The sequence below is a fragment of the Cetorhinus maximus genome, chromosome 25, assembly GCF_964194155.1.
Source record: "Cetorhinus maximus chromosome 25, sCetMax3.hap1.1, whole genome shotgun sequence".
In the NCBI taxonomy this organism is placed as follows: domain Eukaryota; kingdom Metazoa; phylum Chordata; class Chondrichthyes; order Lamniformes; family Cetorhinidae; genus Cetorhinus; species Cetorhinus maximus.
The window spans coordinates 10,968,303-11,039,688 of NC_135903.1; the positions used below are offsets into that span (position 1 = coordinate 10,968,303).

The 71,386-nt window shown below is 38.0% G+C and overlaps 7 protein-coding genes across 9 annotated transcripts; all 7 read left to right on the forward strand.

Annotated features, from left to right (window-relative positions):
- Positions 1 to 5,230: 5,230 nt before the first annotated feature.
- Positions 5,231 to 13,952, forward strand: LOC144667874 (homeobox protein Hox-A10-like). The gene is made up of 2 exons (XM_078529440.1): positions 5,231 to 5,954; positions 11,318 to 13,952. The coding sequence occupies exons 1-2, from the start codon at positions 5,231 to 5,233 to the stop codon at positions 11,587 to 11,589; spliced, it is 996 nt and encodes a 331-aa protein (XP_078385566.1). The 3' UTR covers positions 11,590 to 13,952.
- A 5,655-nt stretch (positions 13,953 to 19,607) lies between these two features.
- Positions 19,608 to 22,692, forward strand: hoxb9a (homeobox B9a). The gene is made up of 2 exons (XM_078529444.1): positions 19,608 to 20,349; positions 21,055 to 22,692. The coding sequence occupies exons 1-2, from the start codon at positions 19,833 to 19,835 to the stop codon at positions 21,294 to 21,296; spliced, it is 759 nt and encodes a 252-aa protein (XP_078385570.1). The 5' UTR covers positions 19,608 to 19,832; the 3' UTR covers positions 21,297 to 22,692.
- A 7,598-nt stretch (positions 22,693 to 30,290) lies between these two features.
- Positions 30,291 to 32,433, forward strand: hoxb8a (homeobox B8a). Of its 2 annotated transcripts, none has more exons than XM_078529183.1 (2): positions 30,291 to 31,049; positions 31,436 to 31,830. In XM_078529183.1, the coding sequence occupies exons 1-2, from the start codon at positions 30,623 to 30,625 to the stop codon at positions 31,714 to 31,716; spliced, it is 708 nt and encodes a 235-aa protein (XP_078385309.1). In that variant the 5' UTR covers positions 30,291 to 30,622; the 3' UTR covers positions 31,717 to 31,830. The 2 variants fall into 2 exon arrangements, with proteins under 2 accessions (XP_078385309.1, XP_078385308.1); XM_078529182.1 differs by having other exon boundaries at positions 30,347 to 31,049; positions 31,433 to 32,433.
- Positions 32,434 to 33,262: 829 nt separating this feature from the next.
- hoxb7a (homeobox B7a) lies at positions 33,263 to 36,061 on the forward strand. Its single transcript, XM_078529447.1, has 2 exons — positions 33,263 to 33,769; positions 35,234 to 36,061. The coding sequence occupies exons 1-2, from the start codon at positions 33,370 to 33,372 to the stop codon at positions 35,467 to 35,469; spliced, it is 636 nt and encodes a 211-aa protein (XP_078385573.1). The 5' UTR covers positions 33,263 to 33,369; the 3' UTR covers positions 35,470 to 36,061.
- Positions 36,062 to 42,214: 6,153 nt separating this feature from the next.
- hoxb6a (homeobox B6a) lies at positions 42,215 to 44,179 on the forward strand. The gene is made up of 2 exons (XM_078529446.1): positions 42,215 to 42,733; positions 43,365 to 44,179. Exons 1-2 carry the CDS (start codon positions 42,301 to 42,303, stop codon positions 43,622 to 43,624), a joined length of 693 nt encoding a protein of 230 aa, XP_078385572.1. The 5' UTR covers positions 42,215 to 42,300; the 3' UTR covers positions 43,625 to 44,179.
- Positions 44,180 to 45,722: 1,543 nt separating this feature from the next.
- Positions 45,723 to 48,297, forward strand: hoxb5a (homeobox B5a). 2 transcript variants are annotated; one of them, XM_078529442.1, is made up of 2 exons: positions 45,723 to 46,578; positions 47,340 to 48,297. In XM_078529442.1, exons 1-2 carry the CDS (start codon positions 46,044 to 46,046, stop codon positions 47,591 to 47,593), a joined length of 789 nt encoding a protein of 262 aa, XP_078385568.1. In that variant the 5' UTR covers positions 45,723 to 46,043; the 3' UTR covers positions 47,594 to 48,297. The 2 variants fall into 2 exon arrangements, with proteins under 2 accessions (XP_078385568.1, XP_078385569.1); XM_078529443.1 differs by having other exon boundaries at positions 47,343 to 48,297.
- Positions 48,298 to 60,627: 12,330 nt separating this feature from the next.
- On the forward strand, positions 60,628 to 62,682 carry hoxb4a (homeobox B4a). The gene is made up of 2 exons (XM_078529445.1): positions 60,628 to 61,104; positions 61,436 to 62,682. Exons 1-2 carry the CDS (start codon positions 60,699 to 60,701, stop codon positions 61,753 to 61,755), a joined length of 726 nt encoding a protein of 241 aa, XP_078385571.1. The 5' UTR covers positions 60,628 to 60,698; the 3' UTR covers positions 61,756 to 62,682.
- Positions 62,683 to 71,386: the final 8,704 nt, after the last annotated feature.

Here is a 71,386-nt window from a genome sequence, read left to right on the forward strand (position 1 = left end):
TAATAGATAGATAGAATATATATATATATATATATATATTTATAGGCAGATAGACAGATAAATAGATAGATTACAGAGCAGCGTTCTTGACTAAATAAGTTTGAGTTATGCTGTCAATAAGGACATAAAAACCAGGAACTGAAATGTCGGCCGGCTTCATGAGGTTTTATTTTTAATCCCCATTCCTTGCGATTAGCCGTAAACCGATGTCTCGAGGAAAATTTTCTGTCGGAAAGTAGACTCTTGGCGCTTTGTGTGGTGCATTTCGTGGTTGTTTCTTTTCCTGGCGTTTCATTCCTTTCATTCACCGCGCGCTGTTTGAGATCCCGAAATTAACATTAAAATAAAACACGCAGAATGTGGGACCCGACTTCCGAATTTAACCGTAACACCGTCTCCCTCTGGGTTTCTGCAATTTTAAACATTACTGTACTTTGAACGCTGCAGATCGAGCTTTGATTGGTTTCCAAACAAGTCTGTGCGGGAGACGGGTCATTGGTTCGGGTTGCGATGAAATTATATCAGAGATGCACAAACGTCGCATGAAATTGACTGAATGTGTCGGAGTGAAATGAATCCCCGGTTCAACATTATATTTTAAGTTAGAAAGCTGTAATTTATAACATTGCTCTCCGAACCCCCAATGGGGACAATTACCTAATTTCTGCAAGTAAATATAATCGGGTCGCCACAAATTAATATCGAGTTTACATCACGTTTTAACCGTGTTGATATTTACTCGTGTGGATAAAAATGCCGCAGTTGCCAGTTAGTAACAAATATGAATCCTTATTGTCGGTAACCATTGCACACAGACTCGAGTTGTTTTGACATTGCTCTGACTCTCTTTTCTGTCAGTCAGTTTAGTGAAAGAAAATCAGCAAAATCCCTTGTTATTCGCACGAACTCTTCACGAGGAAACCTAGAATGAGCGGGTTCGAAAAGGCCTCATGTAACTGTCATTGTATCTACCTATATCCTAAAAACTGACTAGATATCATTAATGCGGCGATTTAAGACGTTTCTTTTCTTTGTTAGAGATATTGAATAGTCGATAATATGACCATTTCATGGATATGTCCAGTAAATACATTCTTTATGCGACGGCTCAGTATTATACACTTTCCCGTTTATGTACAGTTCAACGAAAACGAACGAACGAACGAGTGAGAGAAGGGGAGAAATAGAGAGAGAGAGAGTGTGTGTGTGTGGAATAAGGCCACAACCATTAGTGTGGGCTGAACGGTGAGACCCGGAAGTTTAATCAGTTTAGATGCAAAGGTTAGGTTATTTTGATTTTCAAGAATAAGTGCGCTAACTAGGCAAAATTATGACGCCTACAATATTAGTTTGGGATAACTTTTATTTCCCGTTAAGATTGACTATTTATTGTTGAATCTCATCCTATTATTTGGCATCCTGGAACAGAAAACAATATTGTTTCATAAGTTTCTAGAAATCAGTATTTGGATGAATTTCTCCCAGGTAGTTCGACTTCTGACGCCATTTTGAGGTAAGGGCCCAGATCTCTTCCTCCCCCCTTTCTCCCTGCCCATCGCTCACTGAGGCTCTCATTAATGAGTTATTACCGAACCGTGTTTTGAATCTAGAAAAATAATGTGACCCTTTCAAAAAGAATCCATCACTTAAATTCAGCGTTGCAATTGCAACTCTTCCTTAAACAATCACGGTGCAGGGTTCCTGGTGCTGGTGCTGTCAACTTAATTGTATAAATCTGATTTAAAATATCTTAGAATTATACATGGCTCGTTTTCACCAAACAGACATCAGCGTCAAACAACGTCCCGCGCTCAATACCGCCTCAATGTGTGTTTATTAAATCAGCGCAATAATTCTTATCGTGAGTCCCTTGGATTCTGAGTTATACTTATCGGAAGGTTTGTAGGAAGCATCGCCTCTATTTCAACGTTAATTCGAGTTAAAGGAAAACCGCACGAGCCATATAACAGACAAAAAACAAACTCTGTACAAAGATTTTCTATATGATGTGCGTTATTTTTATAATTTAAAATCCCCAAGAGTTTTATGGAAAGGGATACAAAATTAATGTTGTTATTTAAATTAAGCACATGTACATTGCGTTGAGCGGCAAATCCTGCCTGCTCAGTGGCGCATATATCAAAATTGGACGCATGCACTGTTTACTAAGGTCCATGTGCAAATTCGTGTGTAAGAAAAAAAGTTTTAAAACGAAATACATTAACGGCTTGACGTGTGCTGTGGAGGCCGAATTAATCACGAAAAATACTTATAATCATATTACTTATCTATTTACTTAGTCTCATGTTGGGTGGATTGTTCGTAACAATATCCCAAATTTCGGTGTTTTAAAGATTTAATTTATACCTCCCTATTCAGTTATGAGTTCTAGCCTCACAGTTTTTACAAATTTTCTTTCACAAGGTGAAACAAATCCCTGATTTTGCACCAGTATATCCTTAATAAAGTGTGAGAGAGAGGCAATTTTAACCTCTAACAGGCCCATTTATCATTATGCGCAGGTATATGTGCTATTTCCATACAATATGGGATACAAAATCTAGCCGCATTATGTGCCCATCGATACAGTTATGCAGTGTTGTGCGAGTGTGCTTAGGTGAAGCATAGAATGTAAATGAGATTTCAGACCTCAGCTACATGCATCATGGGTTGCATACCTATTCAGAGATTTCCATGTAGTGTGGGATTATCTATATAGTTCTGAATCCTGCATTTATATTCTATTTGGTAATTTGGGGAGGCAATATCGGCTATCGATATGTCTTGCTGGGAGTTAGTGACTAAGGTTTCAGTTTGGTGTGCTTTACTCGGGTACTGCAGCCCTTTCACTGTATAACACTTTCGTATTTATAAATCCACTCTAACCCGTTACTCTTGTCGTTCTCTTGCATACAATAGAGCTCACTTTAGATTATTCTACACGGCTGCCCACAATGCTGTACTCCAGGGCCTTGTTATAAACACGAGCCGGGATAATCCTCTGCTTATTCTCTTACAAGCAGTGTCTCAGTCATTTCTGTAGAATTATTGCTGCAGTTTGGGGTGGAAAATTGTCCCCATGCGTACCCTGTCCACGTGGCAATAACATGCTACAATCCCCTCATGCTACTCTGATATATTGCTCGGTTATGAATTGTAACTAAGCCCAGTTATTCATACAAAGGTGCTTTATTTTCAATTTTAGATGATATATTTCTCGGGGTGGGTGGGGGCGGCAAGCGCTGGGAGAAGCGCCGAATTTTACCTACGCCCGAATTCAGTCATAGCCGAACATGAGAGTTCCGGTCGGATTTCCAAACTCACGTTGCTGATTCGTTGGCATTGCTTCCAGAAGATTAAAAAATGTGCGGACTGTACAGATTTAGCTTTACTCACGAAAGTAGATTTAATTGAGGCTGAAAAGGACAATTTCAACAAATCTGTAGTTCGTTAGTCAGTTGTCTATAAAAATGCTCCTATCTGTCATCGTCAGATTTATTTTTTTTCTGTTCTTAAAATATTTACAGTTGGGAACGTGAGACCCCCGCGGGGGATAATATTTCAAAGTTAAAACTTTATTTTTTGCTAATAAAGATTTTTTTTACTGCATTGGCGTCTCTGCGTGAATTTGACAGATATAAAATATTCCACTCTCGGGAAACAGGCAACTTACATAGTCCTGCCTTTCTTTTTAAAAAAGCATTAGTTTAATTCGACTGCTGTGGCAAAAACATGTTTGTAGAGGAGATTTGATCTCAGTTGAAAACCTTAGGGGTGCATAAAGTCAGATTTAATGATTATGCATAAATGGCGAAGCGATTGGACTGGTAGTGCGCAGATCTCTACAAATATATTGCAAGCCTGAGACTCTGTCCTTTGAGACAGATGTGTCTGCTTTTGCGTTGCATCATTCACAAAATCAGCACATCCATTAGTAAAATTATCTGTTCATTACTTGTGTGATTGTTTATTTATGTGCTCAAGTCTCTAACTCACTGAGGCAAATTTGAGTACAAAAATAAATAGGTATGGCAGTTTTAAAATACGTGGAACATTAAAAGCAAATATAGGGCGTAAAGACTTCGATAAAAATTAAAATGGGCGAAAGTCTCCGGAATATAAAATCGAAGCTGTATGAAGAGGTCTTGTCATTTCCTGTTGTTGAAAAATGCCGGAGAAACAAGAAGTTTGAGAAACTGCAAAGAGAATAAATAGATAAAATCTAACTACTGTTTTTCAATAACTAATTGAACGGAGTAAAATACATGTCCAGGTGATGCGCCCATCTCTGAATCTTGTTCTGTTTGAATCCAACAGAGGTCAAGAGAAATAAGTTACAACAAAAATTAAACATTTGTTGCTTGTTACCAGCCATTTAAGTCGTATTGCTTCGTATTTGTTGAATCCTTATGAATTAACAAATTGCGGATTCCCCACCCCAGGGATATCATTATATGGGAAATACCACCCTTAGCACATAAAACAAGCTTCAACTTTCAAAATCATGTTGGTGTAAAATATTCAAAAATATAAAATTCAACTTCATCTAAAATTAACTCCTGGTTCTATGCCCATCCGATGGGATGCTGTTACTGCCACGACTTTATGTCATTATTGAAACTATAAATTAGCATGTAGCTGTTCTAATAAGTTTATATATATATATCTGTCGCATTAATTATATATGCGGATATTCCTGAAGGTGTCACAATTATTCCTCCTGAAAATTAATACAGTGTTTCTACTGGTGAATTTCCTTTTATTTCCACTGAACCATTACTTCAGTCGTGGGTTACCACAAGGCAGAACTTGGAAAAAGCGCAGAGCTCCCCTAGCGTTCCTGCTGTCGCCATACTGTCTGAAAAAAACTAAAATTATTGCCTTGTTCTGTTTCATTTTGCCACAGAAAATGCAATTCTGTCATTTGAACTGTTGAATGTGCATTTGTTGACCAGGAAGGGATTCCCTCCAACTTGGTTATAAAAGCTGAATTAACAAGCTTGTATTTGTCACAATAACCGGGTGTTTCTGAGTCCCACAAATACATCAATTTTCTTCTCATTTCAAAACCCCGTGATGGAGGCGGAGCCTGCAGGGGCTGCTGGGATTTTGATTGGCCGGCTGGGAGGAAGTTGTCCATAGCCGGCTTCTGAGGACTCCAAGTGAAATGTCAGTTTGATAAAGACCTTTTTTCCCCCTTCCCCCCTCCTCAGCAAATTAAGCTGCAGCTATGTCATGTTCGGAGAATTCTGCTTCCAGCTCGTTTTCAGTGAAGTCTTTAATTTGCTCCAGAAGAGCTGAACCTTACTGTCCTGGGGGTTATTTGTCCTCCAGAGCGGACCAGGGCTACGGGGTGCAGAATTGGCAAGTTGGCCTTGCATATCGTAAACAAGGGGAGATGAACAGCCAGCAAGGTATAGGTTTGGTTCCACATCAGTACGTGCCAGGCATGGCAGGGTGGGCAAATTCGTCACCACCCAACCACACCAGCCGACTTCAGCAGATAAACACTTATTCCTTCACGTCCAGCGTGAAGGAAGAAGCCAACTATTGTTTATTAGACGGGGATAAGCACTCGAAGACGCACTCTGAGGTTTCAGTCTATCCGAGGGTGGTTTCTGAAACCTGCACAAATGACAGTGGCAGGGTTCCCATGCCCAGCTATTTCCGTTCAGAACCGAGCTATTCATCAAACAAACCGACGGAGTACAACCAGCCACAGCCAGTCACTGCTCCATGCTCGATTCACTCCAGTGTTTCTTTCACTTCTTCCTTCGCTACGTCGTCCTCCTCAAAACCAGGTGAAAAAGAATTAAAAGTGAACACCTCAAAAGATCCGGGCCGCGGAGTCCCGGGAAAGGATACAGGGGGAAGAGAAAGTACCTTTGTACAAGAAACATCCTCTTTACAGTTTCCTGGCGCGGAAAAACCCCTTCCCGAGAAGGAAATGAAAGGTGGGTAAAATCATGAACGAAAGGAAGAGAAACAATTACAGGGCAGTTGGAGCAGGAACACAGGCAAGCACTCTCATCTGCGGCAAGGTGACTTTATTCAGGTCATAAAGGAGCCTTTTTGTCTCCAGCACAAAGATCCCTCAGTACAAATTAATACCTTGAGTAATTTATAGGACAGGCCCCTTACGGCAGAGTAAATTACAAACACGTTTAAGTGACCCTTTTAAAGATCAAAACAGCGGAAGGTTCCTGTTCTGAAGGCCACTCCTTAGTTGCAGTAGAAATCGCTATAAAAGTCCCCAATATAAACAACTCACCTAGGCAAAAACAAATAAGCATTATCAAACGCAAGGCATACTTAAGAAGGAAGCATAAAACTGCAGTTATATCAAGTACACATACAATTAAACTAGCGGTTATTTTACGACGGAAAACATTATGTAATTATATTCATTCATATAGCTTAGTGGTTTTATGAACATAAATATATAATCATGATTATGTGTAAATGTAATTATATGTAAACGTTCACAAAATTGCACATATATCATATAATTATAATTCTGTTATATGGACATATCTATATGTTTATAGGTATATATAATTACACGTATACACAGAGGGAAACAGATTGAACTGATCGGTTAATTAATAATCCTTGCCGTTAGTATGGTCTATCTTCACACAAACAGCTGTGTATGTGTGTGTGTGTGTGTGTGGGTGGGTAACATTGCAACATAGCTAGTTTATGCAAGCATTCATAACAACATACGTTTATAAATGAAACCACAAGCCGTGCTCGGGTTTGAAGTTTCGATGCAAAGACTGCATTGGTGGCCAGCGATATTTTAAATAAATAATTGTGGGTGTTGATATATTGGATTTGAGTCTGACATTCAGTGAGCAACAAAGCATTCGAGCGACAGTCTATCAATGATTGGTTCATGTATTAAAACAAGCCAAAGATGCAATTATGAATTCCAAATGTTGAATATAAATAAATTGAGCTTCGTGGCACCATGTGATATCCACTTAAACTCTATTTGTTGCCATGGAGATAGATTATGGCACCTAAGAAAAATTACATCACACAGCGCTGCAGAGGCATTGCGGTAATATATGAAAACTCGCTGTTGAGTGAATTAGGAATTAAAGAACCACAGGGGCACCGACATGCACACTTGCAATCCGAGGTACTCCATTTGCTATTTCCTGGTAGGTGTGGATAATTCCGATTGCTGTGATCTGATTCTAACAGAATCTACGAGAAATGACAATGAATATCAAAAAGGTTACTGGTAGCGCTTTGCCGATTCTTTCAGAAGTTAACTGTTGTCTGACAGGTAATTATTAAGCCACATTTCTGTATTTTCCGGGAAAACTTTTTAAAAAAGTAACTGTAGTTCCTAACCCCTCCACCACCCCCCCACCGCCCCCACCCCACCAATGCTGAGCCGCTACACACGAGGAAAGACGTGGATAAACCTCAGGATGCAATAGCTCGGAGGAAGTTATAATTAACTTGGATCCACCAAAAAGGATTTCCTCCACCTACTCTCATACACATAAAATAATGAAACACAAGGCCACTTCATTTACATAAAAGTCGGCAAACACTTTGTAAAAGCGTTGCAATCCCTAACAGTTTAAGTACTAAGCATTAAGTAACAATGGGGCATACAAATGCCTTTATTGTTATGCAAATCTGGGACATGTTAAGCACACGTTAAACTTTGAAAATGAGGCAAAGTATTGTAAAGAGGCATAGGTGCCCCTTGCCCCATGGGATATATCCAGAGAGCACCTCAGAAGTTAAATTACCTCTCAATTAGGACGAGAGAATCATGTGTTTCATTCTTGACACATCTTGAACTGTGTATGGACGCAACGATGGTATTTTTTGATAGCAATTGGACGAAATCAGCAGTGATCACCCAAATCACAGACTAGGTGATTCTGAATTAGTAAAATTTAGTTCAATCTGACAAATAAGCTTGGTTAGTGACTGTTAGGATTTACCGATGTATTTCCTCTGTAACTTTAGAGAATCTCCTGGTTTCTTTCTTATCAATTAGCTGATCTCTAAGGAAGCACTTAATCCTAGTCATATTTTAATTCCGTATAGTCCAATAAAATTGGGCAGTACTTTTTAAAAACTATTTGTAACATTTCACCGCTGTGCTCCATTTATTGCACAGCTCAGTTGATATGTCCAGTTTCAGGGATTTATTTGACTTCCATGGAATTTCCAATCTTGATTGATGACAAAAATCTTAGGAGAAAAGCTACACTCATCGACAACAACACTTCCGCCATCTTTGCTGCATTGAAATAACGTCAGCTTCACACAAAGAACCGAATGACGGCACAAAGTAGCTAATAAAGATGGAGGCCTTAAATTGAGTTGGGATTTTGGCTGTTTTAAAAATTGAACTTGTACGCAACAAAGTGAAAGTTATTGCAAGTCACAGGTATCAGTTAATTTCCACACAATTTCTCTATACAGTACAACTTATTGTTACAAAATAATAAGGACAGTTATAACATAAAACCCGATAGTAGAGTTCATACACATAACTAGTTGTGCAATAAGGCTTTACAGCATGCTCTTAACATCCTTCAATCAGTCAATAATTAGCAGGTCGCTTAAAATATAGTATACACTTACATTTTAAACTGAACTCCAGGTTATGTAGGATCGCATTTCTTGCTAAGCCCTTGCTGTTCCGGTCACTTCAGTCTTGTTGAGTAATTATCCGCATTTAAAATGCATTCAGGCCTATGTACTCACAAAACGCAGTTTCCATGTTCATCTAGGGAGCCACTCCAATAAGATATAGTATTTGAACAGAAAATGTAACACATGGTGCAACTTTCACCCACAGCATAAAAAACAACAAATTGACAACGCAACATTAGAAAAGAAAACTATCTGAAGGAGCCTAGGGTGATTTCAGACTGATTATCATATAGTTCCTTTCATTGTGGACCTTTTGAAACATTAGGTAGGCACATTTGAAAGGGAAATATAATAATTAAACCCCCTGTCTTTCACGTATTTTCCCCACAAACTATCAACCTGAAAAGTGTAGACAAATTCGCATTTATGCATTGCCACCGGATGGCCAAAACAAACACAAGGAACTTCCCTAATATGCGGCTGGATCTTCAAAGGCCGGCCGTTAAAATTTGCGAATTGTTAGCTACAAGTTCTTGACTTTAAATAATATAAGAGGCAGAAAGGTACTGTACGAATGCGCTTATAACTAAGGAATTGTGACCTGACACTGAATATGGTAAACAAAATAACATCTTGAGTTCTAAACAAGAGCCTGGCCATGTATAGACCAAAACCAACATCCGGCGGATGCTGAAAATCTAAAAGAAAAGCTGAAAATGCTGGAAATGCACAACAGGCCTTGCAGCATCTGTGGAGAGAGAGGGATCCACTTAAGGTTTCAGGTCGTTCTGATGAAAGGTCACGATCTGAAACGTTAACTCTGTTTCTCCCTCTGCACAGATACTGCCAGACCTGCTGAGTTATTTGCAACGTTTTCTGTTTTTATTTCATTTATATGCTCTTTGAACTGTGATACTCAGATAGCCTTCTGAACCTGATTGAAATTTGGCCGGTAAGGAATTGTCCCCTGCACCATATACGCCGTTTCTTGCATGGGCCGAAAATTTTGACTATATCGGCCGCTTCTTTATGAGGTTATTAGTTTGGTAAGTTTACTTAGAGTAACTGAATGCATAAACCTATACAAAAACAGAAAATGCTGGAAAAACTCAGCAGTTCCAACAGCGCCTGTGGAGAGAAACCTATCTCCCCGCTGTTCCATGAACTTAAACCCTTTCAATAAAGCCAAGAGCGTGTTCTATGTGAGGGTGTAACTTCCATCAACGAAATTACATCTAAAGTTTTCTGTCCTAAAAACCACCTATTTAGTGGTTTACCGCACTTGCAACTGGGCTAACATTGGAACATGAAAAAATACAGCACCGACGGAGGTCATTCGGCCCACCATACCGGGAAATGTTAAAGGTTAAATCCTAGTTTTATTGTAACTACAAGGATTTCAGAAAAAATACTTTTTAGTAGCAGAGGAGCTGAAGCAGTTTATGTTTTATCAATACGGACTGTGAACATGTTGAGAAACCCTACAATTGTATTTACAGTTTGGATACATTGACCTTTTTGGTCAGTAATGGCTCCTGGTTCTTACCATTTCAATTTATTACAACGATATTGGATGCATGAATAACATTTGTCTCATATATAGCGAGGTTTACCTCAGAGATCGCGTTACATGTCTTTTTTTTAAAAAAAAACTACGTATAAGTCTAAAAGGTTATATGGAAACAGTTCAGCTTAAAGCATTTCGTCACAACGCTCACAATAGGATGGCAAATTGCAAAACATCGTATAAAAATGCGTTAACTATTGCCTTAAAATTAACAATAATACAAAATGAAAAGCGTGGAGAAGCTTTATAAAAACTTTCATAACTTTCTGCTGAACACAACTGTCCCCATGTTTGTGTTTTCCTGCCCCCTGTTCGTCAAACGATTTCTCCTCCTCCCTTGCACAATCCATAACCTTTAAGTGAAAGTCCAGTATAAAGGCGAAATTATAGGGGTTAAACGTTGTTTTGCAATACAACAATTCTGTTCTAAAACAATTCACAATAAGGCCGCTTGGACAAAATATTGACTTTGGGAAGTTAATAGGCGTTTGAATGGCCTGAGATATCCCAGGGAATAATTCCGTTTATCTTAACCTAGGTGAGCATTTTCTATCAGAAAATTAATATTATTAATTAGAATTTGAGATGCAGTTGTCTGTCATGGCCAAGCTATATTAACCGTGTTTTAAACGCAGTGATGTGTTTGCAATGAGGCTTTCGGGACAGCCATGTCTTTTTGTAATATTATCTGCCGTACCTTATTCCATTGCTTTGCATCATTAGAAATCAATATTAGTGCAACCTGCATTAGAGATAACATTTTTGATCAAACCTTAATTAGGCCTTCACTGTAGTTATTTGTCCATGTGTAGGAGTCCCCTTTAAGAAAAGCTGTTGGAACTTTTTATTTTGATAAGACATGAAGTTACATTAGAACAGGTAATGCTGCGTTGTGAAACAACAGCCTGAGCTAATGAAAATCAGGATAAAACATGAAGGGTTCACATTCATCTTTCTGACTATGTGCCGACAATGTTACCCCCTCCCCGCTCTCAATTGGGATACTTTATTGCAATCCCTGAGCCATGGTCTCGTTGGTGGTGAAAGAAAGGGAGGAAGAACAAAATCCATTTTATTCTGCAGGTCGTTTGACAATTTGTTTTTCCCGATTGACAGAGAGTACAAAGGCTGAGAATACGATAAACTGGCTGTCGGCGAAGGGCGGAAGGAAGAAACGCTGCCCGTACACCAAGCAACAGACACTGGAGCTAGAAAAGGAATTCCTCTTTAACATGTATTTAACTCGAGAGCGCCGCCTAGAGATCAGCCGGAACGTGAATCTAACCGACAGACAAGTCAAAATCTGGTTTCAAAACCGAAGAATGAAACTGAAAAAGATGAGCAGAGAGCACAGAGTTCGAGAAATATCGGCTACTTTCCCCATTTGAAGAAAGAGCTGGTGTTTTTTAAATCAAAAAATATAGGAGACGGTGGACGATATAAAGCGTCTCGTTGAAGCAATTCGAGTGCTACAACAATATTGATGGATTTGGGGGGAGGGGTAGAGGTTGCAAGTTCAGAAGTCTAGTCACTAGAACAACATTGAGCCAGCAAAGGAGAAGGGACATAGCCGGATGAAGAGCTTGCAAGTTCAAAATAACTAAACATAACAAAAAGATACTGATTTGCTGTTGAAAATGAACAGTCTGAAGACACTAGTTTACTGGACAAGTTCATTAATTGCCATCAGATAATTTAGTGTCCTATCGCTTAATTATGACGAAAGGAACTGGAAGAATGTTCCACAAAGGCAATAAAATCTGACTTGCATTATCCATTTTGTCCTATTTCTTGGGTTTAATCGATGTATAGTTAGTACCACAATTATGTTTTATGCTTACAAAAGTAATCATTTTAACGTCTGACGCTTCCTCTTATTGAATGGACACCAGAGAACTCGACACCTATTATAATACGCCATCTGCGCAGATATACTTCACGCACGAGAGTGAAGCACTTGTTAAATTATACCAAGAAACTAGCCTCAAAATAGGCAGGCATATTGAAGCAATTAGAGGTCGATAATTATGGGAAATCCTCGGTCTACCAAAGGGTAAATTTTGAATTACTGCTTACTAATGGATAGAAGCATTATGATTCGCCTTAAAACAACGCTTTTCTTAAAGTTATGGGAGGACGTAAAGGTAAAAACTCATTTCCATAGATGGTCGCCTCATCATGAATCCTTCTTGCTTCTTAGTATGTAAGAATAATTATTTATGTAGGTTATCGAATGGGCATCGCAACAATAATATCAAACAACGTGCAATTATTTTCGTTGGTGTCACGTACTTTCAGAAGATAATTTTACCAACTTAATGTTAAGTACAAACTTTATTATTAAAAATGTTTCTAAGAATTCTAAATAAAACTCGATTTTCCTGATAAATGCACAGCCTCAACCAACGGTTGAATCGAAGTACATGGAAATAACCAAACTATGAAAAACTGCATGTAAATTTCATAGCGACTATAATGCTTGCAGTTATTCAGCGTCGTTCACGTCAAAACACCGTAAAACGTTTCCACAATAAATTGTTTTGGGAATTAACTGAGTGTATTGCAGGTGAACAAAATATTCTACTGTTCATTCGGCTTTAAATAACGTCTAATAACTGAAGATTTATATTAAGTAAAGATTGCAGTGGAGATAAAACATTAATTGAATGCAAATTGATTAACATAAACATTTAAATAAAAGATATAAATATCAAGATAGAGCACTTTTTAATGATCTTATTGCAATTGTTATGAAAAGGCAGATTCTTATGCAGCTTTTGTGTTCCTTTGACTAACGTCAAAAGGCTAAAATATTCATGAGCTAGCCTCCACACCTGGCTCATATCTCTCAAGTGGAAAAACATTTGCATAAATTCCCGCCTGCTATTAGTTTGAATTTATCATTGAAAACTGCTATTGACCTATTTTTAGTGGAGGTGTTTAACATGATTCAGTCTCAATTTTATGATTTCATTTCTCATTCTGTTCCACACTAGAGATGTGACGTAAAGCTTCCCATCGAAATGTGAATGGAATGTGAGAAACCAATAAATTAAGACGAGCTCACAATAAAAAATTGGAGCTTAAGTACATCGGCAAGCTAAAATAGTTAAAAGCCCAGACGAGTTCTTCGTCACTGTTCTAGAGGGTATCAGTCATTGTTTGAACTTCTCCTGGATAAATAATGTGCATTTACAGCAACCGGTTAAAACCCAGCTTCTAACATACCACGAGTATCGATTATACTTCTTTGCAGTGAACTACAGCCTTAGTGGAGATTATACACTATAATTAAAATGTGTTTGTGCTTAAGAATAATGTGTCTTTTAAATGTTCATCAAATTGCCCGACAAACTGTGGTGGTCTGTCCTCTCAATTAGTTTGACGTGTGTGCTTTTAGATAGAGATTTTCAGATAATAAATGTGTAATGTCAGGTAAAATGCAATATTTATTTTTAAAAATATATAAAGAAACTTGTTATACCAAAGACTATTAAGGTTGTGCCCATCACATGTTGTCTACTGCTATGCACACTGAACTCCACACAACACTCAGTAAGAGAGTGGCATGAATGGAACTGTTAATATTTGGGGACCATTCACAAAAAACGTTTTTAAATGTAATATTTCACTTTCTTTGGAGCATAATAAGTGTGGTATTTTTTCTGAATAGCATGTTCTGTATATTTCACGTCTTAAATTGGTTGCATTATTTCCTGGGCCTTATCACAGGCTAATATTAAAATGCAGATTTAAATATAACAATAAAATTGTGTTTGACATTTCTGTAGTTCTTTATACTTTTATTTAATGTCCAAAAGTCTGTTAAGTTTTGTTGCGGCCATTTGCTCTTTAGTGGCTCTTTCATCAAGTCTGGCTCGTATATATCATGGACGTTGGTTGGCTGATTGTGAACCCGTGAAATTGACCTGAAATGGACAAGTTGATGGTTGAGAAAAAAGGACAGGGAATTCCGATGCTTCCACCCCTAAAGAAAACCCTGCAGTTTGAAATTTATTTGGTATCCGGTGTCGGTGATTTAAATACCATCGAGACGGTTGTAACTGACTGTGGGCACTGACGATGCTGCAAGGACGACCACGTCCGCTTTTGTAAAGTTTTATGGCTTGTAAATATGTTTGGCAATTTGCTGTCATGTAGGACTTGTTGGACTTGGGCAGTTTGGCACCGAGCGGCATGCTACACAGCATAGCTTTGAGATCAGGAAAATGGCCACAGTTTTCTTTCTTCGACAAACTTCTAGTGGAAACTCGCTAACTGTTGTTCAAATTTGTTTTCAAGACTTTGGGAAACATGATGAAAATGGTAGGGCATTGTTGTCACGTTTAACGGTGTTTTGCCAGGAATCTTTAAGGCTGGTTACAGCCACATTGACTTTGTATAAAATGGAATGTTTGTTGTAGCAGCAGTCTAGCGACTGTGTTTGAAAGTGAAAACTTTGGCCCTTTACCATGGTAATGATGCAGTGCAGTGACACCAGTTGCTTCAGCTTCTTATTTGTTTATTCGCCCGAAGCAAGGCCGAGATGGTGCAATCTTCCCTGTTGGAATAATTATACAGAGATAGATCCAATTTTGAAACCTCCTGTACCTGTGAGATTTCAAAATATCCTCCCTCCCTTTCTTTTCTTCGAAACATGAGACCTTTTTGTTAATTAATTATATCTTAAAGAATAATGCCTAACAAAGATATATATATATATTTCACAATGATGGTCTTCATTTGAGCGTTTCAATTGAATTCAACTCGTTAGGGCCAGTCTATGGCGCAAGTGAAATGGAACTGCTGTGTGACTTAGGTAGTTTCATGTTGTTGGGCTTCTGTTTGATCGCAGTGACAAGAAACTGCCTGAATTACTCCAGTTATTGTCATCGCAAACTTTTGGATGTTAAGTTAAAAAGAGGAACCTCTGGTATTTTACTACCCGAAGGAATGGTTTCTGTGACAAAACATTTTAGATATTGCGAAGAAATGGAAGATGGTGCCACTAGCAATGCCTAGCGCGGGCTGTTATTGCAGATTAACGGGTGTTCATCTATGTAATTGCCCATCTGTCCGATACATGGATAGATCTGAAATAACTGTTCTTGTGTATGGATAGCATGGTAAAGTTTTAAATAATTCAAATTGTGTATATTTTTTCTACTGCTAAATTTTGGAATTGCAACATAACTAGTTGGATGCGATTTTCTATTCTTTAGATCTAACTGCGTAGATAGAGTTAGATCGATCAATTATACGTATAATAAATAGATAGATTTTTGGTTAACAACACAGACAGGTAGCCTGCGCAGTTGTGTAAAGTAACTAATTTCTGCACGGTCCATATCCATCAAAAAAGTTACCCCAGGTTTTAAAAACAAACAAATGGAAAACGCACCGAGCAAGGATGAAAGTGAGCAGATAAACAATACGATTTATTTCTGGACCATATTAATTTAGTTTTCGTGTACTTTTTGTACACTTGAAATATGATCGAAGAAAAACAAATATTGAACACTGGCGGGTCATTCCCCAGTGTCAAGGTCTTGCAATAATGGTATGATTTTGTTTTGTTATAATGCAATGTGCCCAGTTATAAATGATAATGTAAATATTACTCAATCAATAACGATGGTTGTTCAGTCTATCACAACATTACTTTATATTAAATAAAAGAGGCCGCTTCGATATTACTGCAGTTAGCTATATCTGACTAAATCGCATATGATTTTTAACTGGAGGCATCCAATTGCAGAAAAACATAAGGCAAGCTTCCAATTGGACTCTTTCCTCTAGATGAAGAGGCTTTAGTGTTGCCTTCATCTGTTCATTACTTCTTTTTAGTTCATATATGAAAGTATAACTTGAGCGAGTTTGCGCCGATGTTCTTCAATTCGTTCACTTTCACTGTCAGTTTGAAAGTTAAGTATCGGCTACTGTTTAAAACACACGCAGCGATACACACATAGCGGTCACTTAGCCCGCCGAGTGATTTGTAGAATAGAACCTCATCAAAGGAAAAAGGAAAACCATGATTTCACATCTTAACAACAATTGGATCCCAGAGAATGTTCCAATTATAGACTGTAGCTGATTGCCATTTTTCACCATCTGCTGTATACTATTTGGTGTGAAGATGTTTGATTTGTTTTCTTGCTTATCTGCATATTTCCAATGGATTATGAATTGAACTAAAGGGGAGAATGCAACAAATAAACTCTTAATTGTTAAGAATGTTGGAGCGTTTATAACAACTTTGAAACTAATAAAGTTGATAATATTGCACAATGTGCTGTAGAGGGAAGGGCAAACGGCCTCACTTCTTGTATAGTTAGGCCTAAGTTGAAACTCTTTCTTTAAATCTAAGTGTGGTATTTCCACCCAAATGGCCTGCAGCGACCCCGAACGACGGGTCTTTTGCTATTCATAATGTCAGTTGCTGTTGTTTGGAATCACTCCATTTTTAGGGTTGGCAGAGATCCGAATATGTCTTTTTTAAAAAGGTCTTTAAAATATAAATAAATTCGAAATTTACAAGAAAAGCCCAATAATTTTCCCTAATAAAAACATATAAACGTATTATTGTAACAGTTTATAAGCAAAGTTACTAGGAATGTAGCAATGTGGTCGCTGATCTTTCTATATATTACTGTTAAAATTCAGTTCCCATTCTTCGTACCCAAGTTAAGTTTTGTATCTGTTCTCCTATAAAGATACCATCGCCTCTAATACTTGAAAACGCCTATCTTAATTCACCCCATAATACAGAATTATGCATTGTACTAAGCGATTAGGAGTGCATATTTTTACTTTATTGATAGTGAAACTGGATGTTATTAAGCAATTTGTTTAAACTGCGTTTATGCCTTTAAGACGTGTTTTAGTTGTAAAGGGAGAACATTTCAAGAGTCTATTGGATATCCAGAATTCCAGCAAAGACGGTGCTAGTGTCAGATTGTCCCTTAAAATACTGAGTTAAAAGACAGGCGAGTATTTCTGAACAATAATTTGCACAGTAGAGTGACCGTTTTCAGTTTGATGAGCTACAAAGAAAATGAGTGGATAACTCGGCACACTGTGAGAAAATAGATAAAATAATTTATTTGGTACATGAAATGACGAAAGTTAATTTTCTTATACTTCGCACAGATGAAGCTCTTTAGAAAATGCACATTTGTGGCATGTTGAAAATCTATTTTCTTTCGGCAGAAATAAATATCTATAAATGGATTTTAAAGGACCCTATTGAATATTTACATCTCGAAATGTTAATGTTTGAATATATATACAACAATCATCAACATGTGCAGATATGACATTTTACTGCTGACTGAAACATCCATTTGATGCCAATTTTCCGATTAGATCTGCCAGTCTAGCAGGCCCTATAATGCAAAAGTCTTCCGTTGAAATAACCTCCCTTTTAATTATTTAGGCTAGATAATATTCACGTTATACAAAAACATAGCTCTCAGCATCTTACCGATTTTAAAAACAAGTTTTAAAGTGCGCAGTCTTGAAGTCTAGAATGGTGTCAAACCAATTTTAGTCTCGTTTACCCTAAACTTTTGAAACCATCAAAGAGGTGGAATAAGATAATAGGGGAGTTATTTTTTAATTTAATATAATGGCAGCCAAAGCAAGTCGAATCGAAATACAAAACAAATATGTATATATTGAGAAATACATATGACATGATGCTAACAGCCAATTTAAGCGCATGGGGAAGCTTTACACTGACCTGTCCTGATATTTGGATATACTCAATGGTATTCGCATCATAGAGGCTTACAGCCTAGCCAGCTTCTTGCAAGTATTTAAAAATATATTTTTACCACGGGAGGATTCTTTTGGAGATTCGGGATAATCACATTAACGAATGCTCAGTTGTTAACCTCAGCCTATGACTTTCTCAATACTTACATGTTCACTAATGCTATCTTAATAGAGGCCACTGTTGTAAAAAAAGAAGCAGCGCTCCTGACAGCCCACTGCCTGTCACCATAACAGTCCAAACATTAAAACAAATGTTAGTCGAATAATTCCTGAGTCCAAAGAAATGAACAACTATTTATATTCAAATTAATCCCTTCCCGAATTGAACAACACATTTTGCTTCATCAATTTTATAGGATTAAATATTGACAAAAATATAGTTTAAAAGTGCATATAAACAATTCACCACTTGTTGTAATTTTTCTTATTGCCTCCGCCATTGCTCGTCCTGCCGCTTGACTAATATCCAAGCCTCTTCAAACCCAACTTCTTTGCGCCAGCTGAATTATATCAATCAAGCTTTTTCATTCAAGCATCTAAATGAATTTGTTAAATGCAAAGTTAAATATTGTTAGTTTCCATTAATGAGTTACATTAAGAAAGTGGTTTTGTAAATTGGATAGCCGAACGATTTTTTACCTGTACAAATCCTCCGTTACCCAAATATTTTGTCAGTATTTGCTAATTTCACTAGTCGAAAATGATTTTGGAACTTCCATTCAGAGTTTCTCCCTAGCTGCACGGCATAAATGCCTTTCTTGGCACTTATTTTCATGGAAAGGGCGTTTCCTAAAACAGATGGAAACGATAACAAGGGAAGACGTGGCTTTAACTTAACTTTAACTTGTGACAATTTATGTAGAATTTTAATACACTATAAATATTCACTCGTTCACTGTAGGTCAATGTTGCTTAAGGATTGGTTCTCCGTTCCCCTTTGTTGTAAAGTAGTGTTGTGAGTAATTTAAAGTCACGCAGTTTAGTAATACAGAACAATATGTAACGTATCTTTAATATAACCGTGAGCTTTAAAAAATCACAATGGGAACAAAAATACTTTGTTGGCTGGAAATGCAGTAGCTGGAACGAGAAACTATCTTAAATACAATTGGTTTTAATCTTCCTCAATTGCGGACTTCTGTCCAAATTCAAATTTGAAGGAAATGTGACGGAATAGCTTCTCGCGGTTTGTGATGTGCATTTTCACCACAGTCTCTGCTGTATAATGTCTGCGGTTGTTACTCACAGAACGCACACATATTTCGTTCAATGGTACCAAAAACCTCGGGCTAATATTAGTAACTGAAATCTGGACGTTCCAAACCGCCAACCTCACCAGTTTCTTCTACCTATCAAAGGCAATATCACAAGAATTATCTGCTACATTGGTTGCATTTAACACTTCTTATGTTATAGGTTTAAGAAAATAACAGTAACAATAAGACTGGCGATTATGAGACCTGGTGTGAGAATTTGTCACCCGAGATAAGATTAATTAGGAAGCAAAATAGTCCCTTAAAAGATTGTCTTTTAAAGTTGATTACATTTGGTATTGTTAAGCATAGTTGCACAATATGTACATTATGTGCGGCACTGTTCGTTGTTTAATCCCAATTTCACCTTTAAAAGTATTTAATACGGGGGAGGGGGCGATGTTAATTGTTTAACCCCCTTTGCGGATTGATTTACGTTTTATTGTCGCTTTGTCGGCCTCATGAAAACTTTAACCAATCGTTTCGCAGATAGCCCACAACATATTAGCTAACTCTACTTTGTTAGTTGAGAAGTTGAGAGAACAATTTCTCGTCTTACATATAATTTCCCAATGAATCGAAGTGTATGATGTTTGATAATGTCGATCTCTGGTGCTATTAGTAACTATTTTGTCGATTCACTTATAAGTCATGAAAGCGAGGGATCGGCCGCAACAAAGTTTGCTTCGGGGCAGTATATAGTATCCAGACAGCCGGGGGTCCCCGAGCACCCCGAATTTCCTGCTTGTAATTTTCAACCGAAATCTCCCGTGTTCGGTACCTCTTGGACCCCCGTGTACGCTCAGTCCTCTGCCAATGTCTCCACATTGTACCATCCATACGTGCAGTCTCACCCCATTCAGCCTGATAGCAGGTACATGCGGTCCTGGTTGGACTCGACCCCCAGGGCCGTCTCCGTACCCGGGATGCCTTCCAGCGGTCACGATTCATTGAAAACGGAGGTACTCGCGGGTCACGGCGGCGAAACCCAACCAGCAGCGCTCCAAAAATTACATGGCGAGTATTTGGAGGGCGAAACCACTAGCTCCGGGAAAGCGCCGGGCTATGAAGACAGTATATGTGAAGAGAAGGGAGACAAAGAGGCATCAGAACAAAGTAAGTTGCTTGGGAAATGTACTTGATTTATCTCAGAATCAAAGTAGTTTACGAACCTCACGCAAAAACGCGACTGAAATAAGGTTCCAATTAAAAGGCAGTTTGCTTCCAGTTTAGCCACAAGTATTTAACTGATTTTATATTGCTTGTTATTTTATACGCCTCCGTTCTGTTTTATGGGTAACACAAGCAACCACCTGCAAACCTTTAATGACGATTTTGCCAGTCTGTCTTCTACGAGGCAATAAATAAATTAATGAATGAATAAAACGTATTCCCTCTTGTTATTTGAATTAATCTACTGAAGAATTGTGAACCAAAAAAAAAAAATGTGCGGCACACCATCTTTATGTGAAGCCACAGAATAGGCAGAAATAAAGCAATTTGTACAATGCAATCGGGCCTTCCAGTTTTCTTCCTAAATGCATAAGTAATAATGAACAGCAAAAATAAACCTAAACCAACCGAGGGCGCCCAACGGTTTCTAGTTTGGTAATACTCTTCACTGAGGGAAAAACGTTTAGGAGTATGACTACAGCACACACACTATCTCAATTCTATCGACATCATTTTGAAAGTACCCCCCCCCCCCACCCCCCCCCCCCCTCCTATAACCATTGTAATGTTAAAAGTGCATTGAGAAAATATGATCACAATATAAGTCTTATTCTGATCTGATTTTTTTTTTCCTCCGTTCATCTTCAGGCAATCCTTCTGCAAATTGGTTACACGCTCGGTCGACAAGGAAGAAAAGATGTCCTTACAGCAAGTATCAGACCCTAGAGTTGGAAAAGGAATTTCTGTTCAATATGTACCTCACCAGGGACCGGAGGCACGAAGTAGCTCGCCTTCTCAACCTGACTGAAAGACAAGTCAAAATCTGGTTTCAGAACAGGAGGATGAAGATGAAGAGACTCAGTAAGGAGCACGTAAAAGAGTTCGAGTGACTAGTTTTGAGTTTAAACTTTAGCGCGTAGCCGGTTTTTGCTGTCACTGCAATATACCCTCACTGTAGTTCTGAGAAAACCAACATGCTTCCACAGCACAGAATGGCCAGAATGTAAGGTTTAAACATCCAGCAATTCGGCTATTTATTTCGAACATTTTAGTGCATTCATTCAGGGAATAGAGTCACGTGTAAAAGATTTTATTGCAGGATATTAAGAGATACAACTTCCTCTCATTCTCATCCAGTATAACAGCCAGAGAGAGCAGCGAGCTTTTATTCCCGCCACCTTTTCTCTCTTCACGGCTTAAAAAGAAACTTCGTGTTATTTATAAATTGCTGCAATTTCTGTGAATGCTTTGGCGTTGGCCTTTGCCGCGGGACCAGGATGGACCGCGTTCCAAAGCAACGCTTTGCAACAAGGACCCTTTTAACCTACGATTAAATATATATTTTTAATTTTTATTGTTCCCAATGATTTAACACTACTTTTTTTTTAATTGTTTACATGCAAAAACGAATGTTTATTATCCATTTCGAAGACATATTATATTGCGGTTGGTTTAAGTGCTGTTTTCCCGATTCCTTTATCTCTTTGATTTGAGAATTTGTTTGCTTCAATGGTATTGTGGCCACTGTTTAAACCGATTGTTGACCTACCTTAGGGTCTCTATTTCTGTAACCCTTAGTCTGTGTATTCCAGTGTGGGTCTGGCAGTTTTGTATTAATGTGCAGTACGATGCTCCTAAGGTTTAAATTAGTAGCACCTTTGTTAAGAGTTTGTACAACTAAGGGTAACTATTACCACGTGGCTCGTTCTTAAAGTTGTTCTAATGTTGTAGTAAGCACGTTCAACTGTCGAAGCGAACATTTAACGATTCGTCGTATAGAATTTCATGACGCTTTAGAAATAAAACACTGTTTAGGGATAATATGGTGAATTATGATTGCCGAACAGGTTACATAAAAGGAGGATGACAACACGGATCAGCTCAGAGGAATAAATTTCAGAAACAATAACATTCCTGGTGGCAACTTGTTAAATATTTCTGTGTTCCTGTCTCTGTCCGATGTGGAACTGGTGTTTATATTCTTGTGTTTTGCAGGTTTTTGCAGATTTTACACTTAAGGTAAATGAACTAACTATTTTGCATTAAAAAATCCCAATTCTAGGTGACCTTCATTTTTAGTTATGTTTTCTGGAGCTATCCGACATCAGCAGCGCGCGGTTGCACTATTTTAATGTGATTTATTACTAATAATAATAATAAATTAAACCCATTGGATGATGTGAAATATTTTGAAACCACCCTTCTTTGTACACCTAACGCCGCAATCATTAGATGCAAATATGTGAATGTATTAAAAACGGCTGACAATAAAAAGCTGCTGAAAAATTTCCAAACGGATTTTCCCCGTGACCTTGCGTCTCCTGTTAAAGTCTTGCCTCATTCTTGGTTGTGAATGTGAACCTCTCTCTGTTGACTGATGCCTGAGAACCAGGCCCATTAAAACAAAGGAAATCGCTGTATTTATTAAATAAGCTCGATGAATAATTACAGACATTGAACAGACGTATTTAGGAACCTGAGCCTAAAGTCGATTCCTAAAATCTGAACAAAACCAAATTATTTATCCGATAAACCACGAGACAATTTCTGGGGGTGAAGCCAGTGATCATATCGGACAAGGGACAAGAGGTAGTTCAGTATTTTAATCTCGTTTTCCCGATAAATCCTCTCTTAAGAGTGGACGCAATGGCGGGTCGTCAATAGAAAAGCACAGAGAGGCTGCATGCATGCAACTACAGAGAAGAAGCATAAAACTAGGCAAACTGTCCCCGTAAATAATGTTAAATCAAAATGCCTCCGTTTTATGAAGTAATCTTAACCAGGGAGTCTCGCCGAATTTGACATATTCTTCAAGTTGTTGGTATGGATGCAAAATGCAGAAATTCGGACTTTATCCTCGGTCGACACCTAGTAAGTTGTTCACTTGTTTTCCATGTACTTATCATTAGAGGATTTGAAATATCCTGGGTTTTGTATTCTGTTGACCCATTCATTAACTCTGCATAAAATAAATTATAAACAAAACTCCTAACCGCATTTATCTGATGGCTACTTTGCATATTTTATTGTCCAATGCATATCAGAAAGTGTGTGAGCTCATTTCTTCTTGCTTTGCACACGTTGATAAGCATCGCAGCTTTGGAATAATATAAATTGCCATGGGGAATTCAAAAGCAGAATCTTCATGTCTTTCCACATGAAGGAGATTACATGTTCTAAAAGAACTCACATACACTATTAAGAAGAAAACATAACCTGTTGTCGATGTTCTGATACTTTACTTGCATTGTTCACTATCATAATCAATATGCTAATTAATATTCCTTCAGTCGACCTATTTAAGTTGAATTTTGAAACAAATGAGGCATCATTTCAGCACTCTTACTCTCTTTGAAAGGTTTAAGTCGACCAGCCTTTTTAGTAGGTAAAAATACCTTATTATTAAAATCTTGTTATTCAATGTATATATACTCTGCCTGTCTGTCTATCTATCTATCTACATATGTATGCATATGTGTATCTTTATGCATATACAAATATGGGTGTATACACACAGACATTATGGATGAAAATTGTAAGATGATTAAAATAAATGAACGCAGAAACCTATCAACCTATTTGCCAAGTATTCCATTGATATATGTGGCAAAAACCAAAATTAAAAAACGAAATCAAATATTACACAATCAACTAGAAGATATGTCATAAAAAATCTGCCCACAGACAACTAATGGGGCATTTTAATGAAACGCCTTTAACTTAAACACATTCTAAACAAAAATAACATTCCTATGTGCAAATCTCTGCCAATAAGATGCCTATTTCAGCAATTTTGAAATAAAGGTTGATCAGTTTCATCGGATGTCCATGGTAGATGGCATTTCTGTCCATTACACTCCTTGTTGCTATCTTATTGTTGACAACGCAACAAGGGATAATTGGACGGGAGGGAAGGGTGCTCGCCACATTAAAAGCCTGCTCTTTAGGTTAGTTCAGTGAAAGGGCTGCCATGGGTCTCTCATGTCCATATTAAAAAATAAATCCATGCTTAGGTATTTTAATATCTCCATATCAGGGAAAAAGGTTATGTGACCGTTTAAAAGAACTTCTACTGGGCTGGAATAAAATAATTACTTTATCAGCGTGTCGTATGTTCGAACTAATATAATATCAGCTATTTTCAGTTCAACATTATTTTCCAAACACAAGAGACACGAACACTTTAAAGGAGAAGGCAGAAATGAGCCTAGCACGGTGGAGGAGGAGTTAGGAAGTTGTCTGTCATTATAGGAAATTCAGTGTGGTGTGCTGCAATAAAATAATATGACCGTTGTAAAAGTTTATAGGGTATAAATTTCTGAAGGTTAAGAATTGAACGTCTGTAAAACAAACACAGCAAAGGAAAAACTTTCAGAACCTATTAAATTAAACTCACAACTGGAGGTGCCAAGCAATAAAAATATGGCTTTGTGTTTTGTTTCTGAAGGGAAATATATAGGAAACGGATTTGTTTAGGAAAATCGCGGTGAATATTGTGGTGTAACCAACATGCTTTTTCGACTCTAAAGAAAGCGACGCCCTCTTTTGTTCTACTTCCTAACCATTTCAGGCTGCCAGAAATTGCTGCAATAAAAAGCTATACAGAGTCTGGCGAGACGTCTGGAGTAGGGTCTTTGGATGTGTTTACAACCCCGCGCCCATGCTTGGGACTTTATTCTAAAGCAGAATGCCCAATTGTTTAGACTCGGACTCGGAGACAATAGGGTTCTGAAAGCTTTCTTTCCCTCCCTTTTTTTCTTTTGCTTCTTCCCCTCCTTTACTGCCCTTCAGGAATTCAGGTTGTTAGCAATCCACTGCAGCACGGCACCAAGGATGTGGTTTATTGGTGCTGTCTCCGATTGTATTTGCCGATGGAATTGAAGAGCTTAAACCTTCTTCCTTTGCCACGGTTTGGGTCTAATGAATTCTTTATAGTCAGATTTTATCGCCTATTGCGTATATTTGCTAATGCTTTTTCAGCCTGTTTTTCCTAAAGTCCGGAATAATTCGCCCTCATTCCAGTAGGTGGCAGCATTGTTCCACCAAAACTCAGTCATGACGATTTTGCAGACATTAGTACAAGAACCTGGGATTCAATAGATAACAACACTCATATAAAGGAGCATGCAACTCCCATTTCACTTTCCCCTGCCTCTCTTGCTTGATCCTCTTTAAATACAATGTATATACATTTTAAACCCTACAAAGCTTTGCCCCAATTTTGCTCAGCATTTGGCTGCAAAATGTCCCTAATGTTAATTTGAAATTTATCTCTATGGTAATGTCTTCATCTGGGCGACGTTTTATGCAGTTTTATCATTTTCAAACTGCACTATAAGCCTGAGAAGACAGCAGAAAAGATACGTTCGTCCGTTTGCGGCAAGGTAGTCCACATTATGGGACTAACGTCAATGCATAAAGACGGTCCTATTATAGAGAAATCACGAGGTTTGCTACACTCGGGAAATATATAAAATGTTAGGCATTCGCACTTTTAAATGTACATTCACACAACTAAACATCTAACAAAGTGTGTGCGTGATTTGCAGTTGGATTTTTTAAAAGCATGCATGTATTGGGAAAATAATTTATAGTACTTCTTGTTTATAGACATGTTATGTAGAAAAAATATCCGAAGTGGACATTTAAATCTCTGGATGCGTTGCTTCCAAATGAAGTTGCAAGCCCGTTACATTTCTCACATCTCAGGGCACATACCTTTAGATTGAATCCATTCTCGACTGTTGTACAGATATTGATTATTGTTTGTGTGACTGTCTTCCTTTCAACAAACCACACACACACATTTTCAGTATAATAGCCATCCGCATGGACATTTCCTCCAGACTAGCTCCCAGACCTTGCTGATTTATTCTTTCTCAGACTTTATTGATTTCGTTTTTATTTGTTGCATGATTTTAAAACATGCACAATTTAGGTAACCACCCCTTTATCTGCTTGCCTCGGTATTTAAATCAAGCTTGAGTGCTTTTTCATACATAACCGAAAGGATGTATGGAGCTGCCTCATGTAATAGGATTTATACAGAACTGAACTGACTATAACATTATGTAAAAACAAAACTGGAATTTCGACCAAATGAAGGCAAGACTGTCCTTCAATAGGACTGTTCTTTCTCTGTCTCTGACCTTGTTTTTTTCTATTATAGTATTTCTCTTTGCCTCATTTTCTTACACTATTATATACTTTTCTAGATATCAGTTTGCCTTTAATTTCACTAAAAATAGAACTTAACACAAGGACACCGAATATAAAACATTTTTGGTATACTTTATTTTTGGCTCTTTAAAGCTTTCACATGATACTCCCAAGAACTAAAGACATAACTTTAGGTTACATAAAATAAATAAGATTACCGTTTTACAATTGCAATCCTGCGTACTACGTGCGCACATGAATGAAGATGCTTGCGCGCGTCTACATCCCTTTATTTCCACCTATGTGCCTTTATGTATAGCACATTAGTAGGAACATAACATGCCTGTGGTTTTAGATGTCAAATCTGACAAAGTTGGTAATGTTTTCACTTATGCACAGATGCCCGGCTTTCTATTAATTTTAGATTAAACTCCAGTGCGGTTCTTTGTGTCTGCTTAACGTATCAATAATATCTCAGCTGATTAAGTATAGATACACAGATACATAAATATATCCATAATACTTGTGCTACCCCATTTTCCATAATAGTCAACAGTTAGGGATGAATGAAAAATGAAATTAAAGCATCAGTATTAACACATATGATATCCTATCTCGCTGTGAGATAGGCTATTTATCTGATATTTATCAGAAGAATAGACTCTGCTTAACTCTGCTTCGGCTGCAAGTATAGAAGAAATCTATAGAAACCCATTTGTGAACAGACTCGATGGAAGGAGCTTTATTTTCTGAATTAATTTGCAACTAACTCCATTAGAATGTGTATGTTTAAATGTGCCTACGTTCATGATAGGTACTTGGAATATCATATTACGCATGTGTGTGTATGTGTTTGTCCGTGTATATGTGTGTGTGTACCTATATGCAGTGAGGAAGATTTATAGAAAGAGATTTTCAAATGCAATTCACAAAATGTGAATGAATTTACAATTGAATTTAGGAAATATGTTTGAACGCTTTCGAACAAAATGGAACCACACCCATTAAACGAATCATATTGCCGATAAAGAGATTAAACACATTGAAATACAAGGAAAAACAATATTGAATAAACAATGCAGAGCCACTTAAGGCACGTCATGGCCGTAATACCTAATAAAACAGCGATCACGTGGGCCCTTGCGGACCGGACAGCCGACAAGTTGTAGATATTGTTTACTTCTGTCGTCAGAAATCATTTTTTTCTAAAAACTTCAAAAAGACCTTCAGATAATTAACCAGTTACAATGACGGCCGCTAGCTGATCACGTCCTAACAAAGCATTTGTCTGAAAACTTCACGATGTTTTAAAGAATCTGGTTGGTCTATGTTGCACCAATAGCACATTTTAATCAACTATTTTTTTTATATCACATTAAACCGTAGCAACTGTTCCGTTATATTTAGCGCTAATCGCGTTAAGGTCGAGGCAAATTTCAACAGAATTTAAGCGGATATAGACCATGAAACTAAATACCATTCCTAAAAACGAAAGTAAAAGTTAATATTACGAACGGAACATTGTCCTTTAATCTTGAGAAAACAAAGAAAATCAAATTAAAATATTTTAGACAGAGTCAGAGAAACTCCAGGTGCCGGTAGCCAGAGATGACAAAGTTTTCAAGAGAAAAATTTCAATTCATTATTAAGCTATTGAGTTCATTCAGTCCTATTACGAACGGAATTTTTTCAGAAGGCCAATGCTACTTACAAAAAAAAACAAATCATTTACAAACATGAACGTTCGTAGAATGGAATCGGTTTTTTTTTATATTGATGAGGTATTTCACACCCCTCATCGCCCCTTTAAAAGGCATTCAATCGCCTTTTTATCACAATTATCTTATTTGGGTTCATTTGACCAGTTGACCAAATTTCACAGGCTGCACGCGCATGAAGTTAATAACATTTTCTTATCATTGCTTTTCATTGTTTTACTACCTCCGCTGTACTCAGTAACTTTAGTGGATGATACTTTTACAACGTCGATGCGTTCTCGCCAGCTGAGGTATCCCATAATATTACAGAGTGGAATGAAAATCTGCAGCCCAAGAATCACCAGTGTTTCTGCAACACGGAATTATTGACAGACTATGTAGGATGTTTTCTATACATATATATATGTATATACTAGAGATAGATCGAGGGACAGAGTGATGCATAGATCAACTAACAATAGGTAGGTAGAGAGACTGAATAATTGAAAGATGCACAATCAGTATAGGAATATGTAAAGTTACAATATTGTTCTATAGTACGTGTTAGTTGTGTTAATATTTGAATAGTCTCGCATTGTCGCTGATACCCGACAGTTTTATTTACACTTGGCGTTCTAACTTACTGACTAACTTTTTAACTGTGGCGAAGGCGTAAGCTCTGCTGATTTGGGTGAGACTTATGTTTAGATATGGGCATTCCGAGTGCTAACCCAAAATAAGCCATTTGTAAATAATTGAAATGCGTGATTAGATTTAGTATGCTTCGGGAGACCTGCCAAGGTGAGACAGATCGATTGTAAATTATATTGACTACTCTTCACAAAATCAAAGTATCAAAGGAGACTGGTTCGGCATGACAATAGCCGATTCCTTATGACTTGGAGATAGGAAATGGCTTGTTTTCAATTGTCACCAATAAACCATGAAGCTTAAAAATTATGCTGGTTTACCATAAATCATCATTATGGTGTTTCGTTAGTGGTTTAAAACTAAATGGTCAGATTGAAAATATGATCAAAGGTTACAATTCTTTCCCTCAAGTTTCTACTCCATTTTAGAATGTAATGTCAACTCTTTGTCGACGATTTCAGCTATATATACGTATTATATATATACAGCTTCATGCATATCTATCAAACCTATGTTAAAGAGAAAATATATTCGAAGCAAGTTCATGCGCGCCTTTAGCGAGCGTTGTGCTACCTTGCATGAACATTTATTAGGAATGACTGCATTTGCTTTCACTAAGAAACCTCTGGTTTGGAAACCAAAACTCGTTTAATTGGATCAAATTTGTGGTATAACATGTCATCCAATAACAAATAGACCATAATAGTTGTTTTGTATAAAAAGTGTTTCATATTTAAAATAGTAAGCGGGATAGAGTGCTCTCTTCAGAAAGCCTATATTTTACTGCTCCGCACAGAGCCTCTCGTAAAAGCTCTAACTGCCGTTCACTGCATGTTATAAACAATAACAGGCTGTGCTTTTATTACGCTTTATAGTTCCTTAATCTCTTTCCTATAGTTCTCAGATGACTGTTACTGTTCCATGGTCCGTCCAAGTACCAGATAAAAGGCTTTATTAATAATAGGAAAACGGGTCATTAAATTGTTAAATACCACCAGATTTCCCTCTTCCTTAAGATAAAACATTTTTTAAAAATCCCAAATAATTTGCGTTTGTCTACTCCTGGACTTGTCGCTACGCTGCGATAACTTGGGAGGAAAAATAGCAATTAGATCCAAAGTTGATAGTAATTAGATTTTCGCTTTGGTATTGTACATGTCTTGTTGATGTAACTCTGACCTTTAAAAGAGACGCATATTCTCATTAAATGGTTTGGAAATTAACGTCTGAATGTCTATCCTTTACTTCAGAACAGCGTGGATACTTCCCCTTATCAATCTTTTGGTGGCGTATGTATTTCATCTGTTGTAAAGCGGCTGATATCCCGGTAATGAACATGGTTGAATATATTAATCCGCATATTCCCCCCTCTCTATCTTTCTCTCATTCCCTCTCTCTCACCATTCCCTTTTCACGCGGTGCAGTGTCCGTACGGAGTAAGCGAAGCCAATAGGACGTGGTTGAGGTAATAAATGCAAATTATCATGAAAAGAGACGGCAAAATATGAAACAACTCATTTGGGCTGAAGTAAATCACAGAAAACTGTTTATGAGTGAACCTCTTCACGAAGATGTGATACCAGGACACTATTTGTTGAGATCAATAAGATGAAGGTTTAATTTTTTTAAAAAGATCTTGGCTTGTTTGTTTGTCTGATTAGCAAACACTAAGTTCCCTCGGTTGAGCAGAAAGATCCTGGTCTATCCCAATGAGCTCCTACTTTGTGAATTCGCTGTTTTCCAAGTATAAAAGTGGGGAGACGCTGCGCCCCAATTATTATGACTGTGGGTTCGCCCAGGACCTGGGCGGTAGACCCACGGTAGTTTATGGACCCGGCACCGGTGGCAGCTTCCAACATCCCGGCCAGATCCCGGATTTTTACCACCACGGCGCAGCTCCTCTCTCCACCTCCGCGTACCAACAAAACCCGTGTGCGGTGACGTGTCACGGGGATGCCGGCAGTTTCTACGGCTACGATGCCCTGCAAAGGCAGCCAATTTTCGCCGCCCAACAAGAGGCCGAACTGATCCAATATCCCGACTGCAAGTCGACGGCGAACAGCCTGGGAGAAGAAGCAGAGAATTCAGAACAGAGTTCATCTCCGACACAGCTGTTCCCGTGGATGAGACCACAAGGTGAGGCTTTGGCATGGGCTAGCAAGAAATAAAGAGGGAGACAGAAAGGAGAAGGATAAAACACACGCACAAATGTATAAACATAGAAAAGTTCATTTCCTGAGCCAATAAAGGAAACGTTGAAACTTTAGTGTTTTATGATTCTAAAGTTCAGTACCTTGTAAATTACTTTATACTTTAATGATCCTGGAGCGGTTTTTTAAGTGTGGTATATTGCATGCTGTTTGTAGTTTTATTGCAGTTTTATGGCGTATTTTTCCTACGGTACTGAATACTGTTTAATAGTGCTTCAATCTTGTTTTAGAATCCTTCGTATAACAACTACAGAGCCTCATTGAGCTTTCTTTCTTGGTTCCTCCCTTTCTCTCCCATCTCATTCCTAGTAGCTGCAGGACGGCGCAGGGGAAGGCAAACATACAGTCGCTATCAGACACTAGAACTTGAAAAAGAATTTTTGTTCAATCCATACCTGACTCGCAAACGGCGGATCGAAGTGTCACACGCCCTGGGACTGACCGAGAGGCAGGTCAAAATTTGGTTCCAGAACAGAAGAATGAAATGGAAGAAGGAAAATAATAAAGACAAGTTTCCCAGCAGTAAATCCGAAATAGAAGAAACTCCAAAGGAGAAGGACGTGAAAGAAGACGAAGAAAAGGATCAACAATAATAAAAAAAATAATTTAAAACACAAAACGTTAACCCGAGGGGAAATGAATAGAATAATGTAGACAGTTTTTAAATAGTGCGGGTGTGAGAAGCAGAACAAATTTTACTGATTACTGTTTGATAAACAATATTGTACGCAAATGTATGGAGGTGCAGATTAAAACGAGTATTCCAACTTTTTACCAGATATATACATGTGATTGTGTAGCACTCTAGGTGTTTCAAGTGGATTATTGTACAAGTATTTAACGTGAAGTTCATAGATCAATGTTCTAGTGAGTGTGAGTGTGTGTTTTGAAATACTGCTGTAGGATATTGAAGCCGTGTGCACTACTTCAGCTAATAACCATTAGCTTAAAGAAAAACCCCGACAACATGAAGCTGCCTATTTAAGCTTTAGCTATTTTAGATTGTGTTATTGTTTACGTCTTTGTTGTATTTATAAGATTCCTTTCTCAAAACTAGCATGTGCAGAAGTAAAGGTTGCCTTTTTTTAAACAGTACAAGAAGAAACTGGTCCTTAAGTTTTAACTGTGGGAGAAGTCTACTGTATACGTGAATTGCTTTATTTGGGGGAGATGGTGGGGTGGGTGGGGGGGTGGGGGGTGGGGGGGTTGGTGGGAGAGAAGAACCGGTGAACCATTAATGTTATACACGGGATTGGGCTATTGTTTGAACATGCAAGCGGCGGAAAAGGGTACAATAAACTTTACAAGCGAAAACAGAACTGTGAAATTGCTCGGCTTTTTTTTCCCTAAATTGAGTTTATTTGGATGAAAAGATTTGGCAAAAGAGACTGTGCATATTTTGTCGAGATGGACAGACAGATAGATGGATAGGTAATATTGTTGAAAACTGAGCATTAAATATCAATAACACATTGCTATCGCACCTGACTCAATTTGTCTTTGTGACTTTTTTATTAGTGATCTGTTTATGTTTGCAGTTCACTTGACTCATTTGCACTCATAATTCCTTCTTCCCTCCCACCCCCACCTCCCTCCCCCCCCCAATCACCCCCCTCCCCCCACCCCCACCACCCCCCACCCCCCCAGCCCATTTAAAAAAGAGCAAGTTGAAGTTCATCTGGGGTGGTTGTGACTAACATTGTGTGCTGATACCTGCTTAGTTTGTTGGTGTATAAATAACTATTGTAGTTTTCGGAAAATAGGTCCCAAGTACTCTCCTCCGGCCAGTGATCCATATTATGGTAGATATCGATTATTGGAACTCAGAGTGCGCAATGTTAGAATACAACTGAACCTAAAGAAAGCTGTTTTGACAAATGTGTTTTCCACTGTAAACTGAAGCAAGCTACAGGAAGCGAATTGATTTATTTAAATTCCCATCTAAATGATCGATCAACCCAGCCTATAAACTGTTTGCGTCCTATTCACCCCCTATTTAAAGTTAGTCACATTATGACTTGGATGCAGGAATTTTTCTTTTGATTGAGAGAATTTTTTTATCATCCAAAGAAGCCGCGGGTAGCCTGATTCTCATTGGCCCCCCGTGTCACGTGCCGGTGTCACGTGCATCGGGAGGAAAAAGGGGGTTCTTTTGGTGTAAATCTGGACTCTAATTCCGTAATATATCACCGTACCTCGTAAAACCGACACTGAAACGTCCCGGCCTACAAATCACCAGCCAAATTATGAGTTCATTGTATTATGCGAATGCTTTATTTTCGAAATATACAGCCGGAACTTCTGTTTTTCCAACGGGGGTATTTTCGGAACCAACTTCTTGCGCCTTTGCCTCAAACTCCCAGCGGTCGGGCTATGGCTCAGGGTCGGCTTCTTACGCAGCCACTGTGCCGGGTTTGTACAGCACAGCCAACAGCCTTCACCACCAGACCCCGACCATGTACACGTCTCCTTATGGCCTCAACGCGAACTCCTTTAACATGCACTGCTCTTCATTCGATCACAACATCTCATCACTGATGTGCGGCGCTGGGGACTCCTGCAAGCAGAGTTGCAGCAAGTCGGAGCAAAGAGAGGCAGACCCCCAGTCCGAGAACTTCCGGATCTACCCTTGGATGAAGAGCTCAGGTATGTGAAAAGTCACATAAAATGAATTCTCTTAGAGGGACCGTCAATTACTTTATTGCATTATGGTGTCGTGTTCATTTATGACGCTCACGAAACAGGGTTATAAAATGCAATGCACTCCCCCCTCCCCCTGTAAGCAATCAAGTCGCTGACTTGGAAGTATATTATTAGCTCCATGTGACAAATTGTCAAATCTATCTTAAAATAAAATAGCAGACAGGGATCTTGCAAAGTTGTCCATTGTAGGACAACTCTGATTGCACACTTCAAAGAAACCATCATTTTTGTTCTCGCACATTCTCGCCAATCTGTGCTCTTAATTCCAACAAAAACAGTGTTGCACCCGGAATATCCCCTGAGACTTAACTCGCCCCTTTTTCCTTTTTCTCTTTATTTCCATTCATTGCAATTGCTCTTCGGTTCGAAGTTTCTTTCCGTCTGTCTAAGTTGCAACGTGCTTTGAGTGTTGTGATGCGGCTAGAAAGGGAGGGTGTAGTGGTAGGAGCCGGGAAAGGGGTACTGCTGGTGACTGAAGCGGAATACATCAAGAATGGCAACAAGATGACAAATGGAGGCTCCAAAAAGTGCGCAAAAACTAGCATTAAATATTTATAAAGATATTTCAGTTCAGTGGGAATTACTTAAATGCGCAGCCTACCGTTGTGTTGGTCCCAGTCAAAACAATGCGGCAGTTTGTACATGTGTAACATGTAAGGTAAAGGAGGGAAGTCGGGGGCGGGGGGTGGGGGCGAGGTGGGGAGCCCTTAGACAATTCTCCCATCTTAGCAGCTCTTTCCAACCAGGCAAGTGAGAGGCTTCTTTCAGTGCCTGCTCCACATTTGCATTATTTTCTCCCGAATGTTGGCGAAGTGCAAAGTTGCGGACTGTTTACTGAATTTGGAAATTGGTGCTTTCCTGCACAACTGTGCAGACAAAGTGAACCAAGCTGCGCTTTCAAACAAATCGCAGTATCCATTTTCTAACTACCTGTCAGTTTCAGGTTACATAACATTAATTCACCAAATGCAGACTGCGGCGAGGATGTAGGACAATGATCATCTATCAATAGATTCTAGTTGTGAAACTAATACAAGCATTCTTGTTTCAAAATAACAGTTAAATAGAAAATTAGAGTCAATATGCTTTTGAGTTTCATTACATGACAGTTGTTTCAGGCCTGTAAGTGCTGTGTAAACAATTTAAATACTTCCCTGTACAGCGTCATCCTCCGTCTTTCTTTATCAAGCATTGATATAAACTTTAATATTGATTGTAATCAGTTTCCGACACTAATTTATTGTATCTGTCAGGGGGATATTCTGGGTATTATGTTGAAATTAGTGGCAAAAGTAGTGTAGGAATGAACAATGCTGAATTTTTAGAGGGCTAATGCTGCATTGTTTGTGATCTTTTTTTTTCTGTTTCGCCCATTCTTTCGATGCCTCTCCTTATTCATGGGTCCAGCTTCAGACAGGAAAAGGGGACGTCAGACCTACACTCGGTACCAGACCCTGGAGCTGGAGAAAGAGTTTCACTTCAACCGCTACCTCACCAGACGGAGACGCATCGAGATTGCACACGCGCTTTGCCTGACCGAGAGGCAAATTAAAATCTGGTTCCAGAACAGGAGAATGAAGTGGAAGAAGGAGAGTAAAGCCACCGGTCCACCTGATGCAGGCGAAGAAAAGCAAGAAGAATGAAGGGGGGGGAGAAAAACAAACTTCTAAAAACTCAAAAAGAAGCATAAACTTAGAAGACTTTTTTGAACAAATGGAACAAGTTGTTCCTCATTTCTTAACACTGAAACAGAATACTACCTAAATCTGTAACAGTTTTACTTGTAGTTTGTTTTGTACAGATTAGAGGGAATAACCCAAATCTATATTGTACAAGTACAGTTATATATAGTCTGTGCGTTAGCTTTTTTGATGTGGTGAACTGTGTTACTGTAATTAGCTTTGCTTTATCCGGTGTATTTAAAGGAAAACAATGTCAGTGACTTTATATTTGTTACTGTATTGATGTAATTTCTTGTCATTAAGAATAGTTTCCAAAAAGAGCTGTGTGTAACCCCAACCCGTGTACAGATTATTGACATGTGTCCCGTATAAACTCATGTTATAGTTAAATATATAAAATGGTGTTCTGGTGGAAGTATTGAGTGTAACTTCTCTGTACATTTTTTGCTATTTAAATATGGACCATTATGTTTGCTCAGTTGAAATTTCGCGCTTTAGTTATGAAGGATGTAAACTGTTCTGTGAAATAAAATTAGGATTTTTTTTTCGTTATTGTGTTTTTCTATTAAAGTTGATGTTTTTTGCGACACACACACACACACACACAGACAGTTAGAATCACAATCTAGCCCTCAACGAAAAGATATAATGCCGAGAGACAGAGTTTAAGAGTCAGGACCAATTCCTCGATCAGAACAACCCAATTAAAGGAATATTTTCTCTTGGACTCATTTCGAGTTTTGTGCTCCAGTGTATAACACTCAAGCCTTCAAAAGCAGCTTTCCTGATTAAACAATTCCACGCAACAAAGGCACTGGAACCACCCCGAACGTTTTCGTGAGAGTTGGAAACCTATCTAAATAAAGCGACAGCACTCTGTGAAAAGAATGTAGCCAGGTTAAGTGTCGGATAAGACGGAAGAGCATTTCAGTAATTTAACAGTTGCAGAATTACTATTAAACGATGGATTTAACATGTGCATTGTACGTAACTGCCCTTTATGCATCTAACATGTATCCCTCGCCAATGAAATATTTCAGTGGCAAAGCGAGTAAAATATTCTTCCAACACACAATGAAAATATATGAAATTGTTAGGGGCATTTTGACACATACAGACACACGATTGAATTTTTAAAATATATTAATTAACTAGTTCTGATGTTAAAATATTTAAAAGTTCTCTTAATATATTCTTAGGCGCATTGCGCCAAGTAGATAGCGGCGGTGAGTCCAGTCAATTAAGCAGGGTCACCGAGATTCAGGTCGGTTTATCTTCGCTCTTGTCCTTTTCAATTTAGAGTATATAGGACGAGTGAATCCGTCTGATTTGATCTGGAAATCCGTATATTATGGTATTAACGATGCACTCTTGTTCCTCCAAAAAGAAAAATCAAGATAACATGAATTAAAATTAATTTGGGGCTGATCATTTTTCAAACTATGAAAACCGGCTTTCAAAACGAGCCAGGTAAATTTCGTTAAACGGAACATTTTATTCACTTAACGACAAACCGAATTAATAATTCCCATCGTCTGTTTCTGTCGGTTTCACGTAAATCGCACGAATAACAAAGGCGCGGAAAAGGAAGAAGTCAAAGGACTATTTGATTTTCGCAAAAGCGATTTTTTTTTAAAGTTTCTATAGCTACCCTGCTTTCTGTTGAAAAGAGGCGAATATGGGAAGCAGGCAGAGAATGGGGGGGCTTATTTGATGTGGTTTGTAATAAAAAATAGATAACCCAGGCAAACAGTGCCATTTTGTAAGAAAACATTTAATAAAAATATTCTTTTTACCATTTTGCTTTAGCACAAAACATGGCGGCGAGGGGGCCTGTTGTTGGTAGTCATGAAGAAATGCAATAAATTCCTTGTTGTTTTATGAAAATTTACAACTTTGTGATAGAACTTTATGAGTGGATCGGTCCTTCGATTGGCCGCTGCCGGTCATGTGGATAGCAACCGTGAACATGAACTTTTTATGATTTCCCATGTGAGTATATTGCAGTATTCTTTTGGCCACCGTACCTTGGGTCGGTCCTGTGTCCTCCTCAGGGCTTCTATAGGTTTTTTTTTTCAAACTTTGATAGTTACTATTGGAGGTGCAAACACACACATAGGCAGAGACAGAGACACACACACACACAAACACGCACACAAAGTAAACAATACTTTTTTTTTTGCAATCTACCACTTGTCTGTCGATTGGGAATTTCAGCGATGGATGGAGTGGCGCAAATCTCAATGATGTGGATGATATCATTTTTCAAAGAGGCTCGAATTCCGATTTCCGTGTAAATGACTGATACATGAACCCCGGTTAGTCTGCGGCCGCAGGTTAACCGACGGCTATCAGTTTGGGACAATATTGTTCGTGAAAAAAAAATCGCGCTGGTTCCAAAGTGAGAGAAGGATGATCGAAACAAAATCACAGATGCTGTTGCAAAGGTAAGACGAATGTTAGGACGTATTTTCCAATTGATTTTTGATAATTGTATCAAATGATTTTGTCCAGAATTTCAGCGAAAGATGTCACAGAAAATAGGGACTTGTTGACGTCAGTTAGAAAATATATTTGTTGCATTTTATTCTAATGAATCTGTGTTTAGAGAATGCAATTTGAATGAGCTGTGGAAAGTTATTTCTTCAATTTAACTGGGAGACCGCAAGTTTTGGGATTGCTATTTTTCCGCAAGCGATTCTGTTTCACGGGTCTGTTGTATAATTAGGGAACCAGTTATCCAGAATAGCTGTGGTGTGTTGACAAACCTATAATTGTGTTCGGGGACGAATTTTTCTACATTGTAAGGTTAAATGAGCTTCGCGATTGTTAATCTTTTCTCGAGGGTCGCTCATTACGTGAATAATTTTATCCAGGACAGCAATTAGAACGGGCAATGTCACCGAGGCTGACGCACTGACGTATTTTATTTTTGTTGTAATAGTAATATTTCCTTCCATTGTGCTTCACGATTGTTAATAATTTGATCTGAGCCGAGCACTTGATGCTGGAGTTACAAATTCAAACGTTTACAATATGCGACAGTTGTTTTTTTTCTGTTGGGCAGCATTAGGGTTTCAGCTTACACTGTTAGTGGATAACAGTCCGATGATATAATATAAGATGGCGTTTAGTTGACCGTGGTTTAGAATGTTTAGCAACCAAGAGGCCCAGTAGTTCTGCATTGATATAATATAAATCTATCAGCGTTTTAGCTGTTGGGGGTGTGGGGGGGTGGTGGGTAGCGGTGGTTGCTGGGTGAGGAGGCGGGATTTGTTGCTCTCTGCTGCCACCTTGCGTTTCAATCGGCCGAGGAAGTCGGAAAATAAGGAGCAAAAGGGACATACTGCATTTTGTCTGCAGAATTTGCTGCATAAACGAGCACCGATGATGTATATTGTCGATGTGTGTGTGGGTGCATGCGGATTATATATATGTGCATATCAAGAAATCTCTAAGTTCGCAGCGATTTTCATTATTGGTCTTTTATCAAGTTACATATTTGCTTTCCCTTTATTTCTGTCTCTCTCAATGCAACAATTGCGCTAAGTAGAATCGAGCTACGAACGTTTGTGATTTTATTTCATTGGCGATTCTGTTCAAAGAAAAAAATGAAATCCGAGTATATGTAAAAGAAAAGATACAGTACACTGTAACCTTGACGCAGAGATGTGCCCGAATGTAAATGCATTGTGATGGTCAGGGTCTCTCTCCCAAACTCTCTAATAGCAACCAATTCTTATTAAATAGAAATGCTGTAGACGAAAGGTTATTGGTGAAATCGAATTTTGTGTCAAGTTTAATCTGCAGCTGAGACTTGTAAAATTCCTGTGCAAACAGATCTCATAGGAGTAAATTCCTGGCCACATCCGATTAGCAGGAAATTGCTAGCAAGGCCCGAATTTGCTATGCATCCCTGGACAGATAGCAATGCTGCAATGCTGTTATGTGTATGACCCTTCCTTTGTAGCGTAACCAGACCGGTTACAAACGAATTTCTGCCTTTAATGTCCCGACGTATAAACAATAAACACGATCCACAGAACTTCCATCACCCCGTTTAATTTTACCTTCCCACACTTTCAAAGAAGATTTTATACCCTCTTCCTGACAAAGATATGTTGAAATTGACACCGAAAGTAAATGGCGATTTCGATGGCCAGTAAAGGGGAACATAGTCGGGGTGGTTAGGACTATCTAACTAAGATTTAAACCTAAAACGTTTGGTGAAATGAGCAAATATAAAATTTTCTATTTTATAAAATATATCTTATTCAATAATTAAAACTCAGGTGGAAACATGTGCATGTTTAAATGGCAACTATTAAATTTCTTGGAAACCCAGCTTTGGAATAATTGTGCTCCGAATAAGACATAGTGTTACAATATTTGTCACGTCTGGCTTTAGAATTCTACATCTATTTTCCTGAATTTATTTTTTTTGCATAATTATGAATAAATAAAATAAACGTACATTGATTGGAACTCACCCTTTAAATTTATAAGGCTTAAGGCAATAATATCATGCAATATCAATCATTTTAAAAATAAGAGCGAAAGTGAAATAAAATCAATTTAAAGTTACAATAAAAATGTGTACTTGGGTGTCAAGTGCCTAAGCAAGAAGAGAAAGAAGGTTTATCAAATAAACTAAACATCAGATAGCAACTGATTTCAGTCGGTTGCCCCCGTATATTAACGTTCTTAGAAAGGTTGCAAAGTGAATCCAAATCCTTCTTATCACTGCTCAAAGTTTCCTTGGAAATTAGAACAATGATTTTTTTTAAAAAGCCGCTGCTTTACGTTGGAGACGCTTGGTTTGAATCTAGGGACTGGCCGCATTTACAGGCAATTCCAAACTGGGACTCTCTCAGGTGGAAAAAGTTTATCCACTTCTCCTTTAATTATACTCTCTCACCATGCTCAAACCACCATGTTTCTCGAACAAGAAAACAACCCCGCTTCTGAAAACGAGCCAGTACCAAGACATGAGTTTTTCTTTAATTTCTGCCATGTGCTCACTAATCAGTTTATGATTCTTTGAAACAGATGTTTGAAACCAGGAAGTGATGCCTTCCAGAGGAACTGCTAAAAATAAATCCTTAAAGTCCAACACAAACTCTCTGACACTTGTAGCATTTAATAGTTATAAATGGTAAAATAATTATATCTATTCAAAATATATTTATGCATTTTTATATAAAATGAAAATGGCTAAAATTGTTTTTTAAAGAAATTGCTAATCACGCAGGCGGACACAACGTATCTGCATATTTTTAAAAAATAAATACCGTATGGTGAATTTCACAAGTAAATCTAAAGCGGTAAACGTAAAAGGGTTGAAATTTGAACAAATACACATTACGAATTTCAAATATTACAATGCAAAATATTTTATTTCTATAAGGCATAGTTTAAAAGTACAACATAATATGAAATACAGAAATCGGAAGAACAAACTTTCAATGATATCTGAAGTACTGCGCACCCATCTGAATATGTAGGAGTTTCCACCTCGTGCACTCCTGAATATCGCCCAGCTATCTATGAAGCACTTAACACAACTGACTTTAAATACTATTCATACCTATATGTTAAAAATTCGGAACTAGTCTATCAATTGTGTACTCACTGAGATAAACAGTTACATATCTCCACACTTTAGTCAGCGAAAGTCCTTCTTGCTGCTTTTGGACGCAACCAACGTTTTACTTTGCAAAGGCGGCAATTGTCTAACGGGTTGGGCTTTTAATGAATTTTAAACTATTTTCTGCATTGTTCTGTATTTGCCTTTTTTTTTAGCATTCTTTAAACATGCTCTTCACAGGTGTTATTCCGGAAATGTTAAAATATAAAATTGGAGGTTCCTCGCAGTGAGCGTTCTGCGTCCTACTCCGCTGATGATTCCCTTTCGGGTGTTTGGTTTAGTTGCCTTTTCTTTTTGGAAAGTTTCTTCCGTTCGTTTTGTGGTTTCAATTAAAGATTAAAAGTTCGTGTTTTGATCCCCTTTTCTGGTGCCTCAAAGTTAAACCGCATCGCTGAACCACATTCTTACACAGAGAGAAAACTGTAACACAAGCACAACAAACGACTATCAGGAACTCTGGAGTGCATAATATACAAGCCACCAAGATATTTCTATACATTCAGCACAATATGCGAACGAAACTATTATGGTGAATATCATCCAGAGCTGGAAATATTGATGGAAACATCTTATATGTAAAACGTACCGAATGCATCTTGAATTTCACAATCATATTACAAGCCAGACCAGCAAGAAACATAAAACCGACCTCCGATTGAAAAAGGAGAAAGCAATAAAATTGAGTTAATAAGTGTTTAGTGCATTATTATCTGAATCCACGGATACTGCGTGGCGTTTTATTTTGCTTGTTTGTTTAGTTTGAGTGGGCAAATTATTTAGCTGTTTGCACAGGCGCTTAAACAGATGCAGAACTTCAAGCATTCTTATACATCGGATTCATTTCAGTACAGAATGAATCTGAAGGTTATGTGTTTCTGTTGATTTTTTTTCTCTCTGTGTTTGGGACTTTTTCCCATCACATGTGCCGGTTTCTGCTAGCGTCTCTGATTCATGGATAAGTCCCTCATGGGTGCTATTTTCCTATCAAACAGTATTGCCATTGGTCAGTCGATGATCAGATGGTTATATTTCCTGCTGTCCTTTCTGGCACTTGGCCATCCCGAATCAAACCCATCTCGCTAACTGCTAATAGCACAGGCACTTGGACCAATACACAACAAATCATAACAGAGCACAGCCAACAAATGAGTTCGTATTTTGTGAACTCCACTTTCCCCGCGACTCTTGCCAGTGGGCAAGAGTCATTCCTTGGGCAGATTCCGTTATATTCCTCCGGTTACGACCCTTTAAGACACTACCCGGCCACATATGGGGCTACAAGCATGCAGGATAAAAGCTACCCGTCACCCTCTTACTACCAGCAAGCCAACGGAGCATACGGGTGCAACCGGACACCCTGTGATTACGGTGCCCCTAGTTTTTATCGGGAAAAAGACCCTTCATGCAGCGCCTCCTCCAACAGTTCCAAATACCACTCACTGGAAGATCCAACGCATTATAACCCCGAACAACGCAAATTCGAGAGTGCACAAAACAGAATTTTATATGGCGAGGCGGATGATCAGAAGAGTTCGCTCCCCGTGTACCCCTGGATGCAAAGAATGAACTCCAGTGGTGGTAAGTTTACACCTTTATACTTTTTGTTTTACATATTTGTTGGAAAAAAAAACTTTTTAAAGCAAGTTTACAATGAACTTAGCAAGAAAGAGATGAGCAGCTAAACCCTTAAACCCCTTTCTTAGAAAAGAAAATTAAACGTTCGGTTATTTCTTTAATACCTTTCACATTAAATTATGAGTTGCTGCATATTTTGAGATACTGAATAATTCATTAAAACTCGACGTTTGATACAGGAGATTAATATGTATATGTATATAAAATGCAATGCTGACCTTTAAATATGAGGCATGATCTGTTACTTTTCTTCCCATAAAGATTTTACTGTACAGCCAACAGGCCCACCGGTTATAAAGCCTTAATCGAACAGAATGTAACCATACCATGAATGGAAATCATTATTTAGTGTTTTCGGATCGAAGGTGCTCATCAAACAGTTTATTATGAAACTGAGTAGTTTAACGTATAACGTCCAATATAATCAATGTGATTCACATGTTATTTATATGTTTCAGTACTATTTCCATATTATGTGTAATAATCGACTGTTTTTTTATTCCCCCTCTGTCTGTCCATCTGCCTGCCTCTCTCTCTCTCTGTCTCCCACTCTTCCTTTACTTTTACTGGGAAGCCTCAGCATTTAATCCAAATGGACGGCGCGGGCGGCAAACCTACACTAGATATCAAACTCTGGAGCTGGAGAAGGAGTTCCACTTTAACCGCTACTTGACCAGAAGGCGCCGGATAGAGATTGCACACGCACTTTGCCTCACAGAACGCCAGATCAAAATCTGGTTTCAGAACAGGCGCATGAAATGGAAAAAAGAGAACAAATTGCTCAGCTCCTCGCAATTAAGCGGAGAAGAAACAGAAGAAAAATCAACAGAGTGAAAACAAGAAGAAACAGAAAGAAAAGGGAACGCTATGCAGTTCTTTAATTAAAAAATGAATAATGAATATTAAAGTTTACATTTTGTTTGCTGTTGCGCACCAGTGGAGTTGTACATTTCTGTATTTGTTGTGAGATTTATTATAAAGTTATGCATTCCTTTGGTCTAGCCAAGCAGGCAATGTTTCACATTGGTGTCAATAGTTTAAAAAGACTAGGAGAACTCCATGAATTCTGCATCTCAATTGAGTTGTTGCAATATTGTGATTTTTTTTTGACGTTCGTCTCAGCTCTCTAGTTAATGATGGTGTATGTTTTGTGAAATGTGAACAACTATTTTTGATTTATTTTATCTATGTACGCGTGCGTGTGTGGAAATGTGTGTGCGTGCTTGTGGAAATCACACAATGAGGTCTAAATATTGTATTTTGATTGTTTTCGTAACGGAGCGAGGAAAATAAAAGCAAATGTCTTAAAAATCGAGTAAGAGGTTATTTTTTTATTTGTGTTTTGTTAAATTAATGTGATTGTAGCATGCGTGATAAATTTTAAAAACCGAGACATCCTTATCTGGAATAATAATAAAAAGTTTTTCTTAAAAAAAAGGTGTGTATTTTTCAATTTAAGAATCATAACATGCATGGAAACCAAGTGATGATCTGACTGACATACATGGTATAAAAACTACATTTTCAATATCGCTACTCCATAGCTTATCTAAGTCTAGATTGTAATCTATCACAAAACAAAAAGTTGACAGTCCTCATTGAATTTCTGGTAATTGATTTATCTCTATGATTTCCCTTCGAATTTAAATTTCATTCCAGTAATCAGCTTACTGCCCGCATCTAAAAATCAGACTGGATTATAGAAACATTATTGGCTAATGATGCTAGGCAAATCTTTGAAATTCGCAACCAGTTTATTACAGAAAGGAAGCACAGGATATTGCGGCTTTTAACAACTGTTTTTTTCTGGTTTCAGTTATTTTATTCTCTGTTGCACAATCAAGTGAATGTCCTTCTCGGCATACGTCTATCTAAATGTACACCGCAGTCATGCCATCGTCTTATTAAAGCACTTTTTTTTTTTAAAAAAGGGATGTTGAGCATAAATGGCTTGTAGCCATAACAATGCATGTCCGCAAAAATCCACCACATTCGGTATAGTGCATATTAGAACTTTAAGCCTTCCTCACATAATATAGAACAACATTGTGCCCCCAAAAATGTTGAAGTCGCCCTGCTAATTATTCACCGAACCCTCTATGAGGTGAGTTGTGCTGAAGGACTTATGCGGATCCGGTAAAAGATCGTATAACGATAGTGGGGTTATGCGTATTGCATACAAAAACCCATGTCTCCGGAATGTCAATTAATATTGTTCATTTAGCATTTAAGTCAGGATAACTGCATGATAATTTTTAAAAGAGCATATTAACACCGAATGGGGGAAGTGGTACAAGATAGTTCAAACGTTTATTTTCTTAAGTAGGCTCCTTCAAAGCATAGTAATGGAAAGAAATGTGCTATCCGAGCAGCCCATAGACTGCACCATGGTACAGATTAGAACTTTCTAAGATTTAGTCCTTCCCTGTTCTTGAAAAAGCCTGTGCATTTTGAAGACAAAAGTTTAAAAAAAAAATCTAGCCTACTTTATTCGCAAACATTTTAGAACGAATTTCAGTTCGCAAACACGCAGGAACGATAACATTTTGCAAATACTAATGCGCACATCGACAGGACCAACCGTAAGTCGATGAACGTGTGCATTTAACTGACTAGTCAAGGATGGCAAGTTAATTGTTTTTAAATGTATCTGGTCAAAAAACGAAATAAATTGCTCGACTCCAAGTATAGCTATAAAACGTGATTTCCAATTCAATTGCAAGATAATTGAATAGCCGTTTTATGTTCAGCATTTTTGATTTTTAGCGCTTTTAAACAACTGCACTGTCAAAAGTTAAATAAGATATGTAGCAAACTGTAATACAATACCGAAAAGTATTGATTTGAGGTAGGTAAATCTAAAAGGTAACTTTTTGTTGTTTTATTATTCATATAATAACACCAATGTTAATAGATAAGCAATGACCTTAATTCGTGTAATTTAGACGGAGCCCAGTAGGTGGCGCACTCTGCAAACCTGGCCACCATTTGGAACCTTGCATTCACATGGCGTAACGATTCTCGGATCGTCATTATTTGTAACCATAGAGCATGAATTACCCCTTGAGGTCATCAGTGAGAATTTACGACTGGTCAACAAAAGCACGTGATTCCGACTCGCACCCCCCATATTTGGCCGCATACATAGAAGCGAACGAAGTACAGTCATTTCTATAATTCATTAATATATCATAAATCGTGCAGGACTGGGTTATAACGACTAACAACCACAAATCAACCCAAAAAAACCCAAATGAGCTCTTACTTTGTAAACTCATTCTCCGGTCGCTATCAAAATGGCCCGGATTATCAGTTACTTAATTATGGGACGAGCAGCTCCGAGAACGGACCATACAGGGATTCAGGCACCATGCATTCAGGCACTTACGGCTACAACTACAATGGTATGGACCTTAGCATCACCCGTTCAGCCTCATCTAACCACTTTGGAGTGGTTAATACAGAAAAGTCCAGAAGCTATCCTCCAGCTACAGAAACCAGGTTCAGGCAAGCAGCGAGCTGCACCCTCTCATCTCCAGAACCCCTTCCTTGTTCCGGCAAGGACAGTCACGGAGTCAAGGGTTCCCCATCCGACCCGACTACCTCCTCTAGTTCAGCAAGTAATTTTACAGAAATGGACGAGGCCGGAGCATCCTCGGATGCCGAAGAGGGCACTCCAGCCAACAACAACAACCATCCCAGGGCACAGCAAGAACCAACACAAGCAACAACACCAGAACAGCAGCCACAAATATTTCCTTGGATGAGAAAACTGCACATTGGCCATGGTACACTTTCATTTTCTGTTTATCACTCTAAATATTGCTCTGTGGTCAGATAATTCATGGCGTCCTATTGTGCAACCTAGGTGACACAAAATATGAACAATTTATGTTTCTTTGCTCTACAGAAACTAAACTAAACATTTTTCCGCAAATTTAATTTAAACCATTAAACAACAATTTTATTATGTGTATGCAAAGATAATGCGCAAGTTGACCAACAAAATTCAGTAAATATTAAAATAATTATATTTAATGCGGATAAATTGTAAATATTGTATGATATCCATGATCCTAGTGTATAGAAAGCTAAGACTTGTACTGCACGATCAGCATAATAACAAAGGGAACTGTGCAGCAACCCTAGACAGTCAGTGTTGCTGTGACCCATTTTCCATGGATCTGCTTGCAATTTCAGACATTTGTTTAAAGGTATGGGCATGTATGTGCGTGTGTGTGACTGTTCATATCTGGTGTAAGTGTGCGTGTGTGTGTGTCTCTGTGTGTGTGTGTGTGTGTGTGCAGATAATTAGAAGCACAGCCGTCAAGACACAAGTTACATAGTCAGACAATGAAAAGGAAAATGATAATTAATAGCAATTCAGATTGGGACAATATACTTTCATTTTGACATAATGTCCAGAGAGGCCCCGGGGAAGGGAATATTCCAACACTCATGGTGCAAAATTCTATTTTTTTTAAATGATTTTTTAAAGGGGGTTAGATAATTCAGCATGGATAAAAAAAAACCTTCCTGTATTTATTAGCAGATGGTATGGGTGGACCCGACGGGAAAAGAGCCAGGACTGCTTATACTCGTTTTCAGACGTTGGAGTTGGAAAAAGAGTTCCACTTCAACAGATATCTAACCCGACGGCGGAGGATAGAGATTGCCCATGCTCTGTGTCTCTCAGAACGGCAGATCAAGATTTGGTTCCAGAACCGGCGGATGAAATGGAAAAAGGACAACAAGCTGAAAAGCATGAGCATGACGGCCGGAGCAAGCGCCTTTCAACCCTAACAAATCAAATGTAAAAATAACAGACACCGTGCACCAGTACTGTACAGCGAGGCACCTTTTTCTCCGCGTGTTGTTAAATATTAAAGATGAATTAAACTTTTCTGTGGTAATGCTAACATTTTTTCTCCCTTTAACCTGTGTTGTCCTTTCGCTGTTAAATGCTTGTTGCTGTCTTACATGTGTCTGTGTCAGTGAACTGTTGGTGCTCTCTTGAAAAAGTAGCATGGTTTTTGTGGATTGTAAATGGTATAACTTATTTATAATTGACACAAGTTGTACAATTTGATCTTCTTTCCCTCCCACACGCTGATAAAAAGCTAAAATCTTTGCTCTTGCACTATCACCCCTCACAAATATAACCACGTTCATGTAAGTTTCTGTCCTTAATGCTGTCCGTGATTTTAAGCAACGTCTGTATGTCGAAATTCCATGTAGAATTCTAATCTTTGGTAATACATGTGGATAGATTCTGAAATCAGCGATGATTGTACACGATTATTTAGTGAGTTATAATGGTTGTAAATAATACAAAAAAAGTTTATAATGTTGCCTATAGCTAGTCTGTAATGGGCAGATTGATGAATGGCATATTTTCTGTGGAAGTGAACGACAACTATGTTTAGCTCCTACAGTATGTTGCCAACAAGCTTTTTGTATTTGTTTGTAGCTTAATTCGAAATAAAGTAAAAGTTTCTCATAACCACCCCTAATCTCTGAAGTGTAATATGTTGACCGTAAATAGGTTGGCATCTTATTACCCAGCGCAATGCGTTCTACTGCATCTGGAGAATACCTATTGTTAGTATCTAGTACAATAAATATCATCATATGTGTTATATTTGAATATTGCTACGTGTCTTGTGATACCTTAACTCCATGTACTGTGCGTTTTATAAATGTACTTTAACGGCGTACATTGTGAATTTTGCTGAACATCTATTGATTGCTTCTCGTTTTATTACTGGCAATTACTTCTATAAGGTATTATTAGAAGGAAACCTTACCTGGTTCTATTAGTTAATCGTTCTGATTAATTCCTAAACCTTACCTAACTCTTGCTGTTTTGCTTACGCGGCTGAGTTGCTCGTTTGTATTTAAAGGCGGTATTTATGTGATTTGACTTCTGGCATTTGGATCTAACTGAACCCGCCATCTTCTAGTTAAACACTTCAACAAGATTGTTTTCTATTCACTGTCGTCTTGTATTTTTGGAAAAAAAAGGTGTCTCGGACTTGGTTTCTGCGGCATGCCCCAAGAGTCTTGTACAGTAACAAGGTGCACTGTTTCAAGTTTGTCTACATGACAAACTATACGCGTTCCTTTTGTAAATCTGGCTTCATTTTTGTGCAACAGGTAACCCTTAGTTTAGTTTAAACTCAACTTACCAAAAGAACGTCCAAGTGCTTATCGGTAGTTGATAAGTCACACAGCAAATGTTAGGTCTATCCTGCATAGTGCCTGCTCCCCTTGTGAATATAACAAACTACATATACAAGAAGTCGGTATGACATTGGGATGTCAAATGAATTGGGTATTTATCTCAAAGTTAGATCGTAAAAATCGCCCATACCGCAGGCAGATACCCCTACTGGCTCTCAAAAGTCACGTGGGGTCGTTAAAGTTAGTTTTATGGTTCTGGGGAGTTGACAAGGTACAATATATTTCACATTCTGTATAATGTTAGTGACGCTGAACTTTATCTGACTGGGCTTGAAGAGACTGTAAGCATATAATGTGACTAGTCTTCCAGAGGAATCGAGCAGGACTCTTTTACCAGACCTGTAGTTTCCAAAATCTTTACTGACTACAGTTAAAATCACATGGAACTGTACAGCTCAAGGTAAGTTACGTCGAACTACAAAGCAGGGCCCGTATGGCTCCTGACAGCAGGACGCAGGGAAGCTTCTAAAAACTTTAAAAAATGATAAATTGACAGTTGTGCAAAGATTTTAGCTTTTACAAATATATTTTTTCTATCCTTTAAACAGTGCATCGAGCCCAAAGTGTAAAAAAAGTAAGATCTGGTGGATGGGATTAATGGGCCTCGTTCCTAGCGCCTGATTATTTTACTTAAGTAGATTTAAATGTTCGTGATGTTTAATTGTGTTGACATTGAGTTTCTTTTATACATATCGCGTGGTTGAAAATTCGTTTCCTCTAAGTATTTAATATAATTACAATAATTTGCTTTGATTTTAGAGCTTGATTTGTTAATCTTTGATTCGGAGCAAAGATTAAAATAAATATGAATTAGATGAACGGTTCAGCTGTGAGCAAAGGTGGGCCAGGAAGGCTCAAACATGTTCGGAGTTTTAGTTGTTAATGTAAACTTTACTCTTAGTAATCTAGTCGAGATACAAAATGTAGCTCAGCCTCGATGCAGTTTCTTCGTTTCTATTTTAGCTTAATCTTATTTTCAAAATATTAACAACGTTTTTGCAATTTCCTGGAAAAATCAATCTGCTGGAAAACGGGTAGTTCAACACTGTCCCGTGTGGATTAATATAATCTTTTGTAGTCTATTTACATATATTGTTTAAAAAGGAAATGGGCCTTTTGAGGAAGGCCGTGTGCAGTCAAGGACACCTTTATATTATTTTTAAAGCACTTCCTTGGCTTATTAGTGTTCCGAATGTTAACCACCCCACTAATTGAATGCCGAAGGAATAATAACCACATGCCTTTTTGAATTAAGAGTCAAATTGATCGCCATTGTTTTTATTGTTTAAAGGAAGGCATATTCAAATATATGTTTGTAATCGTATTGTAAGACTTTGCAAAGTTAAAATGAAAAAAAAAGGACTCTATTTAAACGCAGCCATGTTGACATGGAGTCTAATCTCAAAATGACCCTTAATGATATTTTGTGATTAAACTATCACCCCGCCCCCACCTTCCCCATTGCCTCACCTTCGGTATCTCGCAAACTTGTTTTCAACTCTGGATCAGTAGGTTTTAGTTAGGCTGTGGTTCCGAACCTTGGCCTAACTGAACTCTATTAGAACTCATAATGCTTTCAAGGTGAGCAAAGGAACAGCAGAAATGTTAATCGGCGCTAGACGGCCTAAGATAAACGTCTAAAGGTGGATAGAGGCATCTTTTACACCCATCGCTGATTGTAAAATTTGATGAACTAGTAAAATATTTTCAAACTATTAAGTGCGCCATACTTTCCGCAACAGCCCGGGATTCATACGTGAGACCCAGTCACTACTTTTAAATTATAGCCTTTAACTTTTTCAATGCTGTCAGTTTTGAATTATAGACTTTTAGCCTCTATAAATGTCATCGTTTTGAAATGTGACTCTTAAGTACGACTAATTGAACGTTGCACAGACTTTTATACGAAAATGTTTCCTTTGGGGTTTCAAGTTGAAGTGAGAGACAGGGGAATGGGTGCTATATCAATTTGTTAGGCTAAAGAGATTCTTAACACAAACAGATATCCTTTGATCCTACAGTAAAGAATTACCCGAAACAAGTATAGGCTAACGTTTTATAATTTAGTTAGATTTTATTTATACACTGCACTTACTGTATGTTACAGTGCTTATCAAGAGTATCACCCTTACTGTAATGGACTTCCTGTCATGATAATCTGACAATTGTCTGCAAATTTTGAGGTTCTTTGTAAAGCTTACTTGTGCAGTCACAAACTAGTCTAAGGAGAAATGTAGATACATAAGAGGAAAATTATAGTTTGACATTTCTCATCAGTAAATGTCAAGTTTCTCACCCGTTGATAATCATTGTTGTGACACAGTCCTCGAATCCGTCAAGTTTTTAATTCTCGCCGCTTCCGCTGTGCAGTTGAGGGGCGGGGGAGGGAGCTTTTTAAATCAATGTTAGGAGTCAAAGTTTTTTTTCTCTCAGAATGTCGAAGTGTTTCTGTCATCTTTTTTATTGCCTTTCCGCGCTGATAGCTGAGGAAATCCAATGGGTAAACAGGAAAACACATCCCTGATGGAGGAAGTACATTGTGGTCTTGCGTTTCATTTCTCATTTTATTCAGTGTTCGGTGAAACTGAATGATTATTCTTCAATGTTCTGTCGTAAAATGGGAGATAGAAACAATTAATGCAATTATTTTTACAATTTCTAAATACGTATTTTACATGTGGGAGTAATACAACAAAACTGGGTCAAGGTTTTGAGTTTGGGGTAAACCCGTTCTTTGCAATATTGTAGTGTTTTTCTCCGGAATAAAATAACCTGTCACTTTCAGATCCACTTCCTACGTCACCAACCAACTTCTATTCATTTCAGCCTTGATGGGGTCCTACACTTAGCCCTTCACTTAAATTCTTCAATCTGATTTAAAGACAGGATGCTCAGGAAATACTTTAGCATAATAGTTTATGATTAGTGTAAGAAAGAAACTGATAGAGCATAAATAAATACAGAAATAGACAAGAATCTACAGTCTCTTGGTAGATACTGGTACATAATTAAAATATATCAAACCTGACCAAGAATGTTGCAGTTGAGTGTAAGAAAGGGAATGCTTAATAGCACCAAATATGTATGTAGCCTGGAATGTTCCCTATTGTAGAAAAATGCTGATTGGCTTCCAATTGGAGCTAACTCTGCTAGGGCGAAAAATCATTGCAAATATTTCATAATTCATTCTTAAACACAGATAACCATTCCCACTCATTTCCAATCTATTTAAGGTTACCGGGCCTCTCCCCCTCTTTGTAAATCAACACGGGCACCAGCGTTTATGGTGTGAATCAATAGTCAACTGTAACACAACTAATTTAGTTTCAGGGAAAGTGGCGTTGTTTCCTTCCCCTTCTAACACAGATGTATTTGCTCCTGATACTATCACAACAGAATTATCTGTTCCACAGAAACGTACAGGATCGATAATCATCCCTATCAGGTTAACTGCACAGTCTAAAGGTGATGTATTTTCTTTAAGGTTTTTAAGTGGCATGCATTTGGTGCGCTTATGGGCACTGAATGGATAGGAGGACTGGGTTAAGGTTGTAATTTAGGGGGAACGGGAACAAAAGGCAGTCACACAAACGCGCGACGGAGTCATAAAGGTGTCAGATGATTATATTGTCGTATTAAACATCTAGTTGCAGACACATAGATAAAAGCATTCATATCTCACACGTTATCATTAACTCTACTCCGTTGTTTCAACCGTTAGTAACTGGGATCACTTTAGGCCATAAACCGGCACCCTGTTTCAGAACGTGCGACCTAAGCGAGGCCAGCATACATATCATAGTCTAATTAAATGCAACACGGGCATAAGGTGAGATCTTAAATTACAGAGCACTATTATTTTCGATGCATCTCCTTCACTTAATAAATTGCTAAATGAAAGAAAAAAACTATAAACCACAATATAATTGGTATCAGGCAACATAATAATCCTCATACTCTACAAAAGGCTTTGTTTTTTTAATGGCAGACAGGCCTTGAAGATTTTTTTAACCCCTGATTTAAATTTAAAAAGGTTGATGTCTGACATTTGCTGTGCAGTTGAACGAGACATTTTGCAACAGAAAAGCTTACTCGGTTAGTTTGAAAACAGTACTACCAATATCTCAAACTGTTTTATCCAGTATTCGTTCTCCACCGTTTAAAGAACAAGACGATGACTTAATTGAATTGAATTGAATTTGGTTTAATTTAATTTTGCATTGAATTTAAGATTCCAAAATTATTAAACAATCTGATGACAAAGATAATATAAAACCCTTGTTAATGCTTCATCTCTTGAGGGATTGTTCTGATGACCTGCTTCTCTATATTAAATGTACTCCGCTTTTATTAAACAAGACACGATTACTGCCAGCTTAACGTCACACGGAACGCAAAGAACAGAAAAACTGACAATGGTTTCGAAAAAAAAAACATTTGCTACTAACAACTTGAGATATTTTGCCGCAATAAAAATCGGACTTATAAGCAGAATTTGAAATAAATACGAACAGAATCTGGGGAGTTATTTTACACATGTAACGTGTCGGATCCGCCACCAGAGCCCGCTTCAGACCAAGTTCATAGTCATTATACGTCTCCTTTCTGCCCCAACGCTTACCAGCCTTTCCACTGCAGTTAATCTGGCAGAACAGAGTCGGAGGAGTCTGTCTGATATCTCCCCAAAATGTTCTACTTATGCACTATCAGCAGTTTCTAAGTGCTGTAGTCATTTGTCTCTTCAAAACTCACCCTTTCAGTTTGTACATTTTTCCTGACGAATAATGATATAAATTCATTCAAACAATGCCGGTAAGAAAAAAATATAATTTTGAAGAGTTCAAACCCAACTTTCAAGAAATTCCAGTGTCTCAATAAAATCTTTCGGTTTCTAGATTATATGTCTTAAGTGAAGCAGCACTAAAGTTAAAATAAAATCGAGCCTCGTGGGGGTAAAAACAAAACTGTACAGCAATACTGTCTGAGGATTGCGATGTTGAAACTGTTCATGGGGGCTTGTTAGTACAGCATTATAGCTAAGGGGTCAAAAAGTGGAGGGTCAAAAGTTTACGTCGTGCGTGACTTGGTGTTGTCTGCTTAGATAGACCCAGTTCGATGTCAATGGTAAAAGGGATGATCTTGGCTATCGGCACAGATGAGAAAATGATACCAAGGTATGATGTGGAAGTGGAAGTAGGGTTTAACGATGAACAACAATCTACAAAGTATGTAAAATAAGACGAGGGAGACGGACAGAGACAGACAGGGAGAGAGAGAGGTGAGAGTGGGGGTGGGGGGAAGGCTAACTATCCTGATCACGATCTGTGCAAAAACAGGGAGGATTAATTGATCCCTTTTATAGGACACACTGCACAATAAATAGAAATCACCAGATCCACGACGGAAGTAGCTGCGGTATAGGTTATAAGAGACTTTGAAAACACAAATGGACGAGAGAAATAATTCCCGCCAGATGTAATCAGCTTTTAAAATCATTTAAGAGTCAAGTTGTATGGAAATAGAAACGGTTTATTTATAATGGGTGACATGACGGAAAGGGATGAATAGTAAATGCTTGTGGTTATATCAGGACAAGAGACATAAGATAAGTCGAGTCAAGTATACATTATACAAGTCAATGTGAAAATAGCGTGTAAAATAGGAGTTCATATGTACAGTTATCATATTTTCAAACATATATAGTCCTGACATGTATAGGTGTAAATGGAGAAAGATAGGACAAGGGAGTCAAAAAGGTAGAGACAGAGTTTTTGGAATTAACTGACGAATTGCTAGGCTTTAAAGTGTCACATAAAGCAAGGTCAGTCACTGAAAACAGGAACACGAGACTCTAAAATTATTTTTCATATTCTTACACAGGGAAATATTAACTACTTTCATTTCTCCATGCATTTGCTTTTAGGTATTTCTCCCAGTTACCCGCTTATAGACCCTTAGAATAAAATTTATCACTCGAAGCCCATTCAGGAAGATTACGGGAACTTTGATTAAATTTTACAAAAGTAAAGAAAACAATAAGATATATCTAGCTTCTTGTCATAGATCTCAAAAGTAACTAGATGTCAGTCTTCTTTGATTATCGTTAATGCGCAGTTGTTGCTTCCTATATCAGCCAAAACACTTTTCAAAGTTGCAAACCACGGGCCCTAGTCTGATCATTTAAACAAAGTAAGCCATTTAAATCTGTCTGCAAGGCAGTGTCTTTGGGGTCGTTCTGCACACCGAAGACGTTTTAAATCTGTTTACACTACAGTTGTTCTGCAATAAATCTGTTCAAAGTAAATATACAAGCTCTTAAATTTTGAATGTTTGAATGAACATTTTGTGTAGCAAACTACCAGAAGTATTTTCAAACATGTATTTATAGACAGTGAGGGAAGAATTAGGGGCTGCCTACATTCAGGTCACTTTGCATTGCCTGGCATCCACATCAAAACAAGTGTTTTTATATAGAATAATAATGTAAGCATGATATCAATGATTATACAACATACGTTTTCTTATTCTTACAGAGACAGCAGAGATGTACAGCTATCCTTTTCAAGTGCCATAACTAAAATGAAAACGAATTGGATTTAAGAGATTTTTTTGTCTCGATTAGATTATGTTAATGTCTTATATAACTTGCTTGCACTTTATAGATATAAAAACGTTGCATTTCTATAGCGCCTTTCACGCTTCAGGATTCCCCAAAGTTTTTTATAACCAATGGAGTACTTTTGAAGTATGGTCACTATTAGAAAGTAGGGATTATATATTTACTTTCCACTCCCTGATATAAAGGGAATACAAAACACTACTTTTGCATATGAAATATTTTGCAACGGTTTAAATTCGGTAGCAAAACAAGCTAGCTATATTCTGAAATGGTGAAAAGATCATGTTCACCTGAAATCACATGTGCGTTTTTTCGTTTTCTTTCAAGAAATTGACTGTTCGTAAGTTTTATGTATTTTATATAAATGTCTGTTCTGATACTTGCTTTTTTTAATACCTTAAATTCATTATTTTAAGCCAGTGTGGTTTCTGTAATTTACAGGGTTCTTTTTGAGAGGGAGGGGAATTAATCGTCAACAGGAACAGTAACAGAGTCATAGGGATGCTTATATCATTTAATGCAAACTATGATTGTGTTACTATGTGCAATGGGCAACAAACATATGATTCAAACAATAAATTGCGCCAAGAACATCGAGCTAACAGAAATTGATTCAATCGACGAATGTGTCAATATACACGCAATTTGCTCAATCTTAACTGAAACATTCACTCAAAAACAACATTCACCAACCCTTCGCATGAAATTAAAATTCCCACTTTGTATGTTAAATAACATGTTGGAATTGGAAAATATTTGAACCTTTTCTTTAATCTATGTCTCCATATTTAACATTGTACCGACACGGTTTCACTAATCTGTCAATAGATGGAAAATGCATTAGGAGAAAATGGAGAAGCAAATGAAATACAGTTTGAGCAAGTTTGAATATAAGTTCATCGAGAAATTTGCTGACATTTGCCTGGAGGGGGTTGCGTCAAATGGGCGTATTCTCCTTAGTTTTAATTAGAAAATCCTCTGACGTGTTAAAACAATCATTTTCAACAAATTAAATTAATTCGCTGTTACACACACATGCACACATATATAGAATGTGAAATGTGCTGGGACTTTTTATTTGCCTGATGCCTTATCAATTGATGTTATTCTTTGGCTTATCCAATGTAGTAATACATAAAATATTCAACTGTGAAAAGGATAACATTTTATATTTATGCAACTAAGCATGCCCAAGAAAACAGATCTATTAATTACTTTTGTTATTCAAATTGGAATCTGAGTACGTATCTGCCAATAGAGGACTAGAACTGTGACTTCTATAATAAATATTTGATGCTAATGGAATCACAGAACATGCAATGCTTGAGAGAATTTCCAGAGCCTTAATGCTGTTTTGGGTAAACTCCTGCCTTGCTATTTTTCTCAAACGTAATGACCTGAGCAAAATTCAATATGACTGAGAGACCTATCCATACTATAGAACTTGTAGAGGGGGAGAGTCCAAGAGCGGGGTGAAACTCAGGTCAAAGCGTCTAACAAATATTAAAATGTACTCGGACGCACGGCACGCCTTGGTGTTTAACAAAGACTGTCAGTGTATGAGATTAATACGAAAACTGAGGGAGAAAACAAAATGTTCACCAGGCCGGTTCTCGGCCATTTCTTAAAAAGCTGCTAGGCATTTCGAATGGGGAAAAAAAGAGGGCTGCTGGAAAGCTTTGCTCTAACTAGATGTTATCAGTGCAAGAACAGACAAAGGAGAACGAATATGTTTATGTTGAAGTTGGTATTTTCGGCCTCTCGGCTTGATTTTTTTTTTGCAAAGCCCAAACCGACGCGTTCTGTAATGTATAATTTGAGAATGTAGAGGAAGAAACACCAAAGTGTTTTTGTGTGTGTGTGAGGTTATGAATGTGATTTAACGCAATCAGAAAACTATGCTGGATGTAGGAGTAACTTGGTGACATGTTTAGCCTTGAACTAACCCCAATAGATGGAGGGGCTGGGGACGATGTCAAGATAAGTGTGTGTATGAGTATGCTTAAGACAGAATTCCACAAAATAACTTTGCAAAAACGATCAGAGTATGTGATTTAAATACCAGTAATGCAAAACTAACCGCAATATTAAATGCCACCGTGTTTCTAACTATGTAAAAAAAATGCTGACATTTACGTTAAATCAGCTAGGTTATCAATGCTTAGTATGTTGGTAGTATTTGCATGTTCACTTGTTTAAATCATTATCATTGGCTGTAGCGAGTCCTTTGCTACAGTAAGGTTGAGGCCTGCGTTTCACTTCCCCTATGGCAAGCTACAAACAGGAGGGGGAAAAGGCCTCCCCCATCCCGCTGATGTTTGCATCCTCTGTTAGGATAGCAATCTATAGCGAGGTTCTTTTGAAATGCAGAACAGATAGGGGACAGTAAATATATTCATCTTCCAAACTTCCGAAATGTCGACATTTTTATTACGGCGAGTTAAACAAAGCACTTGGATTATCTTTTATGAAAAGACACCTTTGAAAAGGCTCTATGTTTCCTTTTTAACTACGGTGATAGTGAAAAGATGTTTAAAAGGCACAACTGTAAAGGCCAAGGATATTGGATAAGAGTAATATTACATAAAATTCCGCTTCTGTTTTTTGGAAGGTTTGAATGACAGTGATCAACATGATCGTAAAGTTAGACCTATAAACAGGGCTTTTTTTTAAAGGCCATAAAATCTTTTTACATGCGTAGGGTGTACTGAGAGAAGTCTCTGCATCATTTTCATGTTTTATTACTACCGGAAATAAAGTTCTTTGAAACAGTTTTCATGTTTCAAACAACATTGGTCCCTATTCATAGAAGAGTTTTATGTTAAAACAATTTGGTATTTCTGTTTCTCCGTCGTAAATGAATTTAGATTGACAAAGTTTTTAAATTATAATTTTGTGGGCAATTTATGCCATCCGTTCTATTTAAGAAAAAAAAAGGCGTAACCCTGAAGGAAATTACTAAGGTCGTTTTAGTTGGTCTTTTTAACCCCACTACTTGGACCGCATGCTACATAAAGATAAATCACCCAGGTACATCACAGTAACACTCTTTATTTTGTATGAATTTATCAGAGTGGAGGATGCCATGATTTTCGCAATGTCTGCTGTAAGATTTATGTAACCATTGCGTGGAGGCTCCTCCACTGCTCTTGAATAAATTAAATATAAAGAAAATGTATTTGTCTCTGTTGCAGCTGGAAACAAACTTTTGGGAAAGTATCACATGTGATTTGTCCTCCTATCTAGCTGTTTTGTATGAACGCATGGGTGTTTGCTTGTGCGATGATTCGAAGTTGGCCCTGAAAGTGGATTGTTTGGATTCTTCCAGAATAATTGTTCAGAATTTACTGACATTGCTTTCGTTGCATTTGCCTCACATTTCAATGTATAAAGAAGGTCCATAAACTGCACTACAAATCACTGAAAGAAACCGGAGAAAGGGATCCTCACTCAAGTTGTGCAGATACATATAAAACACACACATGTATGTACTCTTGGTTCAATGATGCGTGCACATTTACATTGGATGCTCTTGAACGTCTCTGGGCTACAAAAATGCTGAAAATATGTCTGTCCTCTATATATACCCTGTAGATCCGAATTTGTGTTGACAAAGTTGTGGTCACAAATTCGTATCTAGGGGAGTATGTAGTCGACACAAACGCTACAACATTCACCCGGAAGACAGAAGAATATGTTCACGCCTAGAATCTTCTTCGTACAAATCGATAGTATAACCAAATAAATAAAACCGAAACATAGTATTCATCTACCTGATTCTGCGGGTCAGACTGCTGCCTGGAATGACGTGCTGCCCTTTTTCCCCCCTTTTCAGTCTTGTTGCTACAACTCTCAGCACTCTCTGGTGCTGTATTTGTTACGTCATTTAAATATGGAATGTTACAGTTACCTTTTTCGATAATCCCGCGCATAGCTCCGTTAAAATGGCCAGCTTTAAAGGGTTTGTTATGACTTAGAAATTAATCAATTCGAAACCCCCACGCCTGTCGTTTGCTGCCCATGGAATCACAGTCTACCATGCATTAAAAGTATATGAACGTCTTCAATTATTTAACCCCAGTTAATTGTGGGGTTTTCCACAATTTTATATGTATCATTTTAAATAAAACTTTACAGCTATTTGTGTCATATTTGCTGGAGAATTCAAACATGACGACTTCAAAAATAAATGGATTTTGTAGCTCTATTGCATAGTGCACCTTTATAATTAAAGTCAACGAAAGCTATTCAATGTGGCAAGAGGCAAACCTGTATTAACATTCCTCCCACACTTTGGGATCATGCTTTTAATCGAACATGAGCAACTTCGTTTAGACTTGCGTGTGAATGCTACTTGTGAAATATTTCTCTCTTTTTTAATTGTGCGTATTCTGGGCATGTTTCGAGGGGAATCGTTTCACCAAGAGATATTCTGGGTGAAAATCGCCAGTGTAATGCATTGCTAAATGCAATTTGTTGACTTAGGTGTCCTGAATTAGTTGATGAATTTTCTATTGATCCAAAGCAGCCCGATTTATCTTTGCCAGCTAAAACGCCTTCCTCCTCCCCAAGCTCTGCAAAGGCGTTAGCATTGCGATTACAGAAAGATTTACAAGCCCCGGATAGATTCTAACATATCAGATCGTATTTTATGTTTTTTGAAAAGCTGACTCATTTTTTTGGAGTGATATCGACTAGCAAGAAACCATTGATGCATATAACAAAAACTTTTGGACGACGTTAACTCTGTTTAACGGGCTTGAAACAAAAAGGTCCTATTTGCAGACTTGCCAAGTTTTAGGAATTAAAAAAAAGGCACATTAAATGCTGTAATCAAAAATTGTTTAGGGGAGAAGCTTGGGAGCATTCAGCGTCCAATTCTATTTCCTTATCCGGGAATCGAACGGGACCTACCATTGGCTGGCGGTGTCACATGAACGCCTAACTTTGTTCACTTGACAGTAAAGTAGGAGGGTTTAGGTAACAGGAAAAACGGCTGGGTTAGAAAAAATTTTGAGTTATTTTGCATTTCAGATATTAAAGGTCATGAGTTCGTTTTTGATTAATTCTAACTATGTGGACCCTAAATTTCCACCGTGTGAAGAGTATTCACAGAACAATTACCTACCAAGCCATTCTCCGGAATACTTTACCCGGGCACGGGAGCCCGGGTTCCAGCATGAGGCGATGTACCCGCGGTCAGCGTACAGCGAGCAGCCCTACTCCTCTTGCAGCAACCTCCAGGGCTCGGGCGAGCAAGTCGTGGCGCCTAGGGGTCACGTACAATCGCAGACCGGCCTGCAGAACCACTTAGCCAAGCATGGCCACCAGTGTGTCTCGGTGACTCCAAGCCCACCGCCCTCCTGCAGCCAGAACTTCAGCAACCAAAACACTCCATGTTCCAAAGAGCCTGTGGTTTATCCGTGGATGAAGAAATTACATATAAACGCCGGTGAGTCGTTTGCCTGGGCTTTTTACCACCTGAAAGCCGGGATCTATTGCACCCACTGTAAATAGCCATTCTTTAGATTTACGATCGCCTATCTGGAGGTCAGTAATCACATCCTCCATAAATTTTTATTGCAGTACAATTACACTTCTGGCCATGTGCCTTTGATGTGTTGTGTCCTAGCCGCTCAGATCTCTTTGAGCAGCAGTTAATGATAGAAGTGAACTTTTTACATTTTTCTTACGCTAATGCTTACTTTAAGTGCACTAGTTCTATTCCTTGTGAGATTCGTGGTGTTCAGTCAGTTATTTCTGTGTTGTTGCTTTTTGTTCAGTGAACCCTAATTACAAAGGAGGGGAACCCAAACGCTCCCGCACTGCTTACACGAGGCAGCAAGTTCTAGAGCTGGAGAAGGAGTTCCATTTTAATCGGTACCTAACCCGGAGACGCAGAGTGGAAATAGCCCATTCTCTTTGCCTGTCAGAACGACAGATTAAAATATGGTTCCAGAACAGGCGAATGAAATGGAAAAAGGACCACAAGTTGCCAAATACCAAAATCAGATCTACTACAGGCTCCTCATCCTCTGCAAGTCATCAATCGCAAGGAAGCTCTCAGAACCAGGAGCCAAGTGGACCATCAGCCACATTATAGCTGCTCTTGTGGGAGAGAAATTGGTAGACGCGCGCATAAGCATAGGATTTTAACTGAAAGACTGTTTATTTATAATGGCAAACTCTAAACTGTAAATACTCCGATTTTGCCCACTCCTCTCACCCCTCCCCCATAAGTAATATTGTAAATTGCAGTTTTCAGAAGAGATTGGCAAAGATGAATCCTCGTTTCATCTTTAATCACGCCAAAGTCTCCCCATTTGTCATGTTTACTTGGTGGTACAAAGGATGAACTCTATGCCTACGATTACCTCGACAGCAAACGAACACTTTAATAAATGAGGCTCCGTTTCGTCAACCTGGGATGACAAACTGTCTTTTATTCACACAAAAACAAACCCACAACAAGAATGTTGAATCAGTTCGGCAAGATGGCCCTTGTGGTTTTAAGCTCGGAGTCATTTTCCAATGGGGTTTACAAAAAGAAACACTTTGGGTATTTTCTTTGGAATATTACACTGACATGTACTCCATTTCCTCAGACGTTTTGATCCCAAATATGTTACTTTCGGTGCCAATAAAAATGTATGTAGTTGGACTTTGAAAACAAACGTGTAAAAATCATATGTAGGAATAAATTATGTCAACAAAGTTATTTAAAGTGGTTATGAAAATGTTGCATGTGACTTGTACAGCCACGATACAATACTTGCTTCTGGCCTTAGTATTAGGAGATTGTATAATAGCCGAAAGAAGTGGAAGGTTAGGTAGATGAACTGTTTTCATTTCCTTATCACTCTTTATGACATTCCAAACTATGAAGTTTAGCAGCTACTTCGTTCGGGCCCACAGGAGTTTGTATTTTCGTTAGCAGTCTATGTCCTTGCATTGTTCTGTATGTATTGACTCTCATCCAGACCAAAATACGTGTAAATAGTAATAACCGAAATAAATTTTTTTCAAGGTGTATCTTTTCCTTTGTTTATTTATACCTACTCTGCCGATCAAACTCTCGAAGCAATATGATCTGGTAACATGACTGCAGATTTTTCTAAACTCATCCATCCATCTGTGTGAGTTGGCCAGAGTGATAACAAAGGACATTGGCTTGGTGGAAAAAAATGCCAAAAGGGGTACACCTCAAAACAAATGTAATGCTTATTCTATATTGTTAGAGGCTTTTACACCTGTTTGTGAATATAGATGTATTGCACAATAATACATAGGAGTAATAAGTTTGGAAAACACTCTTTTGTGAAGACTTATTAATTCACTATAGTTATCTGTTATTCCTTGATTGTTTAGGATCGTTACTATATCCCTTTTTTCTTGCACAATCCTTAATCTTGTAAAGTTAAATCCTTTTCTATCATTTATACCATACCTCTTAGCATTTTTTTTCTTTGTGCATGTGTGTTTGGGTATTGGAAAGGGATTGGAGGGTGTAATGGTTCAAGCTTTGACAAGCAAATAGATAATCAAGAAGACAAATGACCTCTTTTGTCAGATGAAGCTCCGTATTAATTTTAATTTTCTTTCGTATAACACATTGCATATGCAATCTAGAATCTGAAAATGCAGCAAATTTCGAAAGAAAAGCTAACCGGAGTCCATATCAATGCACAGCGCAATATTCTACACAATGTTGGGAGAAATGTTCACTGGTTCAAGAGTTTAGTTCACTGATGCACGTGTTTTGCCTTAGCCCTGTAATTTAACAAATAATGTTACCAAACTGCAGTTATAATGAACGATATGGTAATCCCACCCTACCCCATTCCCACCCTTCAAAATTATTCATTTCAAATGCAACCTGCAAAACATCATTGATCTGAACACGATACAATGTGCCCTTTTTTGATGGTTGTTTGTTGTGTGTTTTGCAGCATGATGAGATTTCACATATTCAATTGCTACAAAAGAAACAGGAATAAAGTTTGATTTTCTGAAATCACGTTTTGCCTTTGGAGACAACAGAAAGATTTACAATCTGTCGCTTATATGAGAAAATCCTGTCTAACCAATGTATACGTGTTTTGTGTTCCCCCTCCCCCCACCCACCCCCCACCCCCCCTCCCGCCCCGGAGGTCCCACGAAACTGAGACGATGTGAAATGCAGCCTTTCCAAATGTAACATTTTCGTTAAGGTATATAATTCTGAAGTGTTTTGAGGAGTAATTACTTTAGTTAATAATATAAGAATTATTCATTGAATCTCGGCAATCGCTGCTCAATTTTCTCTATTCATAGACACAGATAACAGGCCAGCCAGCCCTACACCCTCTGCCAGACTGTTGCCAAAGGCTCTGAATGCATGCTATACAACTAAAGTTCACAGGCATTATTTGTACGCAGAGAGGTTCTGAAAATGTGAGAATTAACTTGAAATCATTAATCACTGCTTTCTTTAAATACTTCTCCCATTGTTACTCAACAGCAAATCTGGATGGCTCTTCCCCGGGAAAAGTGGTGCGCGACCTGGAGGGTTCTTTAAAAATATGGGCAGAGCGTGGAATTTCTCAGTCAGATCGGAAGATTCCCTCTCAACCATGATTAAAAATCGTAAAAATGCTCAGGGTTCGAAAAAGGAAAATGCTGAAAGGAAAGGTAATAGCAAACAAAGTCAATTAATTTCCTCACTTTAAAATCGCTTTGTTGTTCTTTTGGCAATTAAATGTCAACGCATACTCGCTGTGCGCAACTTGAAACATACAAATATTGCATTGGCTGTAGAATCTGCTTCTAGTTAGCGTTTTGTTGCTTATCTTTTTATTGTGTTTTTAAACATATATGAATCTTACGGAATAAAAGCAGCGTGATGGTTGGTCAGCGGGACGGCCGAAAGGGTTCACGGAAAGGACAACTTTTCTATCCGATTAGCTGTTTTTATTCTAGCAGTCTGACCTCTGAAACCCTTGACCTTTAAGACATGACTCTGTTCTATCTGAACATTCTCAATACTAAAGGATAAAAAAATCTAGGGTTACCCTTCGTTCATTCGACTTAAATTCGGTGCTGCGTCTCTGCAGAGTGTCCGTTCTGTTAGACTTGCCTGTGTGCAATTATTTCCAACTTCCATTAGAAAAGATGGACGATCTTGAATGTTTGTTTTGAAACCTCTTTTCATTTTTAATATTCAGTGACAGCTAAGAGTAGGTTGTGGAATGAATTTTAGATGCATATGTGTGTATGTGTGTGCGTGTTGCAATCACATTTAAAGATGGTCTCTAAAACATCCAACCATTGAGAAGAAATGGACCATTGTTTTGCTCTCAGCCTGTCTTCTCTCTGCAGAAGATTTAATATATTGACATGCCCTGAAATTTTATTTCAACATGTTTGTGTATTCATGACAAGAATAGGATTTTAGGCTGACTTTTTTTTATCTTTATATTCGGTTTCCTTGCGGACAATGAGCATCAGGCAAGAGGGAGAGGCAGAGACGGATAGAGAGAGACATTCCGTGGGCACAACGTGTTGGGCTTTTCAAACCAGTTTATTCTTATCAAAGCCCCGCTACAGAAGTGAACGCCCTAATCCAAACCTTATTGTTACTCAGTGCCCCCCTTCACTAAGAGTAGAAAATAGATATCACCTTTTCACGATTTAAGAAGCAACTACCGTGGAATACAAATTCTATTAAGAGGGCGTGAAACTGAAGCCCAGTTTCCGCACCTTTTCTGAATTCTTTTAACTCCAATTTATTAATGTGACGTTTGTGCTTTTTTTCTAGGCAATAAACACGTAAATGCAATAATTTAGCATGCAGTTTAGAAAAAGTTTCAAATGTATGTTGAAAGCAAGTAAACGAAAAGGATGGCTTTGTTAGTTAAGAAGTCCCCGCCCCGTAACTCTTTCCTTTTCGAATTATTTACAAGGCTTTTATAACTAAATATGCTTTATTTTCTTTTTAAGCCTCTGGAATTTTCTAACATCATTTTAGAATGCAATAAATATGACGGATGGGATTTATAAGGACAGCATTAAATTATGTCATTATAATTTTCTGAAAACTGTGGGGATTCTGACGAGAACAAAGGCCGAGTCCCAGGTAATATTTTGGGCCACTTAAGACGGATTTTTTAAACTTGTAACGAAACAACCCCTAGTGCTATTGTAAATACACCTACCGCAATTTATATTGCTGGTCTGCACATTAGGAATTACCCGCAGAGAGAATATTGAAACAAGACCAAGTTAGACAGCACTGTGTCAAATTGGTTTCTCGGAGAATGATTCTCACTAAGATTATTGCTTTTTCCAAAGCATTGCTGCTGCCAGAAAAAATAGCGAGGATCTCCCACCCCTATGCTCACCTTCTTGCCAATAACTGAGATTCAGTGTCCCCTAGCATAGATTTGCTAGAATCGTTATAATGTCACAAATGCAAAACACATCGGAATGGATTTTTTTTAAAAATATGTTATTCTTCTAACTACTCGAATTTTTTAGGGAGGTATTTATGTTGCTGGTAGCGACTGGTTGCCAGGTTGTAACAGAAGGAATAAAAGTGTCCTTGTGTAAGTGAAAAGGGATCTTTCTTGTAAAAGATATATTGGTTCCACAGTAGTACAAAGAGAACTGTGCGACAGAAAGGAAGGATATGAAGGGTAAAACGGAGAGTGTAAAACTTGGAAAGACAATGCATGGGAGAAGCAAACTGGTGGTGGAATGAAACAGGCAGTTCCTCGGTCTAATATATATGATGAATAGAATACCATCGGCGCCATAAAAGATGGTCATGGTTGTGAGTCTGAAGAAGCGTCTCAGGGTGCAAAAAACGAGACTTAGAAACCTCTGAATCCATTGATACAGTCACACTTCCATTTAGTTCTCGCCTTACAGAATCTCTGCAAGAGCCTCTGAATCCCGCTTTTTAACAAGAATCATTAGCAATGTATTGATACGTTTTTGAGAACAAAATCATGGGGAATAAGGAGAGATATGAAATATTTTCCGCTCTCCCAGTGGAAGGTGACACTTCTCCTTGGAGTATGAATTTGAAATCCCCCCTTCCCCCTCGATCACGTGACTCATTAAATAATTAATGCAGCTGTTGCAGAATAGATATGTATTCGTCGGTAAATCGCCGACATGGTCTCCCTATGTCTGACGTGAAAATCTACTGTCCTTTTAAAAACAAGCCTTTAACTTGAGAGAGAGGCTGGAATAAAACAATTTGGGAAGAGAGACACACCGTGGGTTGGATTATTGTAAGTACAGCTGCAGTGCCTCGTGTCTCTGTATGTAAATATTATGTGTGTTATTTATGTTTTACAGGACTGTCATAACATTTGACAAATAGTGTCTTTCCTCCTATTTTTCAATTTACCACGGTGGTATGTTTGTTTATTTCTCCATTTTCTTTGATTTTTTGTGTGAATGTTTTTCTTCTTGCTTTCTTGATTTATTGCAAAATATGTCAGCAACACTATGGGTGCCATTGTGTGTAAGTTGTGTGTTGTTTATGTTCGTCTGTGTGATAAATCATGCTCTTTGAGAATGATGTGCAAGTGATGATATTCAGGAATGAGGAAGGTTGTAATCCTCTCCCCAGAGTTGATTATTGCGGGCCATTTGTAGCAATAGATCAGAGGATAATATGAAAGCTATAGCTGGGGGTCTTAAATTACAGCATCCGTGATTACCAATTATGGATAGTTTTGTATGAATTCTTTAAAACACAACGCCTCATTGGAATAAAAACCTAGTAAAGGAGGCGCTTTGGGTGACCAGAAATGAATTGCGAAACCCAATTTTGAAAATGAGCGAAGACTAACAGACTTCCACAACGCCTCGGTCCTTTTATTCTGCGGTTGGACGCCAGCCAGTCAAATTGAAGCCATTAATAGCAGCGTAACATTTAACACCGATCGTTAGTGCAAACCTTTATGTAGTAAAATTAGAATAATTCAGTGATTGGCATTAAATATTAATGGTTGCAGCAGGCAAGGAACATCAGTATTGAAACACGCGTGCCTTTCAAAATACCATTATCTGTCAGCTGAATAGCAATCTTTTTCTTATTGAGGGATACTTAATGGTCGTTTTTAATTATGATTATCTGAAGTGTTTTGAAGTGTTTGTTTTGATAATTACAGACGGCTTCGTTGGAATTATCTATTGTATGTCCTGTTAGCTCAACACAGATGAAAATCTCAAAATGTTTCTTAACCATTTAATTATTTAATGTACAAGGCACAGACGTCAATGACAGACACTATTACTTGAGAACAAACTACAAGTAACATGGAACAAATTTGGAACTTGCTAATGGTGTAATGCATTTTATCATAAATATGATGTATCTTCTTTGTTCTTTTGTATTTGACATTCATATATATGTTTCACATAGTCATATATATATGTTACATAAAGTAAAGGTAGGCAGTCATTGAATGGATTGACAAAGTCTATATGTTTTATAACAAATTGTGGCACATAATCTGTTTTCCTCAATCTCTGAATAATAGTTATGTGCTTGTAAATGAGGTGGAAAACAATGAAAACACAGAGTTGCTCTATGATTGGCAGGCCTTCGGGATGTCGATTTTCTTCATTTGCCAAAAAAAAAGGCTCCTGAGAAAAGAGAAAGGGGTAAGGCATTAGCAAATCGATATTAGAACACAATTGGATATTGCTTAGCTTCCATAGGAAAGATGTGTAAATTTCTTTGCAAGTCTGACCCTAGATTCAATTGAGGCTTTATTAATTGGTAACTCCCAGCACCAAAATGGAAAAATAATGTGACTCTGTGCCCTCAACACACATGAATCATGCTCAGTCGCTCTGCATTCGTTCAGAGGCGCTGATAGCAATGTGTATTTTATTTTAGAAATAATTTATACGATGGAAAGGCAAAATACGCTCTTACATTCTGAAAATGTTAAGGCTTAATGGCTGTTTCTTCTATCCGTAGAATTTACAACCACTTCCTTACATACGATAACTATGCTTTAAAACAAGCCTGACAATGCCGCGCCGATCCACACAACGAAAAGCCCCTCCTAAAGGCTTTGTTCGTTCGACTCTCTTTAACGAGCGGTGGCGACTTCTTTAGAAAGCAACACATAAAGACTAGAGCTAATCTGTTTCAAAAATAGGAAAACTCCGAAAACACAGTATTCGAAACCGTGCCGAGATATTGAACAATATTTCGTATCTTATTATTTTCAGTTCTTGGAATTTTTATCAAAATGTCTGCTAATTTTTTTCTCCCACAGATCGCATTCCACTGCATGAAAAAAAACACAAAATTATGCAATCACGAAGGGAAATTGCTCAAGTTCTGTGATCTCTGGACTCTTTCCCCCTTAACTTTTTTTCCCTCTCTATCCATCAGTTGACAGAATTAACTTTGTGAACGAGTCTAAGATTTATTTATGGTGTCTCATTTCATAATTGCTTTGCTCTCTCCCTTATCTACATCGTTCATTTGCGTTGATATCCTTCAAGCTTAACAGATATACTTTAAATGAAATCCTTTTAAAGGGATGATAATGTATTAAGGGTTGCAAGGAAACAACCCTACATACTCTCAGAATAGACGTTGCTCTTATAAGATGGCTATTTAATATACAGGTAATTACACTCCTCATAATAAATCATGTCCCTTCTCCCTGTTAATATATTTTGCTTGGCTGTATATGGCTATTTAAAATTGATGAAAAATTACGACTATTTTCAATGGGAACTGTACCACAGCCTATCTCACACTACGCAGAAGAGTGGGTGAGGATGTCAATGCATTTACATTTCCCAATATTTGAATAGTGATAGGAAACAAAACTAAACATACAACCATTACAATTTATAAACAAATCGCTTCTTAAATAATAGTCAGGTGGTTAAATAATTTATACTTCGTTCATACATAGAATGACAATATTGAAAGAAAAACTTAATGGAAAATTAATGGTAAGAATTAATGCAGCACGTGCGATAAGATCATGGGTCATAAATAAAACCCTACAAACATCCTAATTTCGCTGCTAATCTTCTGTAAAATAAAATTTGTAAACATCAGCCAACTTCGACAAAGATAGCTAAGCTAAGCGGTCGCTGTGCGTAAACGTGTTCAGTATAAATTCACATATTTCCCTAAAGAAAGAATATATAATTAAACGATCAGCATTGTAGGTATGTAATGTTCCTGACTTTGCAATTCATGGCGTTTCAACTCTTCTCAATAACCGATAAAATTAGCTCCAGTAAAGACAAGGTAATAAATTATAGTGATGCTGCTCCATGCTCCCAGACTGGCTATTAGAAAAGTGAAAATGCAATAACTATAACCTCTGACCTTTTACTGATAATACAAAAACGAAACTAATTTTGAGGTACAATTCACTTGATGCCTCCAGTAGTATATTGTTCTCTTTTACGAGAGATCACGATTTTTGATTTTTTTTGATCAATGCTGGCTTCAAATCACCAAAAAGCTTGTATTTTTGGTGCAAATTTTTCCATGCCTTTTCCATTCCTTTGTGTTGAAATGTGGTCGGTCTCTAAGGAGCAATTGTCCGAAATTGTTGCAATTGGAGGAACAAAAATAGGATAAGGTGATGCCCTGTTCGCACTCCGTAGAGATTTGGGGTTTATTTGCTTGAAAGTAATGACTGTAATCATTTTATAACTCACTTGGACATTGTTAGGAAATTGACATAGTACGACTGTATCATTGTGCTCAGGAACTAACATTGCTTCTACTTAAGATCTCTCTCTCCATCCCCCCCCCCCACCTCCCCCCCCCCCACCCCCCCCCCCCCCCCCCCCCTCAACCACCCCCCACCTTTCTCTCTCGCTATTGCTTTCTTCTCTGTCTCTCTTCTCTTCTGTATGTCTCTCCCTCTCTTTCTGCATTTCTTATTCACTCTCGCCCGCTGTTGAATATCACAGCATATTTAACTGGCGTGTCCAGTATTTAAAGGAATCCGGCTAATGTTGCTCTGCGAATCCTCAGCTCATATGGCAGTAATTTCTGACATCCATCGACCAGGCCAGTTCCTATTGGACAAGTTAACTCACATCTTCATTTTGCGTTCCATTTGACATTCTGTCGTTTTTTATTGCCTCTATTGGCAATAGCCTTATCCTTAAATCACGCTGAGTTTATAATAGTAGTTTGAGTTTGTTTTATTTTTTGAACAACATGTACAGAATTAAGCTTCTGCAGTAATGAAACTGCTCGGGTTTTTCCTGGAAGTCCGTTCAGGCAAAGGTCTGGTCGCAGTTTGGCCGCTCTTGAATTCATTCCTGTCAGACGAACCCATGCATCTTTCGATGACAATCCCGCGATTTCCAGAAAGCATTTTTTTTTTCAAAATCCACCAGAGTCCAATAAATATTTTTCCTCCCGTGGAGGGCAGTTGGGGGGGGGTGGGGGGGGGGGGGGTGCGGAGGTGGGGGGGGAATATAGCTGAGCACCACTACCTGTGATGAAAGATCAAATTCAGTGATCTTTTTCCAAGCTCTACTGCAATAATCCAACAGGTAAGCGAACAAGTAAACTGCAGTTTAAACATTTTTCCCCTCAGCAGCTCTGAATTCCAGGGTGGATATAATTAATGGCCCATAGTGTGACCTGAGAGAGAGAGGTCCCCGGTTGGTTTCCGTGAACTATTGCTGACTTTTGTGTGTAACGGATTAAGACAGACATGGCCTCTCCCACA

Coding starts and splice junctions, on each gene's coding strand:
- LOC144667874 (XM_078529440.1), top strand. CDS start 5,231: ATGTCATGTTCGGAGAATTCTGCTTCCAGCTCGTTTTCAGTGAAGTCT. Junction 5,955..11,317: donor TCCCGAGAAGGAAATGAAAG/GTGGGTAAAATC, acceptor CCCGATTGACAG/AGAGTACAAAGGCTGAGAAT.
- hoxb9a (XM_078529444.1), top strand. CDS start 19,833: ATGTCGATCTCTGGTGCTATTAGTAACTATTTTGTCGATTCACTTATA. Junction 20,350..21,054: donor CAAAGAGGCATCAGAACAAA/GTAAGTTGCTTG, acceptor GTTCATCTTCAG/GCAATCCTTCTGCAAATTGG.
- hoxb8a (XM_078529182.1), top strand. CDS start 30,623: ATGAGCTCCTACTTTGTGAATTCGCTGTTTTCCAAGTATAAAAGTGGG. Junction 31,050..31,432: donor CCCGTGGATGAGACCACAAG/GTGAGGCTTTGG, acceptor TCTCATTCCTAG/TAGCTGCAGGACGGCGCAGG.
- hoxb7a (XM_078529447.1), top strand. CDS start 33,370: ATGAGTTCATTGTATTATGCGAATGCTTTATTTTCGAAATATACAGCC. Junction 33,770..35,233: donor CCCTTGGATGAAGAGCTCAG/GTATGTGAAAAG, acceptor TCATGGGTCCAG/CTTCAGACAGGAAAAGGGGA.
- hoxb6a (XM_078529446.1), top strand. CDS start 42,301: ATGAGTTCGTATTTTGTGAACTCCACTTTCCCCGCGACTCTTGCCAGT. Junction 42,734..43,364: donor AAGAATGAACTCCAGTGGTG/GTAAGTTTACAC, acceptor TTTACTGGGAAG/CCTCAGCATTTAATCCAAAT.
- hoxb5a (XM_078529442.1), top strand. CDS start 46,044: ATGAGCTCTTACTTTGTAAACTCATTCTCCGGTCGCTATCAAAATGGC. Junction 46,579..47,339: donor AAAACTGCACATTGGCCATG/GTACACTTTCAT, acceptor TGTATTTATTAG/CAGATGGTATGGGTGGACCC.
- hoxb4a (XM_078529445.1), top strand. CDS start 60,699: ATGAGTTCGTTTTTGATTAATTCTAACTATGTGGACCCTAAATTTCCA. Junction 61,105..61,435: donor GAAATTACATATAAACGCCG/GTGAGTCGTTTG, acceptor CTTTTTGTTCAG/TGAACCCTAATTACAAAGGA.